Source organism: Molothrus aeneus, chromosome 25 (genome assembly GCF_037042795.1).
Source record: "Molothrus aeneus isolate 106 chromosome 25, BPBGC_Maene_1.0, whole genome shotgun sequence".
NCBI lineage: Eukaryota > Metazoa > Chordata > Aves > Passeriformes > Icteridae > Molothrus > Molothrus aeneus.
In genome coordinates, this window is record NC_089670.1 from 5,749,941 (window position 1) to 5,815,846 (window position 65,906).

Here is a 65,906-nt window from a genome sequence, read left to right on the forward strand (position 1 = left end):
CTCTGTGATTTTCCAGGAGTTCCAGGGATGCATCCCCACGGAAGATGAGGTGGCTGGAGTGGGAAGTGTTTCAGCACAAAGCAGATTTGCCATCTCCAGCCACTTTTAAAATTTAGATCTTGGTGTTACTTGCAGCGTTTTGGCTCACAACCAGTCAGCTGGGAAGGAAGGAGTTACTTGATGACCCAAAGGGAAACCCAGAGTTTCCTCTTGCCATGGCAAGGCATTGAGAGGGAAAGGGATTCTGAGGTTTATGCTTTCTGCTCTTTCCAAAGGGCATATTGGAAGAAAGCCAGGGAAGTAGCTTTGCTTTGTGTATTTGGGTTTCTGAAACTTTAAATTTAATTCTGGGGAAAAACAGTGTTGTCACTCAAAATCACACAGCTGTGCCAAAAAAGGGGGTTTGGGGAGGAAAAGAAGATTATTTTGCCTAAGAAAACAAAAAAAAAAGCAGCCCAGCTCAAGCTGGCAGCCCACTCCAGAGCCAGAGAGCAGCGGTGCAGGGGGTTGGATGGCTGTCCATCATCACAGTCCATCATCCCAATCCATCAGAGCTGGGAGAGAAACCCAGCATCCCAACCAGTCCACCAGCAGGGGCTGAGCTGCACTCTACCCCAGCCCCTGCATCCTGCTCTGGCCAGACCCTCTCAAAACTCCCCAAAATCCTTTGGGCTCTGTGCAGGGGAAGGGTTTTTGGTCCCTGCTGGGATGGGCATCATGGTGGAGGAACCTGCTGCATTTTGGCATTTTCCTGGGAACTCAGTGACTATTTCAGATAAAAAGCAGAATCTCTGTCATGGAACACCCCAGGGTGAGTCACGGGTGGTGGGTGAAGGGGAGGAAGTAACTGTCTTAAAAAGAAGACATCCAGGATCTGTGGGTAAACACTGCCCAAAGAAGTGACAGGAGAACACAGCTTGGAAAACTCTTAGGACATCCATGTGTGTGTGGGCCTGGCTTCATCCTGAAGGATTTTTTGTGAAAAACCACAGGGAAAATGCCACCTCAGGAGCAAGAAGCTGGAAAATGAGGATTTTCTTGGTTTGGACCCTTTTCCTCATGAGAGCCACGAGCACAGGTCAGCAAATCTGTATCAGGGGTTCTGGCAGAGCTGTGGAGAGGCTGGGGCTGAGGCAGACAAGGAAGCTCACTGTGGTCATGGCAAAAGACCAGCTGACCCCAAACTTTTCCTCTGGTAGTTACAGGGTGTGATCTCTGAGATTTGCTTGTTCCCTGCCATGTGAACCCTGGGAATAAGGCTTTTCATTCTCTTACTAACATACACCATTGATGGGGGCTGTTTTATTAATGACTGGTGACTTCTCACCTCAGCACTGCTCACGGGCATAGTGGGTGCACAGGCACAGCCTCCCTTGGGCTGCAGCCCCTGGGCTCAGACCCTTCATGGTTCCCTGAGGCAATGCCTGAATGGGTTTACAGCTCCTCTCTCTGTCCCCTGCAGGTGGCTGGGCAGTGACAGGCCCCAAGCAGGTGACAGTTGAGCAGGGCAGCTCACTGGCAGTGTCCTGCAGCTACAAGCCACGCTACAAGCTCAACTCCAAGTACTGGTGTCGCAAAAGCTCCCTCTGGCCTTGCTTGACCTCCATCATCCGAACCGACGGCTCAGAGGTGACAGTGACACAGGACAGGGTGTCCATCAGGGACAACCACACAGAGAATTCTTTCACAGTGACACTGAGCAGTGTCACACCAGGGGATGCAGGCCAGTACTCCTGTGGGGTGAAGAAAGTGGGGATCAACCGATGGCACAGCACCAAGGTGATGGTCTCTGCAGGTAAAACAGGGCTGGAAGCAAAGCTGCCATTAAACTTCCCCCTTGTTCCTCTTCCTCCTCTGCAGTGCTCAGGGCATTGCCTGGATACCTCCATAACCACACCCTGAACCTGCATTGCTGAAGTCTCAGGGACAGAGACTCCTGTGCAGGGTACAGGACAGAGGGTGTGGGGATATCTACTTTGTTCTGACTCTGTTTTCTCTGCCAGCTGTTTCAAACACAACTGAGGACAGCAACCTGAGCCCATTGACCACCAACCCTCTGTGCCCCAGGGGCTGTGGGGAGCCTCCAGTGCTGTGAGTCAGGGCTTGGGATCCAGAGAAGCCCCCAGAAGCATCCCCTAGCCAAAACCTTCATTTCCCATGCATGTATCACCTGGCTTTGAGTTCTCAAGGAGCATCCTGGGGGCAAGCAGGGCAGCTGGAAGGCACGCAAGTGCCCCAGTCCCATTCCTCATTCCCCAGACCCTACTAAAGCTCTAGCACAACCTCCTTTCTCCTACACAGGTCCCAGCCCAGTGTCACCCACTTGCTGCTTCTGCTCAGCATCAAGGTGCCCATGGCATTAGCTGTGGTTGCTGGGGCAGCCTGGGTGAGGAGCCGGGGCAGGAGCCGTGACCAGGAGATCCTGCAGCTCTTGGAGGCATCCAGCAGCACCAGGACACAGGGCTGCCCACCCATCCCAAACACCTCTGAGCCTCAGGGACACCCTCCTGCCCCCCTGGCCCCAACCCTGCTGGGGCCGTGCCACCCCTCACGGCCGCCCCGTGCTGGGAGCTGCTTGGCTCCGGGAACTTCTGGCCCTGGAAAGCCTCGGCCCCTCTTGGCAGCCCCTGCGCTGCAGAGGGAAGGGTTTGAGGTGCAGAGAGCCTGTGTCTGTTGAGCTGCAGCTGCCAACCAAAGACGATTTTGCAATAAAGGCTAGGTATCCTGCAGGGCCGTGTCTGCTTGTCTGTCTGTCTGTCTGTCTGCTCCTTCCTTCAGCTGCCAGCATTGCCTGGGATGCCCGTGGCAGCCAATGCTGATGCACATACCTGTGTGGGGACATGCTGCTTTGTGCCCGGGGGGAGGGGGGGGGGGACGACGACATGGGGTCACAGGGGCCATGCAGGCTCCACCATGGCCCAGCTGAACTTCCTCATGGGGAGAGGAGCCCTCAGCCCCAGGAGCCTCAGCCCTTGCCACCTCTGCTTGGTCCACCAAATGCCCATCTCCAGCTTAGCAATAGCCAGGCAAGGGTGTCCTTCCACAATTCTGCTCCCCACTCAGCAGCTGCAGGGACTGGGGACACAGGGGGAGGCCTGGAGAGACCTGATCAGAGCATGGGGCTCCTGAGCCACAGAGAGGCTGTGCTGGCAGGAGAAGAGGTTGCTCCTGTCCAGCTGCACCATGATAAGGCCCTGGGGTTACCCATTTCATTCCCCTGGGAAGGACAGGGAGGCCGTGCAGTGTGGGAACTCAGCACATCGCTCCCAATGTCCAGAGTTGCCGAGAGAACCCTTGGGGGTCTCGGAAATCCTGGAATGTTGCCAAGAGTGCTTGGTGGCTTGATTTTGATCCATCCACAGAAGTGACAGCAGTTTGAGGACATGAGAATCACTTTAGAGTGAAGGGTGTAAAAGGGACACATTTATAGGGTGAAATATAAACTTTAAGGTTTTTGGTACAGGGGGGTTATGGAGACAAGATGGAGGGATCAGGGCGTGTCTCGTCCTTCTTCTTTCTTCTTCTTGTCTTCCATCTTCTGTGGTGATGTTGGCACTTGGGGATTGGTTTATGGTGAAGGTGCACTTGCCAACATGGGTGAAAAGTATTGGAAAATAAAAGTAAATATCATGTACGTAGATTTTAGTATAAAAAGACATGACCGCCCCTTGGGTGGTCAGAGTGCCCTTGGCTGCCTTGCAGATCAGACCTCTGTTGGGCAGACAGAAAATTTTGTAGATAAGAAACAATAAACAATCTGAAGATCGAAAAGCTGAAGAGTCCAGACTCGTCCTTTGAAACGCGTGCCACCCAAGAACCACCCTAGCCGTGTCCGGGCAGAGACAGCTGAACCGGACAGTGCAGGAGCACTGCCCAGCCTGGAGGATTGTCTGGGCTTCAGGTGGTCCCTGTGCTGTGCTGAGCTACCTCTCCCCCTGGGTGCCCTGCCTGGCCAGAGGGGCTGGGCAGTGTGGCAGTGAGAGGCAGGCTGTGTCCTGACATGGGGGCCAGGCTGGAGGAAGAAAGCAGAGGCTCCGGGGGATGGCAAAGAGGACAGTGCACAGCAAGTAATCTCAGTGACCAGGAGAAGCCCTAAACTCTAGGAAACAGGAAATGCCATGATCTTGCTGGATTTCAGCAGCAATGGAGGTGGTACCAGAGGCAAAAGAGGAAGCCAAGCTCCAGGGACACAATGAAGTTGAGCAGCAGGGCTGTCCCAGCGCGTCCATGTGGTTCCTGCTGGTGCTGGCCTCGGCACTGCTGCCAGCTAGGGCTGAGTGCACCGCCTGGGCTGGAGCCCCACGCTGCATCCAGCAGAAGAAGCGGGAGGTGTCCGGGCAGCGGCAGCGCTCCTGCGAGCCCGTGCACAGGCCCCGGGGCAGTGACAGGGCCCGGCACCGTGCAGGGATTCCTGAGGGAAACCCTGCCGGGTCACCTGCACGCACCAGCCTGGCCGGGAGACGTTGCCGAAATTCTGGGGCAAAGCGAGTACACGTACTGCTGTTACCTGTAACCGCGAAATTGCAGCCCGAGGTGCGGCAGGGCGGGTTCTCCATCCTGAACAGCTGCGTGCTCCGGGCATTCCGGGTGACTGCAGAGGGTCTGGCCAAGGAGGATGCGGGCTCGCTCCGCTGTGGGATGCAAAAGGGATTTTTCCCTTTCCATGAGAGTGCTGATGTGGAGGTTGTCACAACCCCGACCGGTCCTTGCACGTTTTCCCCCCACGGCAACAGTGACCCCCACGTTGGGGGCCCGGGACCACGCTGCAGGAGGAGGTTTCACCCCGAGAGTGACAGGAACACAGGGCCCGTCTGGCACCCGCTGCATCCATCCTTCCCCCGCGTCTGCAACCCCGACGCTCTCTCCGGACGCACCGCAGGGGACCCGCGGCACTTTCCGCTACTTCCCAGTGTTGGCCGGGCTGCAGCTGCTGGCGCTGCTGGCCATGAGCGCGGCCGTGCTCGGAGTCAGCGTACGGGGCCGCTGAACCCCCGCCGGGACCCCACGGCCCCGGCCGGCGCCGCTCGACCCCGACTGCCCCGGTCCCGACGGCGCGGGCGGGGGAGGCCGCACCGGGGCCCCGCCGGGCCCTCCCTGCTTCCCCCGCCGGCTCCAACAAACGCTCTCGCACCCCCCTCCCCTCGCATCCCCGGTGGCCCCATTGCCCAGAAGTCCCGGGTTCCTCTTCTCCACCCCAACGGGGTGACCGTGCCGCAGGGGCGGCCCCGGGGGCGGGCCGAGCTCCGCCGAGAGCAGCCGGGAGCGGCACACGCTGAGCCCCGGCGTCCCGCAGCGGCCATGCAGCTCCTGCCTCTGCTCGCCTGGGCGCTGCTGCCAGGTAAGACTGCGCCGGAGCCCCCGACTGCCGGGGCGGCGCCGTCGGGCGGGAGGTGCCGCTGCGGCGGCTGCACTCCCGCGGCTCCGTGTGTCTCCACAGGCTGCGGGGCAGTGACGGGGCCCGGCTCCGTGCAGGGATTCCTGGGGAGTTCCCTGTCGGTCACCTGCACGTACCAGGCGGAGTGGGAGAAGTACCCGAAATACTGGTGCATACCAAGTGGTGCGTTTTTTTATACCTGTGATAAGGACATCGTCATCACCTCGGAGTCGCAGCCCGAGGTGCTGCAGGGCCGGTTCTCCATCCGGGACAACCGCACACACCGGACATTCACGGTGACTGTGGATGGTCTGTCCAAGGAGGACGCGGGCACCTTCCGCTGTGGAGTGCGAAAGGGAAAGTTTTTTCGTGATGAGAGTGCTGCTGTGAAGGTGATTGTGCTCCCAGGTCAGTACTTGTGGGTTGCAGGGCCCCCAGATCCAGCTTGGATGTGTCCTCCTCCAGCTGCTTGGAGCAGGGGCTACAATGTGAGCAGCCTGGAGCTGATGGGTGCCATGCAGGTGGGACAGCCTCAGGGTGTGACACCAGAGTGCAGTAGGTGCCACCACCACTCATTCCCTCTTCTTTGTTCTACCCAGAGACCCTTCTTTGCCCCCCCTGGTTCAGCCATCTCCATTACTGAGGTGTACTGTGCTCTCTGTGACCACTTTTCTTCCTCATTAGCTCTTGCTGGCCTTTTCTGTGCCCTCCTTGTCTTCCTGTATAACACTGGGTGTTCCTCATTGCACTGTGCTGCCCTGTTTCCCACTTGGGACAGGCAGCATGTCTGGGCACCAGGCCCTGGGCTTGGGAAACATCCCTCGCCACTGCCTTGCCAGGGATCAGCCTGCAGAGCAGGACAATATATATATATATATATATATATATATATATATATATATATATATATATATATATGTGCGGTTGCTGTGCTAGTACTAAACTGGGCATGGGGTGCCCAGACCCCTTTCTGCAGGGTGAATCTGTTTTGTGCATGTTTTCGGGGAGACTGAGACTGTGAAAAGCCTCATGGGCAGAGGAAGGATCTTACAGTACTCTGACCTCGAAATGTGCCCCCTGGATGTGGCAGAGGGGACCCAGCTCCTCCTCCTGTGACAGCATGTATGGCACTTCTGACTCACTGCAAAACCCACAGCATCCTTCTCCACAGAGATCAACCATGCCTCTCCTCTTTTTGTTACAGCTTCTTCCATCCCCCCATCATCGACCTACGTGACCACCACGTCCTCTGATCTCATTCTCTCTGTAGCAGGCCACACACAGACAATTTCCCAGGAGGAAATTTTGCAATCAACATCAAATCCCTCCACCCCTCAACTGTGAGTAGCAGCTCCTGCCTACAGCAGCCTCTTTCCTCCATGAACTCTCTGGTGCAGCTGGAGCCTTGCAACCATAGGATACCTCACACCTCCCTTAAGGATCCAGACCTCCTGTTTTTGCCTTTAGAGACCACTCCATGTGGGAAAATTCTTCTCTGTGAGGGTGGTGAAGTCCTGACACAGGTTGCCCAGAGATGTTGTGGATGCTCCATCCCTGGAAGTGTTCAGGGCCAGGCTGAATGGAGCTCAGAGCAACCTGACCTAGTGGAAGGTGTCCCTTCCAGTGACAGAGGGTTGGAACTGGATAATCTTTAAGGCCCCTTCTGACTCAAATAATTCTCTAATTCTATGACAGTAATTCCAGTGCCTCTAGTCACATGGGAGAAGTGGTTTCTGCCTGCAATACCAACCCCATTTCCTTCCCCAAAGCTCAGTGAGACTGTTCATGGGAAGCCAAGTGCTGCCCAGTGTCCTGTTCTTTGTAGTTACATACAGCCTGGTAGAGATAGTTGAAAAAGCATGAAACCAGTGGGTTAGATCTTCCCCTCTTCTCTCCTGCCTGTGGGAGGTGATGCCAGCAGCAGACAAAGCTGAGACTCTGCATCAGCACACTCAAGGGTGTGCTGGCTCACCAACTTTTCCTGCTTGCCCATTACAAGCAAGGTTAACACAGAGTGGAGTTAAACCAGAGCAAATGCAGGAACCATCCTTAAATCACTGAAGACACAGTGGCTCTCAGACCCAAGCATCCTTTTGCTTCTGCAGTTTTTGGTTTGCTCTGCTCCATGCCCAGCTGGCAGCCTGACCATCCCATGCCTACTGTGATGGGCAAGCCCTGCCACTCTACTGCCACAGCTACTTCCTATGTCACCCACAGCTGCTTCCTGCAACCCTGCTCCATGCTGGTTCATCCTGAGAAGTATGACAACATAAATTGTCTTCTTCATTCTTTTTTTCTTGCAGCTTGAATGTAGTTGAGCACATCCTCACTCCAGCCATCATTGTGGTCCTTTTTTTGCTTGTAGTGGCTGCTGGTGTTCTAGTAATACTCTCCAGAAAGAAGAAGGGTGAGTGAAAATGTCAGTGCCACACACATCCTGTTTCTGTAACAGAGCCTGCTCTGCTTCCCTTATTTTTCCCTCTGTTTCTTTTTCCTCCCCCATTCCCTTCCTGATCCATCCAGTTCCTCAGTCCATCATTGAGACCTCCACCAGGAGGTTTCCTTCCCTCAAGGGAGCAGTGGGTCCATCCCATGGGTGCTATCCCATGGGTGTTGTCCCCTGGGAGCAGGGAATGACAGCCCTTGGGGTGGGTGCTGCTGGGCACAGAATCTGCTTGAGTTTGTCTGGGCATCATCACTTGCATGGGCCAGGCTTACATTAGGCTTGATGCAAAGTTTAAGGCCAGTGTGAAGGATGGGGAGGGACAGGAGAGGACATTGCCAGCTGGCAGGTGGGGTCTGGCTTTATTTGAAGAGCTGCTCCAGTTTAGATGGCTCATGGAGTGTCACGTTCCTGTCCTGCTTTATGGCAAGATTTGCAGTGGCAGTGCATTTTCTCAACACATTTCTTTTCCTGTTTTCACTCATGTCCAGCCACATCCATGCTTCAGCCAGCCCTTTCTGGAGCAGCCATAGAGATGGACAGGACTTGCAGCATGTCACCTACAGTAAGGAAAACCTCATGAGTTCTTGGAATTCTGTGCCCCAAGTTCACATGAAGAGGGGAAACATTGCATCCTGAGCTGCCAGAGCTGCTGCTTTCAGCCAGGTTCACGGTGCTGTAGGCTGGGAGGGACCCTTTGGGCTCTGCTTGCCAACAGAAAGACACAACCAGGGACTTTCTGTGACTATCACAGAGTATTCCTGGGAAAGGAATTTAGGATTGATCTGAGACATTTCTCTCCAAGCCTCTCCAAGCATGGGAGTTACTTCTCTGGGTGAAACAGCCTTGGGAACCTGCAGCAAATCACACCTGAAGTGCTGCAGGGTAGCTGCTCCTTGCTTACTGCTTGGAAAGTATTTTCTGATTTTTTGCTGCCAGCTCTTGAGGAGGGGCTGGTGTCACAAGAATTCCCCCGGGGAATGTTGAGCCAGCCCTTGCTTCAATTTTTATTTCCACCCAGTGCACCTGCAGCAGCTCAGCACCCACCACTCAAGACAGGCAACAGGGTGGGAGATATTCCCACCCCTGTGGATGCATACAGGGAGTGGCAGCAGGGTAAGAGCTCATCCTTCTCCAGCAGGGAGCAGAAGCCTTGAACTATGCAGACATTAACCAGAGCCCAGGCGCAGCTGAGAGCCAGTACAGCAATGCTGAGGCTTTCCAACACCTGGGAACGCTCCCAGTGGAGTACATGGAGGTCAGGCAGAGTGTTCAGGTAGGAGAATGCCAAAGCATTGCCTAGCTGGAGGTGGTGGGAGGAAAGCTGGAGTGGGTGGGTGACAGAATGAGCAGCAGGATGGGCTGGGTGGGGCAGGAGAGGATTACAAAGGGAAATGCCAAACTGGGGTACAAGTGACCCTGGCTAATGTGGGTTCCCTCTCTGGTCCCTGTGGCTGCTCCTGAGTGCTTAAAACATCACAGAGAGGTTCCAGCAGACAGTGTTTGCCTGGAGCAGCCCCACAAAGGATGTTTTTGTTTATCTCCCTCCTTTCCCAGCTTTTGGAAGTGGAAAGAGAGGCGTTATATGCCAGAGTGCAGAAGCCCATGCTGCAGCAGGAGCAGATCTCCGCCAACATGCCATCGGCTCCACAGCCCAGTGAAGAGCTCTACAGCACTGTGTGGGGTAGATGAGCAAGCACCCAGCCCCATGGGCTGCTCCTGCTGCTGGCAGCACCAGTGAGACTTGCACAGAGGACATGGGGTTGATTTTCTGCTCACGTAGGAGCCAGCTCGATAGCAGAGCTGTTGCTCTCCGAGGTTTGGATGTTTCTTTGAGGCAACATCAGAGAGGATGAGGTATGCGGAGGCACAGAGAGGGTTGAAGATAAAGTCATGCCTTTGCAAATGCAACTTGGAGTCCTCATCCGTACAGCAGTGGTGCTGGGAATAAAGCTCTCCCCCTTGTAGTGGGGTAGTCCAGGCCAGAGACCCACCAGGCAGGGTGGGAGAGGTGGGCAGGGGAGGTGAGGCTGGGCTGGTGAGTGAGCTGGCTCCCTTTGCTCACCACTCATCCCACTTGCTCCTTTGGCTGCATTGCTCATGTGGGCTGAGGCTCCCAAACCCACTGTTCACCTCTGACATTTTTTCATGCTAATGCCAGCTGGCAGCTCCTGGGAATCAGGACAGTGGGAAATGTTATATCCAAGTGCATTCGTGTGGAGTGCTCATGTGGAGGATGAGGTGTATCAGGATCTTGGTGCAGAAATGGCATGTCCCCCAACCCCTCGTACCACAGGCCCCCAAGTAGTTTGCTCCTGCTCCTTCTCTCCCACCACCCCCAGCCTGGGAGCACACAGATGGGCTGTAATCATCATCTTGCTCTTCTCTGCTTTGCTGATAACTTTTTTTCTGGCACCCACTAAATACTTTCTGTGTGAATTGTTGCTGCTTTATCAGTGACACCAAGAATCTGATAGCATTGGCCGTGGTGTGTGACTGTGTTTGTACAGCAGGTTCCCACCTGCTAAAGGGTTTGTTGCAGAGTGTCACCCTGAAAGCAGGTCCTGCCCCTTGCTGGTGCCCAGCAGTGTGAGAACTCAGGTCTTTAAGGACAAGGACTCTTGGGGCTCCAGCACAAACCCACAGCCCCACCACCAGCTACTGCAGCATCACTCCCCGCTGGAACAGTCCATGCAGTCTTGCCCCTGGCATGCTGGTGCCCTTCCCCATGAGTGTTCACTCTTCTCCAGCCCAGTGCCAGACAATTTTTCCATCCACTCCCACAAAAAACAGGCCATAGGGATGGGTGTCCTCCTAGAGCTCAGCAGGCTGCTCAGAACCCTTCTGCAGCCTGGGGAGGCCTCTGTTATCAAAAGTTCTTCCTCTTAAAACCCTCAGGGGCATTGAGGCTGCAGTGTTCCCTCAGCTTTATCAGCAGAATCTGCCCACAAAGCTCACAGGAGGTCATGGAACTCCCAGGAGCTGCTATCACCACCCAGCCACTGCTTCCTATTTCTTCTGCTGAAATACTTCCACCCCCAGGGGCTTTCACAGGGGAAAGGCTGAGAGAGTTAGGGGTGTTCAGCCTGGAGAAGAGAAGGCTCCAAGGAGACCTCAGAGCCCCAAAAGGCCCCCTCAGTGCCTAAAGGGGGCCCAAGAGAGCTGGAGGGTGACTTAGAACAAGGGCCCAGAGTGCCAGGACAAGGGGACTGGTTTCACAGTGTCAGAGGGCAGGGTTAGATGGAGGATTAAGAAGGAATTGTTCCCTGGGAGGGTGGGGAGGCCCTGGCACAGGGTGCCCAAAAAATCTGTGGCTGCCCCCTCCCTGGAAGTGTCCAAGGCCAGGTTGGACAGGGCTTGGAGGAACCTGGGGTAGTGGAAGGTGTCTCTGCTGTGGCAGGGGAGTTGACACCAGTGGCACAGGCACACACAGCAGTGCACAGGTGGCCACACACAACCATGTGTGCACCCCAGTGCACACTCACATCACTCACAGTCCCACACACATTCACTCGTATTCACTCATACTCATTCACACTCACATTGTCTCCCATTCAGTCACACATTCACTTACATGCTCACACTTAAATTCATTCACAGACTCACATTCACACATTCATTCACTCACACACAGTCATTCACTCATTTACTAACACACTCACATTCGTTCACCTCACGTTAATTAGCTCACATTTACTCACATTAATTAGCTCACACACATTCATTCACTCTCACATTTACACGCTCACACTCCTTCACAGGCCCCGTCCCCGCCGTAAGCGCCGCCCCATGGCAGTTGTAGTCCCGCCCCTCCGTGCCTGCGCATGCGCAGCTGTGGTGGCGGCGCGGCGGGCCATGGTGGCCGGCGGGGCGATGGTGGCCGGCGGGCGGGCGCGGAAGCTGGTGCGGCGTTACCGGCTGGCGGCCGCCACGGCTCTCGCCATTCTCCTGCTCCAGGGGCTCGTCCTCTGGAGCTCCGCCGGCCTCGACGAGGAAGGCCTGGCCGAGGTGTGCCGCGGGAGGAAGGGGGGCGGCCGGGGCCTGCCGGGGGGACGGGGGTGGAGGGGGTGTGGGCCGTGCTGAAGGAGGGCGATAAAAGGGCTGGGGGGGGCCGTGAGGGGGCCAAGGACGACGCGGGAGACCGAGGAGGCCCGAGGGGGGCTGTGGGCCTGGGGGGTTATGGGAGGGCGATGGGTGCTGGGAGGGGGCTTTCGTGGGAGAGCCCTGGGGAGGGACAGTGCCCTGGGGGTAGCGAGTGTCCCCTTGCTCGGGAGCTGGGTGGGGGGACAAAGAGGGTGGGCTCTGTGGGGTTGGCAAGGCCCAGACCCAGGATGGGGCTCCCGGCCTGGGGGTCCTGCAGCCTCAGGCTGCTGAAGGTGTTGGCGGTGGGGTGGGCAGCGAGCGGTAGGTTGCCTGGGAGCTTCTGGCGGCAGCGGTGCATGGTCACAGCACCTGAGAAGAGGAGCCGGTGGCCCAGGGGGTTTCTTTTGGCTCTGGCATAAAGTGAGGAGTATGAGGGGCTTGATGGGGATCTTACACTTGTGGTTTGGGGGATGTTGTGGGGAACTGGGGTCAGGGACACCCAAATTAAAAAACATGGAGTTCAGAGAGCTGGCAGGTTTGTGTCAGCTCCTGTGTAGCTGTTCTGGTGAGAGGTGTTCCTATGAAGTGGGAGAGTACAAGGACCTTTCAGAGCTGCTGATGTCTTTATACCAGAATACCCTGCTAAGGCCAAATGCATTGCTTCTTTCTTGTGAGTGTGGGGAAACTGAGGCATGGTCTGGTGAAGGAGTTTGCCCAAGGTCAGACACAGAGAAGGAATCAAAGAGCACCTGGGCTGATGAAACACATTGCTGCCACCTTCAAACCAAGCTCCTACCTGTGGGTTGTTAATTTGAATTTGTTTATTTGTTGGGAACTGCCCAGACTGTGTCCAGGTCTGCTATGTCTGTGTGGACCAGTGGCTGAAGCCTCCTATTACCTCCCTAGTGTGGAGGGTGATCCCATGGTCAGCAGGTCTAGGAGGCTTTCCTTGAGAGCAAAGAGGTGAGAAGGGGAACAGGGCAGCCCCTTGCAGTGGGGAAGGTCTCCAGAGTAACACCACTCATTCAGCAGGTGAATTCCCAGCCTTAGGCCTGCTCCTGGGCCACAGGAAATGGCCATGAGCACCCTCATGTGCTGCCATATGCCCATCACCAACACAGAACCACGCAGTGAATGTGGCAAGGAGAGGATCGTGATCTGGAGGCACTGGAAGCATGAGAGCAGACTGATCTGGTACCAAGGAGTGCCCAACTGCTCCTTTGCCTGGTCTGTAACCTTGATCAAATTACTTCACCCATCCTGGCTTCTCCTTCCCTCTGTACCATCCTACACTGTTTGTCTGCTGTTCTCTGCTCCTGCCCTTCACAGCCTCCTGGGTTGGCTCATTCTGCCTTGCTTGGTTTCCCCATGTCTCATCCCAAAACTGAGCTGGGCAGCTGAACAGGTTTGTCCGTGGGTCCCCTTTCCTGGAGAAGAGTTGGTTCACCACCAGCAGTCCTGGGAATTGACAAGCCTCTTTGGAGAAGACAAGAACCATCCTTAACTTCACGGACAGCCTGAACCCATTAGCAAGCTGGAAAAAGTCCAATTAACCTCAATTCTTATAAATGCAAAGCTCTTGTTTTCTGTGCCGTCCTGCCGTCTGATTTGGTCAGACCTAGAGGAGTCACCATTTCCCTAAGGGCATTTCTGGTAAAGCCAGAGGAACAGTCCTGGGAGAGTCTGACCTTGCAGGCCTGAAAGGATTCATGGAGTTTGGGATTTCTTAATTGCCTCAGTAAATAGCTCCTTCCCACTAATGGACACAGCTCATCCCCAGCATGAATGGGCTCTGGAGAAAGTAAGAGACACTCAAGTCCTGGAAGCGCTGTGGAGCTGGCTGTGCCTCTTGGATCCATCAGTTCTCTTCCCAAGCCCTATTTTGGGGTCCTGCAAGGCGCCCTCTGTTTACCAAGTGGATTCTTTATGGAGTGCAGACTAGGAGTATTTGGATCTGTGTCCATCTTTCCATCAGCACTGTGTTTCCTCCTGGAAACCAAATTAATCTTGTTCCACCAGGATCAAACAACACAATCCCTATCCAAACTGATGGATGAGAGAGGAAATTCCCACTCCTGCTGTGGTCAGCAGGTCTCCCCACACAAGTGGGAGCCTGAGAGACCAGACCGATCCTGCCTCTGTCATTGTGACACCCACAGCTCCTGGATGAGCACATGAGCTTCCTGAAGCTCTTAGTCCGTGGTGGAGTTGGCACCAGTAAAACTCAAACCACAGAGTTTCCTTGTGGGTGGAGAAGAGGATCTGTCACTGCAGTGTTTTAGCCACTTGGTCTCCTGTCTTTGTCTGTCCAGGCAGGAGGTGGAACCTCTCTGGGGATGGTGTGCTGGTGTCCTCTGTGTGCTGTGGCCACAAGAGAAGCTTCCTATGAAGTGTCTTTTCTTCTTGAGAAGAGATTCCTTGATAGTTACTTTTCCTGACAAAGAGTTTGTTTTTAGGGGACTTACTCCAGCCATTTTAACTCGGGATTCCTCTGATTTCTTTGAAACATTTTGGTGCTGGTTTTGTCTAAGTGCTGGTATGTGGCAGAAACCTGTCAGACAGCCAGAGAGGGAATCCTGCAGAAACCAGGTGCTGTTAGCTCTACTCCTCCCTGTGGCACAGTGGGACCCGTGCAGGGGATGGGGTGCAGGTAGATACATGACCCCTGGCTCTGTTTCACTCTGGGGTAGCAGTGTCGCATTGGAGGAGGCAGAACAGGACAAGTCTCTCCAGTAACAAGCAACAGGACAAGAGGAAATGGTCTCAAGTTATACTGGGGCAGTTTAGGTTGGATATTAGTGAAAACTGTCACCAAAAGGGCTGTGAAGCCCTTGAACAGGCTGGATCAGGAAGTGGTGGAGTCACAGACTCTGGAGGTATCTAAAAGATGGGTAGATGTGGCACTTGGGGACATGTTTTAGTGGTGGCTTTGACAGGGGTTCAATAGTTGGGTGATCTTAGTGAGTCTTTCTAACCTAAATGATTCTGTGATTCTAAGTGAGCTCTGGCTGCCGCCCGGAGTTATCTGTGTGTCAGAAGGAGGGAATGGGGACCCTCACTGACAATCCCACACAGGTCTTAAATGCAGCAGAATAATGTGGCTGGAGCCATTCCCTGCCAGGCTGGGGTGGAGGGATCACTCTGCTGTGGTGCAATAATTAGAAACCCTTGAGTTCCTTGGCTGGCAGCTCTGGAAGGGCTGGCAATGCTTCTAACAACTTCCCTACTGGGAGAGGCAGCCAGGCATGCTCCTGAGCTGGGAGCAGGGCTCCTTCCAGGGGGACGGGCAGGACTGTAACCATGGGTGGGCATTGAATAGGGGGTGTCTCACGGTCAGCTGTGCTGGGGAGTGCAGGATGTGAGTGGGATCAGCAAGTCTCTTCCTGTAGGAGCATGGAAGATACTCTCTCCTCACTTGTGGCCTTCCAGCTGCCCTCGCCTGTGATGCTCTGTGGGGAAAACAGATTTATAGCTCTGGAACAGATGGTCCTGCATGGTGACTAATGAAGGGTTCACTGCCTGTCTTGGGCTGCCTGTGACACTTGTCTGGGTGGAGGCAGGCTTGGCTGATCCCTGCTCTGAACCAACCCTTTGGGATTTAAGCAGTGGTTTTGGCCATGGCTGTGCCAGCACACCATGGGTAGTCTGGGGACTCTGAAATGGGCAGATCACACCAAATGCTTTTCAGCCTTTTCACTCTGTGCTTTCTCCTGGCTGTGACCTTCCCAGCAGCTACACCCTCAGGGGAGTCTTGTGCCAGGGGCTAGTTCAGTCCTGCTGTCCTTGTGAGGCATCTGTCCATCCTTGTGAGCTGATGCTGCTCAGGAATACTCCTGGTTGTTCCTTACAGCTCCCTCTGGTGCCTGGCACAGCTGCTGGGCAGTCAGAGTTTGGGGGTTTTGTGAAACAGCCCTGGGAGGCTGGGCTGGAGCAGGCAGCTGCCTGCCTGTCATCCAGGAGTGCCTGCAGTGGGCTGGAGCACATGGCTCCGACATCACGGGTACACTCACTGGGAAAGTTCTTTCCCCCGAGAGTGGCATCCAAACTTCCCAGCTCCCTGCTCTCCCCAAGGCTGACTGTCTCTGCTGTTCAGCCAGCCTGGCAGAGGTAATGAAGCGTAATTAAGTGCTCCCTTTGCACATCTGCTTGCGTCCACAGGAGGGTTTGTGACTGGATTTCTAGGGAAGGTGGTGATGGCAGTGCCTGCCCCAGCCCAGCATGGGGAGCCAGGGTCCAGGGAGGGGTGCATGGGCAGGGCCTTGGTCTATTCCTGTCCAGTGCTTTCAGCCCAGAGAGCACAGCTGTGGCTGCCTGTGACTCTGGTTCTGCTGGGCTTGGGTTCACAGCATGATCATGGCAGGGAAGAGTTGGTCCAATAATCTCACAATGAAATGACCATCACCAGCAAGTACAGCCCAGTGCTCATCTCCAGCATCAGGGATGTCCCTGCAGGTGGGCAGACCTTAGAGGGTGGCTGGTGCACACACAACTCACTGTGTCCATTTAGTCTGCAGCCCAACCACAGAGAGTGAGACTGGCTATTTTCATGATGGCAGGGGCCTCCTGTTGGGGCTTAGCCTGGGGTTTTGGGTGGTGAAGGGGCTGTGTAATGTCCTGTGCTGCACAGTGGTTGCTCCTGGAGCACCTGTCATGCTGCAGCATTGAGCTCTGTGGGGACTGGGAATGGATGCTCTGAGGAGGATGCTGACAGATCTAGGGAGAAGCAGGCCCGAGTTAATGCTGTCTGTCCTCTCTTCTGCATCCACATGAACCCGCAACAGGAGCGGCAGAAAAAAGCTGGGTTTCCCGAGAGCAGCGATGGCTCCAAGGACTCGGACAGCTCTGCCGGGCGCCGGAGCAGCGCCAGCCGGAAGCATGGCCGGTGGCGGGGCCGGCTGGACAGCCCCGGGGCCATGGTGTCCAAGGTGGTGAGAGCCGTCACAGCCAGGCACAAACCAGGATGGAGGCTGCCAGCCATGCTGGATTCCTCCAGCCACAGGAACCTGTCAGAGCTGCATGGGGAGGCTCAGCTGGCCATCTTCCAGCAGGGTGACACGGGCAGCGTGGAGGGGGCTCCCCAGCCCACTGAGAACAGTTTCACCCCCAAGTGTGAAATCACGGGCAAAGACGCCCTGTCGGCGCTGGCCCGGGCCAGCAGCAAACAGTGCCAACAGGAGATCACCAATGTGGTGTGTCTGCACCGGGCTGGCAGCCTCATGCCCCAGTCCGTGCCTCGCCACTGCCAGCTCTCAGGTGAGCCCTACTGGCGTGCTCCTGGTCACCCTGGGCATTGGGAATATCCCTGGGAGGCTAGTAGGCCACCTTCCGTATGTCACCAAGCTGTCCCACCTGGCAAACAGCAGCCTCAATCTGTCACTGATTCCCAGATTACCTCTGCCTCTGTAATCCAGTCAAAGTTGTGCCAGCCTTCTTAAATTGGGCTGTTCATCCTACTCTGCAGTTCTGCAGGGGTCAGAGCCAGGCCCAGCTGCATTATCTGTTTTGAAGCACCAGGGGAGGACACCCCCTTTCCCAAAACCCCCATCAGTGTAACACAAGGGGCTGCATGTGCCACCGTGCCTTGGCACTGCAGCCAGTTTGGGGTTTGCCCGAGGCTGAGTGCTTCCCTGCTGTCCCCTGCCTTGCTCAGGAGTTCCAGGTAGTAGATACCAAGGATGGGGGTGGCTGACACCCCTCTCCCTCCCTATGCAGGCAAGGTCAGCCCTGTGATCCAGTGGGACGAAAGCCGGCTGCAGCAGGGGCTGCCCAGCAAGCCTGTGCGCATTGCCTACATGTTGGTGGTGCATGGCAGGGCCATCCGCCAGCTGAAGCGGCTCATCAAGGCCGTGTACCACCAGCAGCACTTCTTTTACATCCACGTTGACAAGGTGTGTGGCAGGGGTGAGGGAGTGGGTGTTAACAGTGCTCCATCAGTCCCTGGGAGAGGGCGCAGAGCTGAGGCATGGGTGGTGGTGAGTGAGGAAAATGGCTGGATAGAGTTAGTCCTTGCTGCTGTGGAGGTGTGACCCTCTGCTGCTACTTCTGCAACCCCACGGAAGCAGGATCTATCCCCCCTGCCCTGTTTGATGCTTCTCTCCTTGTGGAGGCTGCTGCAAGGGCTGACTCCGGGCTGGTGGCAAGGAAAACAGGGCCCTGGGAGGATGTGCTCCTTGCTGAGGGTGAGCCGTGTTCCCTGGCAGCGCTCCAACTACCTTCATCGCGAGGCTGTGGAGCTGGCCCGGCACTACCCCAACATCCGTGTGACACCCTGGCGCATGGTGACCATCTGGGGAGGTGCCAGCTTGCTGAAGATGTACCTGCGCAGCATGAAGGACCTGCTGGAACTGTCTGAGTGGCCGTGGGACTTCTTCATCAACCTGAGTGCCACTGATTACCCCACAAGGTGAGTGCCTTACTGGGGCAGGGGAGGGGGCTGGAGGTGTTGGGGCTGTGTGATGGTGCAGAAGCTTTGGGAGGGGCAGGGAGGAGCAGGGAGCTCAGGGAGATGGGGTTGGAGATTGCACCTACATGCTGGTGATGGTGCTCTGGGGCCAGGCTGGACCCATGTATGCAGAGGAGCCCAGCAAGTACCTCCGAAGCTGTTTTTTCCTGTGGTCTGGGTGTTGTAGGAGAACATGCATGTGAAGTATGAGACAGCAGAGAGGCTGTGTCTGTGTCTGCCCAGTGGTGGAACAAGGGTTTGAGTCAGCAGCTTTGTGTTCCTTGTGTCTAATGGCTCTTGCAGAATGAGTGTTTACTGGGCTGCTTCTATGCTACTAATGCTACTAGGAGCATTAATGATTTCCTGATTTCCACCTCAGGACCAATGATGAGCTGGTGATGTTCCTGTCCAAATACCGAGATAAGAACTTCCTGAAGTCACATGGCCGAGACAACGCCAGGTAATCTCAGCTAGAGGCAGAGTTAAACTGGAGGAACAGAAAACGAGGGATTTCAGAAAATAACTGAAACAGCTGTGGCAGGGAGGGGATTTTCTGCATCTGCACTTTGCAAGGTGGTTGACACTCATAACTCCTCATCCCCATGCCCAGGTTTATCAAGAAGCAGGGCCTGGACCGCTTGTTCCACGAGTGTGACTCCCACATGTGGCGACTGGGTGAACGCCACATCCCCGAGGGCATCGTGGTGGACGGGGGCTCTGACTGGTTCTCACTGACACGCAGCTTTGTGGAATATGTGGTCTATGCTGAGGACCAGCTGGTGTCCCAGCTGCGCCAGTTCTACACCTACACACTCCTGCCAGCTGAGGTGGGTGCTGGCTGTGGGCCACAGGACAGATTTTCTTCCCACTGTGCTTAACATATCTTACCCACTTCATCCCTGCTCTGGGTACCTGCAAAGGGTATTGCTGGTTCTGTTCAGGCAGTTTTGTGCCTCCCCTTTTCCAGACTTAGGTATGAAAGAGGGAAGAGAGGAGCAGATAGGTCAGGGGTCATGCTTACATACAAGCCAACTTTAGGTCCAGTCACCCTCTGGGCCAGATGAGGACTGATGCAAGCCTGGTCCCTTAAGTGTTGCCCTCTCCTGGGAACGGGGAAATTTCTGTTCAGTAGCAGTTGAGGTCTGCCCTTCTCCTCTATGAGTGGGGTTCTCCATTAACCACCTGTCCTTCATCCCACTGGGTGTCCTGCCCCTTTTCTGCCTTGCACAGTCCTTCTTCCATACGGTCCTGGAGAACAGCCACGCCTGCGAGACGCTGGTCGATAACAACCTCCGAGTGACCAACTGGAACCGGAAGCTGGGCTGTAAGTGCCAATATAAACACATAGTCGACTGGTGCGGGTGCTCCCCAAATGACTTCAAACCCCAGGACTTCCTTCGGCTACAGGTGAAAAAGATCCTCCTTTCTCTTCCTGCTTTTTCCCCTCCCTGTCCTCTTCTCTCTGAGCTGTCCTGTGGGCACTCCAGGCTGCAGTGCCGGCTGCTGTGCATGTCCCTGCAAGAGACTGGAGCATGATCAGGTTCCCCAGTGGGGCTCAGTGTGGATGTGTCTGTAAACAGGCAGTAGGATTATCCTGACTGTCCTGCCCTGCAGCCAGGGTTCTGCTTGCAGCATTGCTCCTATTCCTAGGCTTTCTCTCCTGTTTTCCTGCTCTTTCCCTACAAATGTATCACTTGAGGGAAATGCCTTTTTAGTAAAACCCATTCAGAGTGCTGTTTCTTTGGCAGGTCAAAATGCCTTGTGACGAAATGTCTCCCATGCTCTCAGTGCATGGGGATGTGGACTGAACACAGGAGGCTTGGGGGAGATAGGGCCAACCCTGAAAAGAGCAGTTGTGGCAGGATTTTCCAGCAGTTCCAGGCTTGCAGAGCCCAAGACACTGTTCCTGCAGGCTGTGCCACTTGGCCAGAGCTAATGCAGGGCTCAGCAGTGGCTCTGGTGGGTGGGGGCTCATCAGAGTAAAGATTGCAGCAAAGGAGCTGGATGACACATGGCTAGTTCTGGGCACAGAAAGGGGGAGGTGGAGAGATGGGGACCCATCTGCATTCCCAGTAACTATTGGTGTGCTCCCACTGATCCTGTCATAGAGGATCCCACATTCAGGCTGGCTGTGCTGTGCTGCTCCTTAGCCTGTGCCTTCAAAGTGAGTAGGATGGATCCTGCTGGAGTGGGAGGGCAGAGTGGGTGCCCCCAACATTGTTAGAAATGCCTGTGCTCTTCCAGCAACTCTCCAGACCCACCTTCTTTGCCCGCAAGTTTGAGTCGACGGTGAATCAAGAGGTGCTGGAGATCCTGGACACGCACCTCTACGGCAGCTACCCCGCCAACACCCCGGCCCTCAAGGCCTACTGGGAAAATGTCTACGACCGTGTTGATGGGCTCAGCGGTCTCACCGATGTCACCCTCACCTTCTATACAGCCTTCTCCAGGCTGGGGCTCCGCAAAGCCTCATCCACGCCGGCAGCCAAGGCTGACAAGCTCTGCAGGTAGGGTATTTTCTGTGGTCTCAACCCAGGCTCCAAATGGAGACCTTTATCTTGTGCTGGAAGTATGCTTATGCTCAGATATGCAACCTCTCTGTCTGTCTCTCCAGATTTGAGCCTCGAGGCTTCCCCTCCAGTGTGCACTTATATTTCTATGACGACCGTTTCCAGGGTTACCTGGTGATGCAGGAAGTGCAAAATTTGGCAACTGGGCAGACTGAATCCTTGGAGGTGTGGATGATGCCCCAGGGAGCTCTGAAGCTGTCTGGTCATGGAGGGCAGGCAAACCGCTTGCAAAACCTAGAGGTAAATGTGGCACTTTTCTCCCTGGCTCTCCCACACTGTGCTGCCATTCCTCCTCTGCCCCACCTGCCTACAATGGGGACAGAAGGACACAGAGCTGCTATTGTTTCTGAAAAGAAACCTTTATCTGGGAGTTTGGTTTATTTGTGAGGAGCTGATTGTTGGTGAATAGGCCTTAAGGGGATCTTTCAGAGGCAGGTGAGATCCAGAGCCTGCAGCTGCAGGAGGCCTTGCACAGCTGAATTAGTGCTGGCGCATGATCCATGGAGTGTCCATTGCTTTAGATGCCAAGGTTTATGTGTTCTCTGTTTTGGGGAGGTGAAACACAGAACCTCAGCTGATAGTGTCTCCTTGCCCAGTGTCCCACTGCTTGTGCTTCCTGTCCCTCCAGGTGGGCACAGAGTGGGACCCCAAGGAAAGACTCTTCCGCAATTTTGGAGGCTTGATGGGGCCTTTTGATGAGCCGGTGGCCATGCAGAAGTGGTCACGGGGCCCCAACTTGACGGCCACGGTGGTGTGGATTGACCCCACCTATGTCATTGCCGCCTCCTACGACATCACGGTGGATGCTGAGGCAGAGTTCACCCAGTACAAGCCCCCCCTCAACCACCCCCTGCGCCCTGGTGTCTGGACCATCCGCCTCCTCCAGTTCTGGGAGCCTCTGGGGGAGAACCAGTTCCTGGTGGTGCCTCAGACCTTCAACCGCAAGCAGCCTCTCAGGAAAGGTGAGGATGCTCTGGAGTTTGGGGCTGGATGAGAGGGTGTCCCTGTGGGCAGTCCAAAGTGCTTCCCTCCTGTGTTGGCCCCTGGGCTGCAGCTGATGACCAGGCTGGAGCCAGTTTTCCACTGGTGCCCCTTGCCCATGTGAATCCTTAGACTGAGCTATCCTCTTGGCAGATATCGAGAGCCCATTGGCCCATGTCAGTCAGATCTTTCCTGCGGCAGTGTCCTTTTCCTTGTGCTGGACGAGAGCTGGGGTTGCAAAGGAGTGGGGTGCTGTGCCCTAACTGGAGTTGGGGGTAGGACCTGCAGGGTGCCAGAATGTTGCTGCACTGCTCATCCCCTCTCTTTTCTCTCCCTTTCCTTCCCAGACGACAGCAACTGGCTGCATGGTGGTCCCCCCCACAACGAGTACATGGACCAGAACTTCCAAGGCTTGGGTGGGATCCTCAGCCTGCCACGCTCCGAGGCGGCAGAGGAGGATGCGGTGCAGAAGGCACAGCTGACGGGCAAGGAGCTGGAGGACTGGGCGGATGCTGCCATCGGCACCTTCTGGTCCGCAGCAAATGTCTGTGTCAGCAGCCCCTCTGCCTGCACTTCCCTGGAGACCTGCAGCAAAACCTCCTGGAGCTCCCTCTCCCCAGACCCCAAATCAGAACTGGGGCCTGTCAAACCTGACGGGCGGCTGAGGTAGCAGGAGCAGCCAGAGGGCAGCCTTGGGAGCAGGGAGCATCCTCCGTTTCTGATTTGGGGGGTGTCTCTGGACCACATCACCCTGTGCCATTTGCACCGTAGTCACTCAAGGAAGAGAAAATGAGAACATCCAGGCAGGGGAAAACCTTCTCCTGTGGGATATTTTGGGCAGAGAGGCATGAGGTGCGTCTTGCCCATCTCTGCAGGAATGAGCCTTTGCTGGCCAGGGAGAGCGTGCTGGAGTGCCCATCCCTGTGGGGGCATGGCAGGCACCTGGGAAAAGCTGTGTGTTTGTTTCTGCAGGCCTTGGAGCTTCAGGAAAGGGTGATGTGGGAGGGAGGGATGGCTGGTGAGTGGGCAGGCTCTTGACCAGCTCAGCATCCTGCCCACCCCAGACTAGAACTTGGCAGGATGGGCCCTTGTTGCTGACTGCTGCCCTGTTGGGCTGATGAGGGACTGGGGATGGGCAGAAACCGAATGAGTCAAAACCTGCCATGTGCACGGAGCTGCTGCTGGCTTAGGGTTTACATCTCATCCTTTCCACCCCAGCCCTTTAGTTTGTATTTTTATAAATATATATATAGAAATATATATGATGCAAAAGTGCAATAGAGACGAGACCCCGCATTGGCCGGGAAGTCCCTGTGTCTCCATTTCCCCTGAGACTGTAACATACCTTGTTCCCTTGGGTGTCCTGGTGCTACAGGACAGGGTGCTGGGTCGTTTACATCCTTTTTTTATTATTATTATTTTATTATTATTGTTGTTGTTTTGCTGTTTGCCCATTTCCTGATGAGGGCTGCTGGGGACCTGTAACCTGTTGGCCTTGGGGCAGGGTTGCCCCCAGATTGTGGGGCAGCTGCCCAACTATGCCAAATGTCTGGAGCCCTGATATGTTGTGCAACAGTGAGTGCGGAGTGCTCAGTGTGTGGTTCAGGCCCAACAAGCTGCGCTGTGGACCCTGCGACTTCTGTCTCCACTTCAGCAAAAGGACGCCCTGATCTCCTGCCAAAATAGAATCCACAGGACCGATGTCCTGCTGCAGATGAGCTGTGCCTGGAGGGCTGCCTTGTGCCATAGCTCCTTGACCCGACTTTTTCTTTTCTCCCACGTCGGCAGAAGCTTTTGGGACCTGCTGTGCTTCCCTGGGCAAAATGCAAAGTGGCGAGATGAGGTCTGGCCAGCCCCATCCTTGCTCCGCTGTTTCTGCTTCCCATTGCTCCAGAGGGAATAGGTGCCACCTCCTCTTGGGAAGGGTTGCAGTGAAGCATCCCCCTTCCCTGCAGTGCCCCCAGGATGTCCTTGGCAACTGCCTCTAACATTCTTCTCTCCAAGACTGATGCTACCTGGAGAAGTCTTGGTTTGGTTTCATCCTGGGAAGACACTTCACAGCTGGGGACAATTTGGAGCCCATCTGGCCCAACTCTGCTCAAAGCAGGGTCTCAGGAGCTGGTGGGCTTTTTTTGTCTCCATGGATCTGTGCCATCCTAACTTTTTTCCCATGTCCCACCTCTCCGCCCAGCAGGTCTGACACTCCCAGTCTACAAATTCAAGGATGTGGGTGTTGCAAGATGTGTACTGTAAAACGGAGGGGACTGAGACCTCTGTGTGTGAGGGCAGGTACCTGCTGGCACTCAGCCCCCCTGTCATATGCCCCCTTCTGCCTGGGGTGCTCTGGGGCAGTGGAGGAATGTGGGGGGAGAAGGGCCACACACTGGAAGATGCCAAAACTCTGTGTCAGAACCATTATATAAAGTTGTCTTAAATATGCAACATCACCACAAATACATCTCTATCTCTACAGTTTGGTGTGTCGGGTTTTTGTGGTGTTATGGAATGGGTGGGGGAGGTTCGGCCGTACCCGGTGAGAGTGTCAATCCCCCCTTGGCACCAGGTGTTGGGGCAGGGTCGCCTTCCTCAGATGGGTGATGTGTAACCCAAAATCAAGCTTGAGATTTTCAAAACCTGTGGCTGGAGAGTGAGAGCTCGGGAGTGACCCGGAGCGACGGGCTGAGTCCGGTTACGCCCTGGCAGCGGCTGCCCTGAAGGTACCAGATACTTAGCGTTTACATGGCACTTAATTAAGGTGTTAATCGGCTAATGAGCGGGCACCTCCTGCTGCCTGCGGGGCCAGGAGCCTCCTGCGGCACAGGCCAGCCTTCCCTCTGCAGGAGCGGGGCAGCGCTGATCCCGGCAGTGAGTGACCCGCGGCCTGGCTGCCGCTCGGCCGGCACCGCGGCACTCTGCTAACCGCGGCACGAGGCCGGGGCACCCGCGGCTGAGCCGGGCTGGCCCTGACGTGAGTCCGAAGGGGGAGCCCCGGGAGCGCCGCGGCTGAGCGCGCTCGCTCGGGACCCCGCCCCGGCCCGCCCCTCGCAGGCTGTGAGCGCGGGCGGCGGGCAGGGGCTGTCGGCGGCGGGGTCGGGATGGCGCAGCCCGCGGAGGCCTCGGGCCACACCGCGACCGCCAGTGCCAGCATGGACAACAACGTCCTGGCCATCGTCATCGCCGCCAGTGAGTGGCGGGCAGGGGCTCCGGTGGTGCCGGGAGCGAAGCGGGGGCGGCCGCCGGGCGGGATCGGCCTCTGCCGGTGCCTCCCGGGCTGTGCCGATAAGGCGATACCTGCGGACGGGCGGGGGAGAGGTCGCTGCAGCAGCCGGTTCTAATCCGGGGGGTCCCGCTGTCTCGCGGGACTGGGGCCGGAGCGGGGCGGCGGCGGGGGCTGGGGGTGCGGATGGGCTCCGCGGATCCGCGGGTGGGCCGGGGGGAGCCGCGGGTTCCCGGGAGACCGCAACACTGGCGAACCGGTGCCCGGCTGTGGTGCTGAGGGAGCCGAGAGCGCCGGGCGAGAGACGGTGGGTGCCGGTGCCGGTCCCCGCGGAACGGTCCCCGCCGCCGCGGTCCAGGATGGGGTGAGCCCCTCCTGGCTCTGCAGGTCGCTCACCGTCTGGTAGGGAGAGAGATGCCGCGCAGAAAGGGGCTTTAGCGCTCTTGAGACGGGCAGCAGGTGGAATCGGCTTCCCAGGGTCTTCTCCAAGCATCAGCCGCGGGGCAAGAGCGGGCGGCTGGAGGAGGCCCGCGGGCCCGTCGAACCACCGGCTCTCTCGCCTCTCCCGTCTCTTGGCAGCGGTGTCCACCTCCGTCTTCATTGTGGCGATCCTCATCCTGCTGCTGCTCTTGTACCACCGTGACCCCATGTGCTGCCAATTCCTCTGCTCCTGCCGCCTTTTCCAGACCCCCAGCCAGTATGTGAGTGTCCTCCGAGTCCTTCCTCTCTTCCTCCTGCCCACAAGTCCCCCTCTGTCCCCCAAGCTCCTGTTGCCTTGTGCTAGGTCTGTGGGGCTGCACTGCCAGGTTACTGTCCTGCAGCCTGGCTGGGATTGTGGATGGGTGTGGGTCCTCCAAGCAGAGCTGGGCTCTGCCACCTCCTTGCTCCCACTCTATCCAGGAGATCCATCCATCCACCCACCCAGTCCTGCCTGGCTGTGCCATTGTGGTTGTATCTCCAAGGCCCAATACTAAAAGGCTTCCCTGCTCTCCACACAGCTCGGGAGGGAGGTTCTCCTCCCCCTGCATAGTCATGTGTGGGGTCGGGCTGTGCTTTATAGGAAGGGGCCCAGCAGGGAAGGGAGCTGGAAGCTGAGGGCAAAGGCAGACAAAGCCACCCGCATCCCTGACAACTGGCTCTCTTGTGCACAGCTCCTGGGGAAGGAGCAGTGAGACACAAAGCCCTTTCGCTTGCATCTGTAATTTCCTAGGGCTGGCTTTCAACTAGGGAAGCTGATGGAAAAAGAGCAGTGTGTGTAGCCAGTGTTGCTTTTGTGGCAGTGCCTGCCTGGGGAAAGCTCAGCCTCCAGAGCTGCAAGGATGGCTTTTGAGGGAAGGGCTGCAGGTACCACTTTGCAGTCCCTGGGAGAAGAGTGGACATTCAGCCTCACTAGCAAGGGGTGGAGAGACTAGTGCTATGAAAGGTAAATCTAATAGTCCAGTACAGGCTGAGAAGTCCCCACCAGAAATCACAGTGGAAAGAGGCTGCACTGATGTCTCCACTCCTTTCCCTCTCTTCCCTCCTGTTGCCTGCCCACGGCACACACATTGGGAGCAGACCCTGCTGCTGTGCTCCCTTGCCCTGTGGAGCTGCTCTCTGAGGCAGTGTGGCATGCTCCCTGAGCTCTGAGGTGGAAACTTCAAGCAGGCATCTTGCCTTTAGCAAAGGACTGTGCGGAAGGATGGATGCAAAGAATTATGTAAGGAAAGGGAACATATAATGTATTTCCTTCAGAAAAAGAGAAGCAGTTGTAGTGTGTGAGGCAGCTTTTGTGCAGGAATAGTTGCACTAGTTTTGCTCATGAGTTATTGAATGAACAATTAGGTGCTGTTTTCCTGCAGCTTCTGTAGTTGTGCTGTAGGGCCAAGACAAACAGCTCCTCCTCCTGCTTGTTAAGAGCAACAGTAAATCCTCATAGTCCTCCCTGCGCATCCCTGGTTGCCCTGAGAGTCTCTGGTTTCTGGGGGGCTGATATGGGGTTTTCCTAGAGCAAGGTAAAGCCATGGCTCAAGTCCTGGCTCTGGCTCGAGGGGCTGTTCTCTGTGAACAGGATTTCTGCTCACTGTTGCTCAATACCTTGACAGGGAATCCAGTTTAACTAGAGCAAGACAGCTTGGGAATAGCACAACTGTTGCCCTGTAGATTTGCTTGCTGCATTATCCTGAAATTACAAGCTCAGTAGATAAGAGCTAACAAATTCTGTAACCCTGAGCATGTGACGGAGCTCTTATCTACACCAGTGGAATAGTTGGGTTGTTTTTTGTTGTACCCCAAAAAGAGATGGTTATGCTGATTTTCAATGAAACCGTGCCCTGGGGCCCAGACTGGCTGTGCTCTGCTCCTGCTGGCTCCAGCCCTTGGAGCAGACCCTGTGCTGCCAGAGGAGATGTCCTGGAGCTCTTGGTGTCACTGAACAGGCAGGGGCTGCTGCCAGCACTGAGAGCTGCAGGAGGGAGCAACTCTTCCTCTGCCAGGGTCTTGCTGTCCCATGAGAGCTGGTTGAGCTCTGCTCTCTGCTGGGAAGGATGGGAGGGATTTTGGTTTTGTTCATGTCCTCCTCATTCCAGGACCGCCCCCCACCCTACTTCAGCAGCAGCCAGCAGCTGGTGGGACCCCAGCATGGAGCCTCACGGCTGGAGAGCACTGCTGAGAACCCTGGCATGCAGGTGATGGCAGGGTCCCTGCTGGGAGCTGGGTGGGAATGGTGCTTATGGGCTTGGAGAGAGACTCTGGTTATGGAGTTTGCCTGGGGCAAAAGGTGCTGGGCAGCATCTTCTGGTGCTATCCCACAACATTGGGAAGTGCTGCCAGTATGTAAAAACCCCAGGGGCAGGCAGCATGTGGAGGGAAGGAATATTGCAGAGGATACCACAGTGCCCTGAGGGGTTTGTGCATGAAGTGCCAGTGGTAGATCCTGGGGGCTTGGGATCCTGCAGTGCAGGTCGTGGTGTAATTGCCCCCTGCAAGGGTGGATATCCTCTCTGGGTGTTCAAAGGAGCCTACAAGTACCTACAGCTTTGAACCCTGAACCCTTAACTCAAGGTTGCACCAGGACATAAACTTCTAGTGATGAGAGTCACCATCACACTGACCCTTTTCTGGGAATGCACATTTCTAGGGAGATGAGCTCTTCTGTGTCGGACCCCCCAGCACGTACCAGCTCCCGTCCTGGGAGCAGCCCCACCTGCCCAGCTACGAGAGTGTGCGGAAGAAAGATCGCCAGCGGGAAATCCATCAGATGATTGCCGACAGGTTTGGGCTGTGGGCAGAGCCATCCCAGGAGGTGAGCTCCCCTCCCTGGAGTGGGAGGCTGGCAGAAGCCCATGGCAGTCACCACTGTGGTTCATATCTGTGTCTTGCTTCACAGTTGGTGGTAGCTGAGGACTCTGTGCTCTGTGATTGCCTTCCAGATAGCTTTTATCTCTGGGAAAGCACAAAGTGTATCAGGAGGCTCCTTTGGTGTACATCTGTGCTGGTTAATGATCCATCTCTCCTCCCCCGGTGCATTTGCAGAAATGCCTGTACCAGGAGGCAGGGCAGAACCCCACGGAGAAACAGCAGGCTCTTCAGATCACCTGATCCATACAAGTCCAGGCTGGGAGTGTTATTTTTGGATCTCTAAGGCTTTCATGGGTTCTTGCTTCCTTCTCCCTGCAGGACACTCCTGGGGACATGGCTTGGTATTACCTTGAAGTGTTTATGGCTTATTTATGAGCAGGAGGCTTTGCTTGTTATGATAGTTAAGATTTGCACTCCCACAATGTAACAGAGAAAAGTGAGTGCATCCTGCTAAGTAGGTCCTGTGGCAGCATCCTGAGATGCTCCCGTTCAGAGACCTCATTGTCTAAAGCAGGACAAAAACTTTTGAAACCCAAGTGAAGCATTAGAAGTTCACTGATTTACCTGGATTTTGAGCTCTTAAAGCTGCACCATAAAGCCTGGCATAGTTAGCCCTTGCCACTCAGTGTTTGGAGCTATTTCTAATACCTGAAAAGTTCCAGCTTGATATAGTGGAAGGTGTCCCTGCCCATGCAGGGGTCGGAACTGGATGATCTTTAAGGTCCCTTGCAACCCAAACCATTTTCTAATTCCATGAAACCTGGGCACTGAGGGCACAGGAAGGTAAAGCTCCAAAGACAAGTAGTTGAGGAACAGCACTGGAAGCTCTTCCCACAACATTGCCACGCCACTTCCTGTCACCTGTGGGAAGAAAGCTAGCACAGCTCTGCCAAAAGAAATGTGACAAGGCCTGGAGGTTCCTCTCTCTGTGCAGTGAGACTTGGTGCCAAAAGCTGGGTACAACACCTGGTTTGTAGGTACTTGTGTAAATCCTAGTAATTTTTCTTTAGTCAAGGGAAAACAAGTGACAGGCCTCTCCCAATAAAAGTCAAGTTTGTTCTGGCCTTCTGCCAAGTCCTTGAAAGGGAACAGGGAAGAGCAGGAACATCGCACAGAGTGTGAGGTGAGAATGTGTCTCTCAGCAGGTTTGTGCCATGTTCTCATCTCCAGGTGTTCCCCAGCCTACAGCTGGCTGCGCTGGGGGACTGTGGGGGTTTAATTTCAGGCTGGTGGCAGTTGTGAGCATTTTCATCTGCTCTGTAAGAAGAGGTGGGATAATCTCCCGGTTATTTCTGATCCGCTGTAATGCTCTTTCTCTCTCCTCAATAGATGCCACCTCCTTATGAGCATGCTCTGAGGCATCCTCCAGCTTTCTCAGGAACAGGAATAAGCTCAGAGACCTTGGACAGACATGGTGTTCCAGACCCTTTCCATGCCCCCCTCAGCTACCAAACTCAGCGGAACACTGCGGTGTAAGGCCTTGGCCTCAGTGTACTGCTGCTTCCTGTGCTGTCAGCAACTGAAGTGCCTGGGATACCGTTTTCCTCCACAGTGAATGGCCAAACCTTCACCCAGATCCACAATCACCTGAAACATAGGCAAGACCAACCCAGCCACCAGTGACATCCCTCTTGCAGCACAAGAACAACCACAGAGCCATTGCTGGGTACTGCGCTGAGCAGAGGAACCAGGGACATCTGCTCAGTCTGGCAAACACCAAAGGCAAAGGTCTAGCTGCTGGAGCTGCACAGGGCAAAGCCAAGGGGAATGTCTGCTAGGCCAGAGCTCCTCAGGAGCAGCATTTCATACCTCTGTGAGGCAGCACTGCTGGCTGTACAAAGGATCAGACCTCAGGCACTGGTGGTATTGTGCTGCTTCACCTGTTTCTTAGGTTATCAAGTGCTTTACTGTATCTGGATTACCTGCCAGGTGGAAATCCTCACCTTGTGAGTGGCAGAAGGGATGTGCTTTGGAGCACTGCTGCATGCTCTGGCACCAACAGCCTCTGTGACTGACAACAGTTCTGTACAGAGCCCACACACGGATCTGGAGAGGTTCCATGGGTTATACCCAAATAGAGACCACCAAGATGAACCATGGGACTGGATTTGCAGGCTGGGAAAGGACAGATGCACGGACTGAACAGCTGGAGGTCTACATGAAGATGTGAAGCACAGGTGGACACATGGCTGACCCAGTTCACCTGGTCTTCTGCAGAGCAGAATTGTCTAAATAATGTCAACACTGGTGTCCTTACACTACTGATTTTGATAACCTGTTTTCTACTGCAGAGTCAATGTTTCAAATTGTTTACAAACCTGTAGATAAAATGAGATCAGTTTGGGCACAACACATTGAGGGTCCTTTATTTTGAGCAATATAAGCTCAAAAATGTCACAAAATGACTCAAAGATAAAAGGATGAGTATCCTGGATAATGCTTTATCATACACTTCCAGCTGCTGACGCTTCAAATACTAGTCCCAATTTGGGCATCTTGCCAGGCCCCCTGAACTCAGTAATGAGCTAGAATTAGGCCTGTGAACTTGCCTCACATGGCCAGTGAATGGCACACTCAGATATTTAAGTTAAGCATTGAGGTGAGTGAGCTAGAGGGAAAAATCCAGCTTCCGGGTACACAGCATAGGTGCATGTGGAAAAGGATCTGTTCTGTAGTATTGTGAATTAAGGTACAAATAGAACAGTAATGACTAAAAATGAGCAAAAATAGAGGGAATTATTAGCAGGACAAGTACTGGCACAAGAGTGATTGTAGAGGGAATTCATCCAATGGCACAACAGACCAGGCTCTCCAGATACTACATGACCATGGTAACATATTCCATGAGCAGCCAAGACCTTCAGCTGCCCCACAGCATTTATTAAACACTCATAAAAATGCCAGCAGATGATCTCAGAACACAGATCACAAGCACTTCAGGAACAAAACCAAATCCTAGAATGGTATCTTCAGAGCCACTCTTGTCCTCAGATGCCAGTACAGTGTAGAGGTCCTTTCCATCTGTGCCCACATGACACAGCAGGTTCACAGCATGTTGACGAGTTTGAAGCTTCCTACCTCTGTGGTAGGGACAACACTGATAAAAGTTTTATAAAGGACTGCTCCTTTGGGCAGCTGGCAGATCACATCCCTGCTCTCGCTGCTGCGGGGTGGGGGCACGTAGACCTCTTTGGTGTATCTCACAATCCCATCCTCCAGGGCATAGAGTGTCTTGTTACGGCCCATCCCCACCTGGGAGAGGATGAGGAGCATTAGAAAGGAGAGGCTGGACATCCACAACTAAAGCAGATCTGAGCATTGGTCTGCCTTGTTTGATATCCTGGCTTCAACAGCATCTGTTGCTTTATTTTTTTAAATAAAACCACACAACTTGTTTCCAGCAACCAGTTTGCAATGGTGCTCAGTATGAAACACCCATTCCACCCTGAAGCACAAGTGCCCAGTCAGGTCACAGAAGTGTTTGGGACAGCAATTACTTGCAGACCTTCCCTGAGTCCCATGAACACAGGTGAGGCTCTGAGCAGGCTCTGTGACTAACACCACAGAACACAAGGATGAGCATTAAGAATGAGACTGAAAGAGAGGAGGCAGTGAGTGTGGGGCTCTGGGGGGGTGGGGACTGCTGTTCTCCGAGAACCAAATAGAGAGAAAAGGCCTTACATGAGCGCCGGGATGCCAGCGGATCAACCGCTGCGTAGCCAAAATGTTTCCTGCATGGACAAATGCACCTGCAACAGAGTGACACAGTCAGGCTGCAGAGAAAGAGCTTCCAGAGCCCTTGCAGAATACAAATGATTCTGGGACTTATAAATCCCAGCTTTTGTAGGCATTTTCTAAGGAAAAATTACTTCAAATGTTAAAAGCATCTGAACAAAAATGCTGTTAGCAGGAAATAAAAGGGCAATGGATAGACCATGGCAAAAAGTCAAATCTCTGAAAAGATTGCTTCTAGGGTACAAGGCATTTTCTGGCTGATGAAGGCATTTGTTTTACTACATTTACATTGATATGTTTCCATCAGCAAAGCTAGTAATTATTAAGCACTCAACTGCAAGAATCTGCACTTTGGCTTCTGCTAAGCTTTGTAATTCTCTCCTTTGTAAACACTGGAAATGCTCAGTTTTTCCACTCAGTGTGGGGGGGAAAGTGCAGTGCAGTTATGAGGTGTCTCACAGTGTTCCCTCCTCCTGGGCTCTTTGGAGAGGCAAAGTTAGAACCAAAGTACATTTTCTGTAGGCAATTTTGGCTGGCAGCCGGCGGGCTCATGGTGGGGGGAGCTGACTCACCCTGCCCTCCCACCAACAACCCTTGATCATGAGGTTTCACTGATCCTCCCCTTCTTTCTCCTGGAAAAGTGCCCTGCCCACCTCTTCCTGAAACACTCAACAACTGACACATAGCAGGGGAGAGAAGCTCCCAGTGAAATGTAAATAAGACACTGAGACCTACCTTCGACTTTTTTGAACCCATAGCGTTTCCCTGGGCTGCGGCCACCTAGGTTTTTCGAGCTGCCCCCACTTTTCTTAGAAGCCCATCTGACAGCAACCAAGCTTGTATGGTGAGTGGTTAGAACTAGGTTAGGAGAAAGAACAACATCAGCTGGAAAAACTATCATACATAATTCCTTCTGTCAGATGTAAAGGAAGACAGGCTTTAAAATTAAAGGCAAAGGAAAGCCCTGGAAGAAACAAAAAGTACTTCCAAGATAAATTAGACCAAAAGAGCCTAAGTTCCTTGAAAAAAGGCCACATCTCAAATGCTGCTGCTGCCCAGGTAAGAATAAAACTCTCAGCAACCATGTTAAATCATGTGCACAAATTTCTGTTTCATTCTCATAAAATGCAGCACAGGTGTCATTGGTTGCTGTGGATTGCTCTTACAGTGCTTTGAGAAAAGATGGGTTGTGATTTGTTTCAGTTTCCCTTTTGACCAAATGGCACTCACTCACACAGTTACATCCTGAAATCTTATAAATAAGCAGACTCCAAGTCTGGAAAATATATAAACATCTATGACCAGCCAGGAAGAGTGTGAGGAGTATCCCGAAGGAGTATAAAGGTTGAACTTGTTGGAGGTCTTTTCCAACCTTAATAATTCTGTAATTCTATGATTAAAGGCTCTAGGAAGGAATAAAGAGCCCTGGGAGTGGCAAAAACGGAGTCTGGAGCACAGTTTTTTTCATTAACCCTCCCAGTTTAAGAAAAGTGTTTAAGGTTGAACAGGGCTTGGAGCAACCTGGTCTAGTGAAAGGTGTCCCTTCCCATGGCAGGGGGTAGGAACTGGGTTATCTTTAAGTTTCCCCCCAACCCAAGGCATCGTTATCTTAAAATTCTCTTCAGTACCACCTCTTATGCAGGTAGGAGACAACCCTAATTTTTCTGAATTCCTCTATTTAGCCCGTTAAGCAGCAGGTTAGTGCAGAACAGTGGTTATGTTGTTTCCTTAACCTGAGCAAAACCACTAGTTTAACCTAATTAAATCATCACGGGTACTCAGTGAGCTAGAAATGTCCCACTGCTGGAAGTGTTCAATCACAGGCTGGATAGGGTTTACTGCAACCTGGTCTAATGGAAGGCATCTCTGCCCATGGCAGGGAATTGGAACAAGATGACCTTTAAGATTCCTTCCAACCCAAACTTGTCCATAATTCTAAGAAAGACTGTTGAGGAAAGGGTACAAAACCCCATTAATTTCAGGACATGACCCATTACGTAAAGCTTTTGAGATTTTACAATTTATAGGAAATTAGACAAGACGAAGCATAGCTACAGTTTTACATACACAAACCCGCTCATCGCCATCACCACAGCCTCAGCTCCAAGCAAAGGCGAAAGCCTCGGCCTCGCGCTATCGGTGGTGACATCCCACCAGAGGCGCGACGTCCCACGGGGTGACCTCCCTGGGGCACCTTCTCCCGAGCTCATCCCTCCCGCTCCAAGGCCAGACCGCCGCTCCCCACCCCGCAGAGGGTAATGAGGTGACACAGGCCCACACTCACACAGCCGTCCCAGCGCCGCCATCTTGATGGCGCTGCTTCCCCCGCCCGCCCGCTGGGAAGGCGACGCGCGCGCGCGCGTGCTGGGACGCAATTGGTCCGCTAGCGCCCTCGCTAGCGTTCGGACCAATCGCTGCCCACTGCACGCGCCTCCGGACCAACCAGCGGCCGGCGCGGGCTTTCCCCTCAGGCGGGCGCGGGTGCCCCTAAGGAGACGGGGGAGATGGCGGAGAGTGAGTCGGGATCTGAGAGTAGCGAGGAGGAGAACCTGCCCTCCTTCGCCTACCTGCTGCAGCCGTCCCCATGCCTCGGCGAGCCGAGCCGCCCGCGGTCGCCATCTCCTGAGCCTGAAGTGGCAGAGGTTGTCAAGATGGTGAGCAGCGGGAGCGAAGAGGGGGTGGACGTTGTCCCTTTGCACGAGAGGGTCAAGATGAGGGTGGGAGCGGAGCCTGAGCCTTTCAACCTGGGCGCTTATGATGAAGGTGAGGCATCTGGGCTTTGTGCTAGTGGTGACCTGATGGCTCCTGGGAGCGAAGGGCTTCGGCAAGACCTGACGCCGTCAAGAGAAGTAGTTTGTGATAGTGAGACTGGTACACACGGTGTTGAGAGATCCTCCTTGTGCTCCTTGCCAGTCGACTCTGACAGGCCTAGTAGCCCCCCGGTAAGCAGAGAAAGGCCAGAAACATCACTCCCTCTTAAGAAGCGACAATATAGTCAGAAGGAACGGGAGGCAATCTGCCAGAATGCGTGGCAGAGAAGGAAAGAGCAAGAAGCAAAGAGGAGGAAGCAGGAGGAGGAGAAAGAGAGGAAGAGAGCCGTTGCCAAGATGCTGAAGGCTCAGCGGCCAGGAGAGTGCCAGAAATACATAACAGTGGTGCTAGATCCAGGTAGTTGTCCTCACAGCCTGCTGCTGCCTTCTACTGACTGTTGTCTCCTCTCTGGAGGCCTGACCCATGCATCGATTTCAGTCATCTTACAGGTAGAAGGTGGTGAGCAGATCCTTAGTGCTTTGCAGGCTGCCAATTATTCCTGTGTGTTTGAGAACCACGCTGTTCCCTGCAGCATCACCTGGAGGAGAAAGACATCACAGGTATGTGAGCAAAATTTTGATAATCTCGTCCTTTTCCTCATGTGTTATTTGCAGTCATTAGTAATTGTATTTAGCAACCCAAGTGAACACCCTCTAATTTCCCTGCTCAGAGATCTGAGTGGGAGTCTGAGTGAATTCTAAACAGACTATGGCCTGTTTGTTTTCATATCTGAACAGATGGGAGGAGGAGATGAATGGACAGAAGAACCAAATGTTCTGGTTCTGCTTGGCTTAGAGGAGTTTTTGTCCATGGCTCACAGCTACAAGCAAGTGAGGATTCTTATGACTTTTGTGCTCCTGAACATGCCTTGATGTAAAACCAGTGTTTTGCCATCCCTCTTAGTGGCAGGAAGGTTTTGGTGTGGGAGGAATGCAGGGTTTCACTGAAACAGAAATCTGGGTGTAGAAGCCATTAATGGGCTGTATAATGTAAAGTTCTGACAAGCTTTCTTGCTAGTTAAAAATTTTCACACATTCCTCTGAAGAGTTACATTGTTACATCAAGTGGGTTGGTTTGGTTTTTTTTTTTCCTTCTTTCTGCAGACCTACAACCAGGGCAATAATTTGCTGTGCTTCTCTGTATACCTCAACATTGTTTAACTCTTTATTTTTCTCATTCATCTTTGTAGAATGCTGATGGCTGTGCAGAAAGGCAGAAGGAGACCCTGCAGAGCTATGTGGCTCATATGATGGAGAAAATGCCTGGGAGAATTCTGGCTCTGGCAGTAGTTGGAGTAGAAAATTATTTCAGGTCAGACTTCTTCCCTCCAAATGTTTCTGTGTTTTCTCTGGGCTTGAAAAATGCCATAGGTGTTTATGTTAATTCTTTCTAGCAGAGACTGGAGTATAAGAGGTATTCCCAGAACTGCTCCACCACTTTTTATACAGAAACAGAAGCAAAGGTCCAGACTGTCACCCCAGTCTTACTTTACTCTTTTTAGGTCTCTCCAAGTTCAGCCAAAACAAAGGCTGCGACAGACAGCCACAAGTGGGAATCAAGAGAAACGGGGAGAAAGGAGAAAAAAGGAAGCTAAGGATTCTAGCTTGGACTTATCCAGAATGGATGTGAAAGAAGTGAGTGCTTTTAAAACACATGCAACCATCATCTGTTGTCTCCCAGTATTTGAACATTTGACCCAGTCACACAATTTTGTACATGGGAGTACGTGGCTTTCATTATTCATTTGTCCATCAGTCTATGGACAGAAGTCTTTGGGTTCAGCTCCCCACTTCTCAGTCATGTACCTGTTTCCACAGAGACTGATGTGTCTCATTCACCTGGATACTGATGTCAGTCGCAGCACCTCTTGCCCTTCATGGCCCATTGGCAAAGGCCACTGGTGGTGGCTTGTTCGTAACAAGAGCCACAGAGGAGCTGAGGCAGCTTAGAGGACACTGAGGTGATATTAACTGTCAGGAGACAGACTGCCCCTAAATACTTCAGTGTCCTAACTGTTCCCAAAATTGAGAGTGAAGGTTCTTGTCCTACAGCAGGAGGTTTGTGACCCTTTTCTGCTTCAGACAAATAGGGAATTTGATGCAGCAAGACTGATTGTGCCATTTGTTGTTCCCAATGGTGATACAGGCCCTGGTGGATCTGCAGCTGAGCACACAAGTCCAAATCAGCATTTTTGAGAGCAGTGAGGAGCTTGGGGAATATGCCACTATGTTCACAAAAGCTGTGGCTGAAGCACCATACAAGTGAGTAAGCAGAGGAGATTTGGTCCTACCTTTGGAGAGGCTGCACTTTGAGCTACTGGGAAGGAATAGCAGGTACAACACAGGGTATAATGGTTCCTAAAGGTGCAGGTGACAGAGCATCTGCTCTTGCAGCTCCTTCAACAAAGGACTTGTTCTTGAAATTGATATCCTGCCCACAGAGGCGTCAGGACAAACCCTGGTTTTATAGTCACAGGCTGGTTTGGGTTGGAAGGGACCATAAAGATCATCTAATCCAACCCCCTGCCATGGCCAGGGACATCTTCCACTACACTGGGTTGCTTAGTGCTCCATCTAACCTGACATTGAATGATTCCAGGCATGGGGTATCCGCAACTTCGCTGAGTATCTGCAGCTTCTTTGAGCAATTTGTTCTGGTGTCTCACCACCTTCGGGTTTCACACTGAAGCCTTGACATCAAGTAGAGCTCTTGTTCTGAGTCAGATTTTTGGAGTGGGAAGGGAATGCCTTAGCGTGCCAGATTTTCTGGTACGCTAAGGCATTCCTGAGATCTTAGAGTGCCAGATTTTCTGCTTCAGTGTGTAATGAAGAGACATGCCTGATAGTGAACCACTTGATTCTTTCCATTGATAAGGGAGGACAGCAGCTTGTTGCACAGTGATAGCTAAGAAAGCCATCTTGCGCAGTCTCACGCAATCCTGGCATTCCTATCACAGCAGCTGCTGGATTTTCATGTCAGCTATGACAAGAGATGAGCTCTCATTAGAAATGACATCTAAAAGTGCTTTGTTATGGTTGACAGCCAGAATGTGAATTCTTGTTTACCACTTTGTCTGCAAGTTGGCTTGTGTCAGGATTGCTGCTGAGTATGGGATTGTTTATTTTTCAGGAGCAATCTGGGTCTTAAAGAAATTGCTAGTGCATATAAAGAAAACAGGGTCAAATTTTTCATGTTTTCTTTGATGCCGGTTGTGTCTCTGACCGCTCAAGTGGGGGACAGCGCTCTGACAACAGATGGCAGGGACAGGATTTTCTTCACAGCCTCATTGTCTCATTTGCTTCCTCCATTTCTTGTTCTCCCTAGGCGAGAGCGAGAGAACACAGGGTTCTCTTTCTACTTGGAGAAGGATTGTTGCAGAGGGGTGAAGGTGGATCCTTCTGGAAAGGGTCTCTTGAAAGTTTGGAAGAGGCAGATACAGCAATTTAACCGTGTCAGCTCTGAGATGGCTGAGGCTATCGTGTCTGCCTACCCTTCTCCTCAGCTTCTGATCCAGGTGAGGATGCCTCAGGGATACCCAGCACTGTGTGCAGGCAGCCAGCTCATGCAGGCAGTGGAAGAAATAATTTAATGAGTATTAAATTAGACACAGTGATTCTGCATGAGCGGTTCAGTAAGTTAGCGAAGGAACTGATTCCTTGGCATCCACTGGTCTGGCTTCCCACTGAGGGAGCAGCACTGGCTTCACTCTCCAAGCTCACAGATGGGACTTGGGCAGAGACCAAGTGAAAAATGAGTGGACATTGTGGAAGGGCAGAGCAGGTACAGGTGCATAGCTTTGATTGGTTTTTTGAGCAATGGATGCAAGTGGGTGATCCCGTTGTTGCCTTTGTGTTATTTTAGGCCTATGAGAAATGCTCCTCGGACCAGGAGCGGGAGAACATGCTGGCCAATATCCCTGTGCACCGTGGGGAGGGTGTGACGGCCACCTCCCGGCGCATTGGGCCGGAACTATCCCGACGCATCTATCTGCAGATGACTTCCCACGATCCCGACCTCTGTCTGGATTTTACTGGGTAGCACAGGGAAAAAGGGTTGTACTGTTCAGTTAAGTGTTCCATTTTGGATTTCACTGGGTAGCTCCAGGGAATAAGGGTTTTTACTATTTGGTCAAGTTTTCAGTTTTCTTCTGTGAAGAAGTGCTTAGATAACACTCATTGATCCCTGTTTAAAGACTTGAAACACATTAAGACTTTATTGTAGAAGGAAAAAAGTTGGATAAAGTTGCTGAATAGCAGTTTACACAAGAAAGATGGTGAACATCTTCCCTAAGCACATGAGTTGCACACAGCTTATAGTACTGATGTTGTTTTATTTGTCTTTCTATAAAATAAATAATTTTGAAGAATAACCTTTGCTTCTTAACATGGCGTCTTGAATATAGACAGGTAGGTCCTCTGCTAAAAGGAATACTTCCTGTTGCTCTCCTGAACTGCAAGGACTTACCTTCTCCCTCCTTTGGGACAAATCCTGAAGCTAGAGCGACATGGTGCTGCCCCCCCAGCACCTGCTCTAGCGAGGTGAAAGAACTTTACCTTGCAAAACAGTCTCTCATTGTTCTGCTGTAGCAGATGGGAATGAGTAAGACTAATTTTCAGATACAAGTTTAGAGTGCTCTGATTCAGTCTCCAGATGGCTTAATCTAGAGAAGGTCTTGAAATCTGATTATATGTGCTGGAATTATGAGGTCTAAACAGTTGGCAGAAAAAGCTTCCTTTTAATTAGATTGGGGACCATGGCCTGTCCGTGCAGCCAGCAGCACTTGTGTGCACACAAGGACAGCTGAGGGTTTTTGTAACAGCATTGCTGAGAATTAAACTGCATCCCATGTGTGGAAGTTAACTCTTTGGAACCCTGCTGCCTCCAGTGGAAAAATCCCTACCTACCCTGTTCCAGGCATCCAGCTGGAGCCCTGGCCTGACCAGAAGTGCTGCTAACCTGAATCTCTAAATTGTATAAGCCCATGCTCGCCAACTTATGTAACACTTATCTGGATGTTGGCAGGAAGGGCTGCATGGAGGAAACATTGCTTTAGATGCTGTTTGCAATTTTCCTGAACATTTCTGGATAGAGAGTAAGGATATTTTAAAGAATGGGATGAGCTAGACACCCAAAGCAAAGCTTAAAGGTGTTTGAAGGAAGCTTTGAGAACATGCACCCTCCTGAGGCAGAGGCACCCCTTCCTTCCTTTAATCTGACACTTGTGCTGCTGCTCTCTCCTGTGCGATATTCAGGGAACCACAATCTTATCATCAGGTTACAGAAAAATGAGGGTTTACTGCTGTGATGGTTTCCCCATAGCACTGCTTCTGGCAGCAATAATCCCAGGTATGAGAAGAGGGAATGGTTCTAGAGACCAGTGTAGAATGTCTCAGTGGAGTCTGTAGCACAGATATTCTCTGAAACTTGCACTTCATTTTAAGAACTCACAAAGCTCTTAAGGATATGAAAAACTTCTGCTTGATGGGAGTTAAGGAAATTTTAAAATGAATTTTAAATAATTTTAAAGGAAATTCTAAATAATTCACAGACCATTGCAGAGGTGAGTTTTCCTCTTGAGATGCAAACCACCAAACCTCCCAGCCTTTCCCCAGCCCCGAGGCTTCCCATTCCTGCCAGCAATGCTCCCACAGTGCCACCCAGTGCTGCTTCTGCAGCTGCAGCAGGCAGGAATTATTCCCATGTACTTGGAAATCATTTGTGGCTGTTCCTAAAAGGCCTAATTAAATTGAAAACTATGTTAATAATATAAACATCCAGTTCAGACAAATTGCCATGAAAACTATTGTATTGAAAATTTTCAGCTTCTTTCAATAGCACATCAGCCTCTTTGCTCCAACATAGGGATGCACAGCCATCCTACATGCCTGTAATTGGTCCTGGAGTGTGGCCTTAGTGTATTATTCCCATACAGCCATACCACCATTTTTAGCACAAACAGAAATGAGAGCAAGGAATGGATATGTATTAAAAACCTTCCACCTCTAGCTCAGAGCTACAGCTGTCTCACCCAGATGATGTGAGGGCTGCTTGTTCCCATTCCATAGATTGTCAGCTTCCTGTGCCTCACGATCCTGGTGGACACAACTTGGAGGCAAGGAGTGGTAATAAGTTTAGGTTAATGTGCACAAATAATGGGAGTTACAGGCCAACTGAGAGACATGCACAACAAAGATAGTTTGAACAATAGCTCTGCTCTGTGGAGTGGACCAGCAAACCAACACTGACTGGTTCAAAGCAGTTTCATCAGAACACAATTCCATAGGAATTCTGGCTGCGTAGATGGTGGAAGGAGATGCTGATGAAGCAAGTGCCCATCCAGGACAATCACTGGTGCGAGTTGTGCTGTAGCATGTTCTGCAGGGTTTTGTGGTTCTGCAGAGCAGCCACCACGTCCTCGTAGAGCGTGTTCACGCTGACACACAGAGGTTGATGCTGCAGCTCCGTCAGCTTGCAGGCAGCCAGGGTACAGAGGATGCAGAGCAGCACAAAGAGCAGGACTCTCAGCACTGACCGCGACCACGAGGGCTTGTGCCGGGGAGGCTGAGGGGGACGGGAGCTGGAGGCCGGCTCTGCAGTGAGAGCGTGAACAGGACAGAATGTGAGGAATTAATCAACTATAACAGGCTACGCTCACAAACAAACTGTTCAGGTAAGATACTTAATCCTCTGCTGCAGCTGGCTTTTGTTGTGAATTTTCATCACTTAGCTCTGATAAATAAGTAGATGTGCAGGATGTAACTGCTTAGAATGAAAAGTTTCAGATCCAGTTCAGATGATGGGCAGCAGTGAAGGGGGTGTAAAGCACCTCTGTGTTGCACAAGATCTGATTATGCAAATGCAGCTCAGTAGACATAAGGAAAAAATGAGTGGAGGGAAGTTCTCATTAGGAACAGCTGGAGAACTTCATGACCTGTAGCTTTACAGTTCATAGTAACATAGGAAAAGGGGAAAAGGGCACAGCAGCAGAGTTTATGAGAATTCCTATAAGTTCCACCCTACCCTCTCCCACCATTCTCCAGTCTCCCAGTACCTGGCCTGCATGAAAGCAATTCTGGCAGCATCACAATCTAATGACAATGAAACCTGACACAATCCCACCCAAAATAGACACTACTTACTTCGGGTGTGCACTGTTTCCTTTTTAGTTTTCTTTTCCATCTCCTGTTTTGCAGCTTTCTGAGCATCGTACTCTCGCCTTCTGCGCTCCTTTTCCTCTGCCTTCTCTCGCTTCCGCAGTTCTCTCTCCAGAGCCTCCTTTGCTCGCTGTTCTGCTTCACGCTTCTTCTCCATTTCTGGGGGTTAACAGCAAGTTTTTCCCTTTTATGCAAAGGGTTGTCACTGCCATTTTCCTTATTACCTTATTATCCCAACTGGAATGAGGAAACCAATTAAACAACTATCCTTTTTTATTATAATTTTATTTAGTATTACATACCTTGCATTTTGCTGTGCTTTTCTTTCATGTTTTATAGGTAACCTATAGCACATTCCTTCTAGAGATTTAACTATTCCTCAGGCCAAGAAATCACATACACTATCCCCCTGCTATATTTCTCCCTCCAGCCCTTTTACCCTACTATTCCCTGAGTACTTTGGGTTTGGGTGGCTACAAGTATGCGTTAGATGGCAATTTATTAAATGGTGATCAGAATGTTTGGGTGTGTTAGACCAAGAGCAGTCCTCAGTAGACAGCACATGGGGGCTCTTTGTCCCTACCTCTCTCTGCCTGGAGTTTCCGCTGCCGTTGTTGGTCTTGCTCAGACTGGATTGCTTTCATGTGCTGCAGTACCTTAAATAGCCAAGAAAACAACCTGAGGGCTGTGCAGAAGCCTAGTGGCACAGCCAGTTCAGAGCACAACAGATGGAATGTAGCTGAGGATAGGCAGCTGGGGCTGACCCCCAACCCTCACCTATCCCTACAGCTACGGCTCTGAAAAGAACTCACAACTTATGTGAGTCTCTGTTGTTAAAAAACAAATCTTCTCATTAAAAACAAACATGGCAAACTGGTGCTCAGTGATTCAGAGGATCACAGAACATTTCTATTTATGTTTGCCAGAACTTCTCCAGAGGTTTTTGTACTATCAGCACAAGCATGGATTACTATGTCTGATTATGCCTCCTTTCTTGGCAACCAGCATTTAATCCTCTCTTAACTCCACAAATGGAGAAGCATCCTCCTCAGCCAGGTGTTTGCTCTCCACAGGCACAGCAGTAGGGGAGTCAATGCAGTGGACCTGCACCTCACTCCCTAAAAAAACTTCATGCTCCTGCAGCAGCTGCCCAGCTTGCTAAGCAAACAGAGGAAGAATCACTGGCAAAGCCATGAAAGGAAAAAAATAAATTAGAATAAAATGAGACTCCTTACCTTGACAGCAGCCTGCTTACACTGCTTCTCATCCAGACAGTCACCTGCCACTTTTGCCAGGACAGGATCCAGGGGATTGTCCTTCAGATCCAGCCACTTCAGGTTCTGCAAAAAGGCACAACAAAGGGGAGGCTGTAAGAGCACAGCAGTCTTGGAATTATTTAAGAGATCCAAAGCAGAAGCAAAGAACTGCTTAGTTTTCACATTCATGAAACAGGTACAGAAGATGAGCAGGGATGTTTTCAATAGATTGAGAGGATTTTTACTGGGCTGCGGTGCAGACCCAGCTGAATTTTGAAATGGGTAGTCAGCAGGATGGATGCTTTACCAGAGAAATCAACTTGAGCAGGATCACAAGACCCTGGGCTGCATCCCAAAGTTTTATGTAACTGCCCAGCAAACAATTTTACCTTGAGCTGTGCAAAGCTGACTGGCAGGGTGACCAAGCGGTTGTTCAGGAGGTCCAAGTGCTGCAGATTGACCAGGCGGCCAAAGTCCAAGGGCAGCTGTTGCAACCGATTTTTACTCAAATCCAGTTTCACCAGATGCATCAAACTGCAGAAGTCTGACTAAAACCCAAACAAAGAAAACCCAGAGAAAGCTGGTCAGCACCTTTATGGAAGAACCTAAGTGGGAAGTACGTGGAGACAGCTTGCACCTCAAATCAGGCACAAATCCTTGACATACTACAAGACTGTGATGGAGGAAAATTGCTCTCCTCCTCTGCCTTGGAAGATGGAGGTGAGACACAGTGGGACAGATAAGACAGACCAAGAAGGTTATGGATGACAATATGACAGAAACAAACCCAAATCTCCACTGCTGATGAAACTCCTCTGTATTCACTTGGGGATGCTCTGGAAGGAATGTACTGGAAGGAATCTTCACACAGTTCAACCCTGTACTCTCTCCTGCCTCAGCCAAATCCACTGCCAGCACTGACCTGTCACTGACAACTGAGTCATTCAGCCACCCCAGGGCAGCGAAAGTGCCAGTTCCACAGTGCCTGGTGAGCCTCTACTGAAGCACCAGCTATCTTTCCAAATATTTCCCAGCAGACTCATCCCCACGGAGGCTCTCTAGCACCTTACCGGCAAGGAAATGAGGTTGTTACAGGACAAATCCAAGACAGTAGCTTTCGGAAGAGCGGCCTGAAAGACAAATAAGGCACTGAATGAACATGGACATTCACCCGACCCCCTCTGACACCTGTTCTGCTTCGGCCTCTGCGGTTTCTCCCGCGTCAGTCTATCCATCCCCCGCGGCTGCTCCGAGGCCACGTCATCTCCGGATCCATCTCTGTGTCCAAAGAGGTTCTTATCCCAGGACAGCAGTAACTAGCGGCTGCCGGGCCCGCGGGACACAGAACCTCACTGCTTTAAATACCTGCAGGCCAGGTCACAAGCCCCCAGCACATCCGGCTGCCCTACGCTGCCCCTTCTCGGGGATCGGGAGCCGGTCCCCACCCCCGCCGGGGGGCCTACGGCCGGAGGCTCACCAGCTCCCGCACCGGCACTTCATTCAGGTCGCAAAGGCTCAGGTCCAGCTCGTTCCCGTCCAGCTTGTCCTTTAGGCTGAGCCCCTTCCCGCTGCCCCGCGACATGGCTCCGTCGGCGGCTGCCCACGGGAGATGCGGCTCGGCACGGGGAGGCAGCGCGGCTCGGTTCGGAGCGGCTCAGCACAGCTCAGCACCGCACAGCCCAGCCCGTCCCGTCCCGGCGTGGCACGGCCCGGCCCCGCCACCCACTTCCGCGGCCACGTCCGCGCGGGCCCGCCAGCCGCCGCCGCGGGGGCGAGCGCGCCCGCTGCCGGCCCGGAGCGGGGCCGCACCGCCCGCACTTGCACCGGCGCCGCTAAACGCCTACAAATTGCCTTAAGAAGGATGTTATCTGATGTTTGATCTCTGCGTACTTTCAAACCTAAGCAAAAAGAAAGGAGATTTAGTCCCCGAGCAGAGAGCAGCTAATAGGCTCTAAGCGCTGTCTACCAACAATTACTTGTTGGTAGAATTGTCTTGTTAAGGTTTAAGGCTTGATCCGATGATCTCAGACTTAATGGGAGGTTAACAAAGCTTGGGAAGAAGGATGTGCTACTGTTAGCGGGAACAAGGAATGCAGGATTTATGGGTTACAAGGACATTAGGCAGAATCCCTAAGATAAGGAAGAAACGAATAAAGCTAACTCAGCAATTGGGTTGAATCAGCTCCAAGCAGGTAAAATGTAGTTTTGTCAGGGGCAGATTGTGACCACCTACTCATGGCCACAGACCCAGGAAACCCACCAACCCAAAAGAAGAGAAAGACTAAGACTGGACTAATTAGCATGGGAAGCAGAAGAATCATTAAACAATGGAAGATAGAATACTAATTGATATGAGATCTAGGTAACTTGTAGCCAATGAACATTAATGCCTTTTGTTTGCTAAAATATATAAGTAGTGAAAAGTTTTGACAGCTGTCATGCTGGCTTTGTGGATTTGCCATCCAGTGCAGAACTGTAAATAGGTGAAATCAAATACCTCAACTCTGGGTTTGGGTTGGCCTCTTGCACACTGGGTGGCAGAGCCTATTTTGGGACACACTGGTACAGCTCAGGGCATTCTTGCAGCTGTCCCACCAGCCCTGGAACCCTGGCCAGGTTGACAGGAGTTTAGATCTGGGCTACATGAAACAGCCCTGCAGAAGGCAGGAGAACTCCCAGCCTAGACCCATGAGCAGGGGAGGTTTTGCATCCAGTCACATCACCTGACACACACCACCATGCAGAGAACTAACTGGTTTATGGCCAATAATCCCAACAAAAACCCAGGGATGTGTACATTGTTTTGCAATATCTGATACAGCTGCTTATATCTGTCCACACTCTCCCTAATCCAGGGGGAGAATTCCCTCTCAGTTGGGCTGTACCATTACCCAACAATGTTTCTTCACAGGAGGAACACTTAATGGATATTCCTGCTTTGCTCCTAAGGCTCCAGTCCCACAAGAACAGAGCACTCTCCTCTGTGGAGAAAGTCAGTGAAAGAGAAAGGAGCCTGAGACAGAGCCAGATTAGTGTTACCTGGTACTGGGATTACAGCAAGGACTAACCATGAATTTCTTGACCTGTGTGTTCTTTGTGATGTTTGGGACAAACATCACAAATACACATTGTGAAGATGTTTGGGACAAACATCACAAATACACATTGCGAAGATGTTTTCATTACTGCAGCACATCTACCCTCTGGATGCATTAGTTCGTTTTTAAGGTGCCAGTGAATTTCTTCCAACACCTAGAAACCAGCATTAGCTCAGTATTGAGGTAATTAAGGCCGCAGGATTCTCTGAACAAAGGCACCCCAAAGCAGCACACAAGGATTTGCCTCATAGAAACTACAATAAAGTCTGCCTGAGGTTGAGGTGCTCCTGTCCAGGAGATTATGAAAGTTTTTCAGTGCATGTTATTGTTCTTCCAAATGTGATCAGAAATTACAGACCCCTCATCTGAGAGAAGTGAGGTCTACTTATCCAAGAATCTCCCCCCATACCTAAGCTTTTCACAGCAATGTTTGTTTTTGGAGGGAAGGGCCAGAGAGGACTTGCTCCAGAGAGTGGTGGGGAAGGCAAATCTCCAAGGCAGGCACTGATTACTGACCCACTCGTTACCCTGAGCCAGCAAGGGATTCATGTGATGTGCTGTGCTGTTCCCTTCCATGGCTGGGAGGCACCAAATACAGTCCTGCTCTGGAGAACAAAACCCAGCGGGGCTCTGAGGGGGGCTTGAGGAAGACCCTTTGCATATGTAGGAAAGGTCTTTGTCAATGCAATGCTACAGAGACTGAAATCTGTGTTTTCATAAATCCAAGAGCCATTGGCTCCTAGCAAAGCCAAACAAGGGTGTAGATGGTTACAAAACCTACCTACTTACTTGTGATTAACAGATTTTAAAATCTTGATTAGAAATGAATGGTACCTTATGCAATGGTGTATGAAATGCTACTGCTTCAGGGGTCCTTTGCTTTGCTCTTTAGCCAAAACCAATACAATCTCAAACAAACATACCCAAATGTTAAGGTCACATTAATTTCTGCATAATTCTTGGCTTAATTCTTTCTTTGACCAGGATTCACCCTCTGGGCTAATGATCATAATGTGGGAAGATCAGGCCAAAAGTCATTTTTATTTTTATTTATTACAGGTTTGCATCAATTTTTTTTTTCCTCAGTGGTTATACAATACTGAGAGCTCTAATGCTCCATCAGCACAAGGACAGTTGCTCTGCTATGGCCAAACGGTGGAAGGACAACTTCTGGCCACAGATGTCACATAGCTTTACATCCCCTGTAGGAATCCAGAAACTCACCTCGCTGCTGAGTTCAGTGGGACTGACTGGAAGAGGCTAGAAAGACTGAAGTTCCAGAAGACAAAGATAAAGCATAGCACAAGGCACATCTGTGCACTCTGTTAGGGGTTGCAAGAACATTAGCAAGGAGAAGGGAGCAGGAAATGCTGAGGGAAGTGGGATGAACACAGCTGATCTAATTGTGATCGAACAATCCTTACTGGGCCTGAGCTGACCATGCCAGCTTGGGGTTAGAGACCATTCCCAGACTCTTTGAAGATCTCTGTGACTCCTCTGCAGCCAAGGCAAATTTTTCACATTTCAAGGGAAAAAAAGTCTCCCTTTCCGTAACAAAGAAGACATTGTCACTGCTGCCACCAAACAAATTCCTTGTGAACTAGATGCACATTGGGGAAAATCTTGCATTTCTACAAATGTCAGACACTAGAGATCTGGTGGCAGTTGATTTTTCACTCTGTTACAAGCACATTTTTGGCTTTGATGTCTGAGATTCCCCATTCTGAGGTTGATATTTGTGCTCTTGTTCATCAGCACCATTGTGCTTGATGTGATACAGATACACTGTGTCACCTCTTCAGCATCAGTGCTGCTGGAGGGCTCAGCAGCACCACACTCCTTACCTGGTGCCTGCCCACACCTCTGCACTTAGGTGAGGGGGTCTCAGCCAGCCCAGCCCCGGAGCAGCTCTGCAGTTCCTAGCTGGTCTCTTCTCCACAGGGAGTGCCTAAAGATGGTAGTGGGGTGCCAACTGATAACTTACTGAGGAGATAGGGCTGGAGGCCAGATGGTGACTCACAGGGCTAGGGCACCAAGTGATACAAGTGGAGACAGGTGGAGGCAAATGATGGTGTTTATCGTGCACCAAAGTCCATCTCTACTCATTCGAGTGGAGGGGCTTATTCGGGGTGTAACAGTGGTTCAGTCAGGCTGGTGGAACAGGCTGGGAAGAAGAGATAATGGAGTGGAAATGTACAGGGAAGAAATTGTGGTGGACAGCTTGGGCTGGGGACCGGCAGAGGGCCTCCTCCCGGCCGGCGAACGGTCCCGGGACCGCGGGGAGCCGCGGGCGGGGCGGAGCGGGGCCGGGGCGGGCCATGGAGCGCAGCGCCCCCGAGCACCGAGCGGCGGAACGGGACGGGACAGGACAGAACGGGCCGGGTCGGGGCGTGCCGGGTGCTCGGGTGCTGCCGCCGCTGAAGGAATGGCCACGGCCCGTCTGGCAGCGCTGCCCCGGGCAGTGCAGCTCCTCCGCCGGGCGGGCGAGCGGTGGGGAGCCCCGCGGGGCAGGTAGGGATGGGCTGTGGAACGGGAGGTGCGGGCTGTAGGGGCGGAGGGCTGTGGGGCTGTAGGGGGTGGGTAGCTGTAGGGGACTGGGGCTGAAAGGGATAGGAATAAAAGCGGAAAGGGGGCTATGGATGAGAAGGAATAGGGGCTATAAGGGATCGAGGGGCTGTGGATGAGAAGATATGGGGGCTATAGGGGGCAGAGGGCTCTGGGGTTGGGGACCTGTAGGGCACAGAGGCTGCAGAGGACGGAAACTATGTGTGATGGGGGCCAGGGACTATAGGGCAGCTGCAGAGTGCTGTGGGTGTCCAGCTAGGCCAGTGGCTGCATGCAGGGAGGGCATATTAGTCTCAATGTGTAACCCTTGCATCCCCTAAAACCCCTCCAAAGTGGCAGAAGGCAGGCTGTATCCCCTGGATCTGCTTTGCCCCAGCTTGGGAGTGGGCCGGGGCAGGCATGAGTCCTGAACAGCAGGCAAAGGGAAGTGGAGGCATTGCAAGGGCTGAACTTTGTGCAGCTGCTCCATCTAGATTGCAGCAATGTGAAATGTATCAAATGGCTTCCTCATCCTCCTTCAGGGCTCTGACTTGCAGTCAGTGACCCTGTCCCCCTGTGGTCCTGCAGCCCCCAGGGAGCTGGGTGACCCAGCAGGTCTGGGACACCAAGAAGCTCTGGGACTTGGGAAGTCAGGCCAGTTCTTTGCCTGGCTTTTCTTCAGCGCTGCCTTTTGGAGCAAGTTCTTGTAAAAAGAAAAAAAAAAAAAAAAACAAAAAAGAACGAAATGGGAAGTTTCTGGCTTTGGGAAAGGGTCTGAAGGATTAGCTGATATTCAGAGTAATAATCACTGGGATGAATGACTTCCAGTGAGCAATTCCAAGAACCGGGTGGCCTTGTTTTTCCCAGACAGGGTTTAGGTGGGTTTTTTCAGCTGGTTTGACATTAGGAGTGAAGTGTTGAAGCCACTTCATCATAGGTGTGTGAAGATTGTCTTCTCAGAATCTGTTCTTAGGAAATAGGATGAGAAGGGAAGCATGACAGCGTTCACTGCAGCTCATTTCAGCCCAGAATTGAAACTGAGGGACAAGAACACAAAGCCCTTGGAGAGAGAGAGCATGTACTTAGAGAGTAAACTCTAGTAATGTTATAAAAAAAGTTTATTGAATTCTGCTCCTAGGCTTGTTTATCCTTTTGGCAGGGAGAGTGCAGAGGGCAGAGAGGTACAGTGGAAAACAAAACCAGAAAGTTGCTGCAGGAGGAGTCTGAAAACCCTGGGAACCTCATCTCTCCTTAAATGAAAATAATAATAATATTTTTAAAAAGTAGTAAGTATCTGATTAACTCTTTAGTCAATAGATTAAAGCAGAAGTGAGGACAGAGCAGAGTTAATTTTCACCACCCTTTAATTGCAGTCATATTACAGAAAAGACCCAAAAGCTCTTGTTTTGGGGAGAGATGCTCTTGGTAGATGTCTGTGAGCCAAGGAACTGGCAGAATCTGTGACCCTCTCCAAGTATGAACTCTGTATTTGGGACAATTCCCAGGCTCTGGGAAGGCAGGGCCTTTCCCACAGGTGCAGATGTGATGGCACCACAGGGCTGGTCAATGTCCTTCACATTACAAAGGGGACAGTAGCGTACACTCCCTTGTTTCCTCTCTCATCCCTTTTGATAATTTCTGTAGAGACTGGTAAAGAGTTAAAGGTGAAAACAGAGCTGGTTATCTTATGTCAACAACTCCAGACTGTTGATTTGGGCTGTTCAGAGAAAAATACAAACAGCTCCTAGGATTAGCCCAGAGTATTTGCCTCAGTCTTATCATTTCTGCTCCCTGCCATCAGGCAGAAGAGCTCTGGGATTGCTGGGATTTGGCTGCTCTCCCACCTTTTGCAGGGAAAAGGAGGAGGATGCATTCTTCCCAGATCTCTGATGTCTCTCTGTTGAGCTGCGTTGCTGAATTTGAGGGTTCTGGAGTTTTGTATGAACAGCCTGTGAATGAGGCTGGCTCACTTGCAGGCTGTCTTGCTGCTGAAATGTGCTGGTAACAAAAGGCATGTGCTCTCCAAAAGCCATGGTTTACAGTGCTGACGCCCAAGAGCAAGCACAGTTTTATCTGCTCTCCTTTGGCTGAGTCAGGGAAATGAGAGCTGGTGTAGTATCAGACCATGGGTCTTGTTTTATCTCCAGCAGCACCAGATGCTTTGTAGGAAGAGGTGAAGGGTGAATTGCTTGTTTTCTGTAACAAAGATGAACACAGAGGTTATTTCTAAATCTTTTGGACCCTTTCTTTCTAGAGGTCTCTTGATACATTCTCTCAGATCAGATACATACACTTGCTGCTGGCTGTAGGTAGGAGGGAGACCAGCCCTATGTGATTTCCAGCATGATGCTGCTGATAATGAACATATCTTGTGTCTGCCTCCTTCATTCCACTCCCAACCCCCAGTGCTTCCAAAAGGCTGCTGTGTTTTATCCCACACCTTTCACTTCTGCCACTGTCAAAGTGACACAGAAATGCTGAAGCACATGTGAATGTCAGACCAGAATTTGGGGAGCTCAGACTCAATGGCAGTTGAGAATTTTTCTTAATGCATTTGAAGAAATTGAGTTACTGCTTTGAGAAGAGTCAGTGACTCTGGCTTATGAGCATGAGATATCTTAGCCTTCTTAGCCTCTAATTTCAGCCTCATCATTTGCTGATGCTTTAATTTGAAAATGTGAATACTTGGGACCTCTGAGAGCAAGCTGTGTTCACAGTGTGAAATACTGCTATATTTTCTCAGTATTTCTCAGCATGTGGCTTTGTAATGATATCTTTTACTACTCTTTGATGCACTATCATCCTCATGTTTGGGGGTAGGGAGGAAGCCAAACCATGAAACCTGGAGCTTTGTGCCTTCTTGCATTTAGTGTAAAAGTCTGGTTCTGAAAAGTCAGTGAAACCTTTTGGCTCTTCAGGTCTGGAAAATATTGAGCCAGTAAGCCCAGAGAGCCTGATCTGTGTAATGCTTTGTCAAGACATGACAGTGTAAGATATTCCCCTTTTCACTGGCAGTGCAGGGCTGGGCAAGTGCCTCTTTGAAGGCTGACTGCAGAGAGCAGGAGACTGTTTCAGCTGGTCACTTTGGGTTCTGATTGAATTTCTTCAATCTGAATTTTGTAGTATTTCTTCCTCTCCCCAGTCTCTTTATGTGAGGGTCTTTTGTTGTTTATTTTTCCCCGTGCTGAGCCTGCTTGGCTCCTAGTGCCCCCTGAGATGATGCTGGGGGGAAGAGCTCTTGCACAACCAGGTCAGCAGTTGCTCCCTGCCCTCTCCAGCCCTTCCTGGGCAGGAAATTTAGGGACAGGCTCTGCTGACACCGGACATGACTTGGCTTGAGGGAGATGAGAGTGTGACTGGCCCCATTAAGCGTTTTAACGAGCAACCTCTGCCCTCATGAGCTATGACAGGAGTCAGGGACTTCTTCAGTCTCCATTTCAACCAGCAAGTGGCTGTGGGTGGCTGTACTGGCTTTTACTGCTCTCCTAGGAGCATTCATCCTGCCCTTGCTTTAGGGAGAATTTTTTCTACTTTTTGATTTATAGAACTGATGTTTATAAAGGCCTTTCTTCAGAGCTGTCTTTCATCTCCTTGCTTATATACATGCTTTGCCCAGGAGTTTTCAAGCAATAGAAGGAAGTTCAGTTTAGCACTTGTCCTCCCTCCTCCTCAGGCAGTCTTACAGCCTTGATGTGAATTGCCCAAGAGCTTGGTGAGAAGGGATGTCTGAACAGAGCCCGTGGGAGTTTGCACAATCCTCCCTCTGCCGAAAAGCAGGGGGAAAAAGGGTCAGGTCATTCACTGTCTCTTGGAGCTGTACTCCCCCGAGGGTAAAATCTAGCTTTTGTTCTCTGAACACCGCCTTTCACTCCACATAGGAGGTAACTGCAGGCTCAGGCTTGTTTCTTGTGGGCAGGAAAACAAATCATTTGTCGCAGTAACACCAAGTCTTTGCATAATATTGATCCTATAGTAGATGGGCATTTAGGCTGAGCTATTTTTCCTCTTTAAGGCAGGGATTTCCCCATGATACACTGCATTATAACAGCCTCTGTGCTATGCACTCTACAAATGTACCTTGGCGCTGTCCCTCCTGGTTGTCTCCTAATGTTGGAATGGAGGAGCTGAAGTCATGGAGAAAGGCAGAGAGGAAGTGAGGAGGGACAGAGAACATGGGGGGCTGCCTGGGGAGGAAGACAGCGTGTTGGGAGGTGGCTGCTGGAGTAGAGGGTGGTTTGTAGGAAATGGAGAGAGAAATCAAGGTCGGAACTGCAGTGCTCAGGAGCTGTGGTTCGAGGGGAGATTGCTGCATTTCCACCAATGATCAGACCTCAGGGAAAGCCTTAATGATTTTAAAATGGTTTTCCCTATTATTGCTTCTCTTGACTCATTGACCTCCCCCTTGGCCTCCAGCACAATGTCTCAGTGCTTCTACCCTGCCTGATTTTTACTTCTCAAACCCATCCCAGCTCTCCTCCTTCCCACCTGTCTCAAATTTGCAGTGGGGGCCATCTCCTCCCTTCTGTGGTATTGCCTTTGCACTTCTCCCCCCTCATTTCGCTGGTAGCTCCTCTTTTTATTGCTGCTGTTTCAGTTCCATAAACTCTTTGCATTCCAGCTGTCAGAGATGGAATGTGTACAGCTGATTGCTGTTGTAAACACAGAACATTCCTTTGTGGACACCTCAGTTACAGCTTAGCTTCTCTGAACTCTTCTAAACAGTTTTCGTTCTGCAGGATTAGACTCTTCTCTGCTGATTGTTTTGGAGAATGACCTCTTTAATTTTAATTCTCTCTTTCTCATTTGTTTGCTCTTTTCAGCCAGTTGAGAGAGTTTATCTACAAACTGATTTGGCTGTGTTACTTCACAGCTATTTATACTTTTTAATGTTGCAGAAAGACCAAGCCCAGTTGCCATCTCTCCGTGAACTGCAGAGCCCATATTCTGTCCAGGCATGCTGATATATCTGTGTAGTTTTCAGTGCAGGAGAATGATGGTCGGAACAGGCTGTGCCAGCTCTACAGGGCTGGTGCAGGCTCCTCCACCAGGTGTCCCATGGAGGGATGGACGCTCTGCCTGTTCTGCCTGCTGGTATAGACACACATGTGCGTGCCCTGGGGGTACCAAGGTTGTCCATGTGCCCCAAGCCACTGCATAAACTTTCCAAGTCCTTTGGAAGTCTTCCTGATCTTGACCCACTGAAGCAGCTGCCTGTGGTTCCCACTGGTGCAGGAATGTGCATCAGGTATTCCCAATGCCATTGGCAGGCTGATAATCCCTCCAGATGGGGAGAACTGTATTGGCAGGTTATATTAAATAGCCTCTTCTTTTTTTCCCAGTGCCCTGCACACAAAGATGCCCTCTGTGTCTCCCAAGGTGACCAACAGCTACATCCAGGGACCCACAGACATTCCCCTTCTTGACAAAACCGTGGGCCAGTGCCTGGAGGAGACTGTGGAGCGCTTTCCTGACCGCGAGGCCTTGGTCTTTTGCCAGGATGGGGTTCGGAAGACATTTGCTCAGTTCAAAGAGGAGGTGAGTGCCTTGTTCATCCCTCAGGGGTTTGGATGACAGTGGCAAGTGTGATGGAGGAATGGGAAACATTTTCAGTTTCATTGCTCAGCTCAGGACTGAGATGAGTTGCGTGGGGCCTTTCATGCTGGTGCAGAGATAGGCATGTGCTGCCTTCATCCTTCTCTGAGCCTTGGGATGAAAGGGGGGAGGTGGCATATGCAAAATGCTAACATCCCATCATGAACATTCATACTTAAAAATTATCACACTTATCTGATGGGTTATGGGCTGAGTCATGGTGCTTTTCTCAATTGGAGTAGACTCCACCTTTTGGATTAGTCACTCTGGCTATCAGAGGTTCTGAGTGTGGGGAAGATTTTTATCCAAGCCTGAAGGCAGTGGAGCAAAGTAAAGGGCTAGGGCTCAATATCATATTGAGCACAGATGTGTGTGGGTGTGTGCATATATGAATATATGGTTCTGTTTTTGGAATGGAGGGACTAACTACCTGGAAAGTTTCTAATAAATGTATCAAATGATCTTTGATAGGAAAGAATTGTTTGGTAGGTTTTTAGGCTTACTGTGGCTTTGGTCACATCCATTCACATAAACAAGGTTAGCTGTATTCACCCTAATTTTAAGAAGTAGGCCGTAATTCAGAACTAAATCAAATTGTTCCTTAAATTCATATCTCCTACAAGGCAGATTTTATAAATTCAGAGAACTGAACAAAACTATAAAACCTTTCCCAAATGCCTCAGTGTATTTATACATACATTTGTGAACCTGAAACATGCTTACCACCCTGCGAAATAAAGTAGTTGTTAATATAGTGGCTGAACTTGAGTTAACGAATCACAGAATCACAGAATCACAGAATCAATAATGCTGGAAAAGGTTTCAAAGACTGAGACTTTGGCCAATCACAACACTGTCAAGTAGGTCAGAGTACTGAGTGCAACATCCAGTCATTTCTTTAAGGCCTCCAGAGACAGGGACTCCAACACCTCGCTGGGAAATCCTTTCCAATATTTAATATTTTACCTTTTCAGTGAAGAAATTCCTCCTGTTTCTAGCCTGACCCTAGCCTGGTGCAGTTTGTGGCCACTTCCTCTCATCCTGAACCTTGTTACCCGGGAGCAGACTCTGCCTGCCCCCTGGCTGCACTCTTGTCAGGGAGTTGTGGAGAGGAAGAAGGTCCCCTCTGATCCTCCTTTTCTCCAGGCTGAGCCCCTCCAACTTCCCCAGGCACTCCTCACAGGACTTATGAGGACAGGAACCCAGAACTGGTCAAAAATCACTTGATAGAATTTTCTTCATCCAAATCCTTTTTGAAGTAAGTGATACCCAGAAGGGAGGTAGATCCAACAGTGTGGATGGGCCCAGCATATGGGTAAGGCTTGGTCCTAAGTGGAATTGATGAGAAACTTGGCAATAAATAGTCTTTGGGCAAGAAGTAACTTGCAACAACATAATTGCCTATTTTGATTTCCTTCCTACTTTGTTGTATTGTTCCAGGTTTGTTATTTTTATGCTTTCAGTCAACCTGCTCAGCAGGGGCTGGTCTGTGCTCCAGGCTCAGAAGCTGCTGCAGGCATGGGCTGATGGACTGTTCTGGGGAGACACAGTCTGTTGCATTTCAGTTACAAAGATGATGCTTTTTCTCCAGAAAGCAGTGCCTGGAGACCAATATCCCCCACTGCATCCTCTGTGTGATCCTCAGGCTCTTCTATTTTTCAGGTGGACCAAGCAGCAGCTGGACTTCTGGCCCTTGGCCTGAGGAAGGGAGACCGGCTGGGAATGTGGGGACCCAATAAATACGAGTGGGTTCTTATGCAGTTTGCAACTGCCCAGGCAGGAATCATCCTGGTAAGGATTTTGCTTTTAGCAGTCTATTGGGAAAGGAAATAGAGACAAAGAAGCAACAGGAAATACTGGAGATTAAAGTTTGTTTGTTTTTCCATGCTCTTCCCTGGCATGTCATCTATAGCTGAATCAATTATTTTAGGAAGATCTGTGCAGCTCTCTGCATCTTCATCCTCCATTCTCTAGGGAAGCAGGCTGCAGAGGGAGGAGGAGAAAAAAAGTGCTTACAACAGCTGTTAATAGGAGATGTGCTTTTCTCTACAGGACCATTTTTATGTGGGATGTTGCTGCCCTAACCAGTTACCAGCTGGTTAGATCCCTTTGAAATGTATTGCTCCATGGAACAAAGGCTCACTTAAAAATCTCATCCAGGCTGCATATGCCTAAAGCCAATTTTCATTTGATTGCATGAAAATACACCTTATTTAGGCAGTGTACTGTGTTGAGGTCTGTACCCTGCCTTCTGCTCCATTTCCTTCATCCTGGTTCATTCCAGTGTCTGCACGAATAGGGTGGAAGGGTGCGGCTCGGTAGGAACCTGTGGGTGAACTTAACTCCAGTGGCCACTCTCTAGAGAGCTGGGTAGAAGGTGTTATCATGATTGTCCATCAAGAAAACCGACTTGCACAAGAATTTTGGTCTAGTTTAGTGGATTGGATCAGCTAGATAACTGGATCAACCCCTGTGAGACAGGAGGTCTGTTTTCTGTTCCTGAAGCTCTGTTTTGACTATGTGGCTTCACATAAATCTCTTTTGCAATTGTTTTCTTTCACACAAACACAGAATTCAGATATATTTTCTGTGAATGCAGAATCCCTGTGGTGGTGAGCTGTTAGCTCTGTGTTGGAGGAGAGGCTCTGAGTATGGCTTAACCCTGGAGGAACTTTTCTGTTGGAGTCTGTGCTAGCGGGGAGCATGTTCAAGGCAAGAAGGTGATCAAATTCTTGTTTCTGGCTCTTCAGGTATCTGTGAATCCAGCCTACCAGGCCTCTGAGCTGGAGTTCGTGCTCAGGAAGGTTCGTATGGCATGAACTGTCTGTTGAAGGGGATTGGTGGGGACATGGTGCAGATGAGCCGCTCAAGATTTGGGTGTACGGGAAGAGCTGGTTGGAGAGCAGGGCTCGTGTTGGATGTATACAGGGGATGAAGTTGCAATTCTGTGGCCACATTTCTTGCTGTGGCACCCACCCTCTCTGATGGAAACTGTTGTATCCTTCTCATCCCTCTCTCTCTGCTAACAGCCAGGTACTGCCAGTACTGCCCCAACCCAGCCCCCACTGTCAGCAATCATTTACCAGGGAATGGGGGAAAAAATGTAGGACTTGATACCTCCTCTTTGCCCCTCCTGCCCAGGGCAAAAATCACCAGCTGGAATCTCAACCTTGAAAGTAGAACCTCAGAAAGGACCTCATTTTAACCTCAGAAAGGACCAGTCTACTTGGTAGCTTGATTTCTCCTTCCCAGGTTTGTCCAAGGCTGGCTGGCCTTGGATTTAAGCTGTTTTAAGTCCTAGGTATTGCCACTGTTTAAAATCTCTCTGCTGTCTGATCCTGCTATTTCATCTACCCTTGAATACTTCCCTGGGTTTGAGTTTGTGACGTGCAGAACACTGATCAATTTAAACTGTTCAGGCTCCCTTGCTCAAATAATGAGGAATTCAGATTATTAAATATTTGATGGCTAAAAATTAAGATTAAGCAGCTAATTTTTTCATTGTGATTTGTTCAGCTATAAATGAAAGGCTGATATTAGAAGAGAGAGAGCCACTTCTGAATGTTCCCAGCACCACCCAAGTTATTTTTGCCTAGAAAGTGAATAATTTTTAGCAAAATTCTTTTGTATCAGTAACTGTGTAATGGGTTGCTGGGCTGAAGTTTGAATTCTTGTTGCATCCTGTCTTTAATCCTCTCAGCAGTCCTGCTGGTCACTCCTGTTCTCATGCATAGGGGTTGAACTCACTGCTGCAGTGGAGCACCATCTCTTCCAGGCTGGATGTCCTTGGGCTTTTCTGTCCTATTGGAACTCTGTTCTTCCCTTTTCCCCAGCAAGGCTTTTGTTTTCATCTCCTCTGATTTTCTTCTCTAATGTAATCTGTAATGTTGATGGGATAAGAGCAGAAATGCGCTTCGGCTCCATTGGGAATTGCTCCTGTCTTTCCCTTCCAGATTTGCCAGCATTCCCAGCTTTATTATGCACCTTTGACACTGGGATCTCTGGAGTTCCTCATCACCCTAAGGATTTGTTTGTGTTTGCATTTATTTATTTGCATAATAAAATTTCTGAAGACTTTAGGGCTTTTCCTGTTGGATCCTGTCCATCTGTGCAGTCCGATTGGTATCTATGGAAATATGTGTGGAATAATCATTCCTTGGATTCCTACTGTATTTCCAGGGCTTGGTAAAAGCAAACTGATATCAAGTTTTCATATTTTACATTCTTTGAAGACAGATCTGCTGCCATTCAGGTTGAGACCATGTGGGAGAGGAGGCCCAACCAGACACTCTTTATCTTGTACAACATCAGCCCTTCAACCTGCCCTCCTCTCCCCACACAGCATCTATTTTTCAGAGCTGGTTCAACCAAAATTGTAGTTTAAAGGAATTAGTAGTAAAAAGTTGCAGAGGCCCAAAACAGCCTCAGTCCCCTGGGTTCTGGGCAGCCTGTTCCAGAAAATAGAGCAAATGTTTATCTTCCTTTCTGACAAAGCTCAGAGGGTACTTACAAATAATTTATTGGAGTAGCCTTTGTCTCCTTATTTCCCAGACTCTGGGAAAATAATGAGAACAGCTGAATAAATATGTAAATAGTTTATTCGACACAAATAAATTTTTTGGAAGATGAAAACAGTTTGAAAATCTGGGTCAAATTCAGAAAAATCTTCACTGCTGAAAAAGAAACAAAAATTCTTGGAGTAATTAAGGTGTTTTGTTTTGGGATTATGTAAATGTAAGAGTTGAATGAAAAATGTTTTCATTTTCAAAATAGCTAGTGCTTTAAAAAGAGGTGGAAAATTCTCAGGAAAAGGAATACCTCAAAAATTCCACAAAAAAAAACTTAGCTTGATTTAAGAGGCAGATTTTGGAAATCCTTGTTTTTCCAAATTTCCTCAAAAATCCTCATTGCAGATCAACAAAAATTAATTTGTTTTAACTTTATTTATTTATTTATTCATATTTTGGGACTGGGCTTTTTTTTTTAGATTTGAGACTCATAATCTGAAAAATCAGTTGTTTGCCTTGTGCTCACAACGAAGGGTGTCAATCCTGGGCAAGGAGGGAACCTTAGGCTACAGCTCTAATTTCTTGACCAGCAAAAATCATCCTGAATCCAGCACTGAGGAAGAGCAAAGCACTGGCTGCACAGCTGGATCCAGGCTTGGGATGCTGGTGTGCAGTGGCAGCACAGCACTGCTTTGGGAATGCACAGCTGTAAGGGCTCATTTGCTTTAGTCATTGGGGAACCTCCCTGTTCCTGTACTGGGAGTGGCTGCTCTTTATCATGTCCTGACCAACAACCCGACAAGGCTGTTCATGAGTTTCTGTCTTCCTTCACAGGTTGGCTGTAAGGCACTGGTGTTTCCCAGTCAATTTAAAACACAGAAATATTATGATATTCTAAAGCAGTCATGTCCCGAGCTAGAAAAATCCAGTCCAGGGGGAATAAAGAGCAAAAGGTGAGTTAGGAACATCTGGTGTCTTTGCACTGACCTCACAGCCATGTCCTGCCTTGTGTCCCCTCAGCTGCACAACACAGGTTTTGCTGAAGAAGGACTCATAGGAGGTCTCATCTGAAGAGAACAAATTAGCCTGGCCTAGAGGTTTGCCCTGACCGGTGTGTGCCTGTCTGGGTACTTTTCTCCTTGTTCTTTTATTGTTGATGGTATTTTTCTCTCTGCCAGGCTACCTGACTTATCCATTGTCATCATGTGTGACTCGAAGCTTCCTGGCACCTTCCACATGGATGAAGTGGTGCAGGCTGGGGACAGCAGCCACCTGAAGCAGCTCAGGGCCATGCAGCAGATGCTGTCCTGCAATGAGCCCATCAACATCCAGTTCACTTCAGTAGGTGCCCTGCCAGCTCCATGCCCTGGGGTTGGGTTCCTCACTGGGAGCACGGGGAAAGATGTGTGCAATGCCACACATCACATTTTCTTCCCATTTCCCTCTGAGATCCAGCTTCTGCAGTAGGATGGAAAAAGTGTTCTACCATTTCCCCTTCTTCCATTCTTTTTGTTCAGCCCTTTGTCAAGGGCTGATGGAGATGAGACAGTGCCAGGTGAACTCTGTTCAGCTGAAATTGGGCTATTTTTTGGGATTCAGGTGCTGTTAAAAAAGTAAAACCAATCTCCCAGGTCTGATAGGAGAAAAAAGTGGAGGATCGCCCCAGAGTCTGCCAGGAGGAATCTCCCCTGAGCTCATCCTCAGAAAAGGTGGTGTTATTGCATAATTCCCTGTGTCTTCCAGGGAACAACGGGAAGCCCTAAAGGAGCCACCCTCTCCCACAGGAACATTGTGAATAATGCCTATTTGGTTGGTCTGAGGCTGGGGATCACAGACCAGGTGGGTTTGGTGGGAACAGGGTTTGGGGAGGCCTTCACTGCAATGGAGAGACCACATGTGGAGAATGCTGGTGTTTACTTAGTGGAAGGGCAGGATGTTTTACTGCAAATGACATTGAGGGATATTCATGCATAACATTTTGCATTTCAAGGGACTTCATTGATCTTTCATTTTAGTTTCATGTGAAGGGGGTTTTTTAGGCAAAAAAAGCTATCTTTTTGTGGGGGAAAAACATGAAATTAATTACTTTTCATTTTGGTGAATACTCATTTCAAATAATTACAAGACTCTGGATGTTAGCTTTGTATTCTTTTGATGAGGTTTTAATTTGACTTACATGACTTGGTTTCATGTCATGTTTGCAGTCTTATAACTCTTATCAGGATATGATCTCTCTTTTTGTGGTTTCTTAAAGAAAATGTTAAAGACAAATATTTTCTTTTGAAGTTCTGAAGTACTTATTCCTAACACATCAGCTTTGATCCAGAGAATAGATGAGTTGTTTCAATCAGTCTTCAGAGCCTTTGGTCATTTAAAAAAAAAAGAACGTAAAATGAATAGCATGTGCCAAATCCTGCACATTTCATGCCTGTCACAGCACTCCCATTTGTCTCTTTTGGTATATAATGTATGAACAATAGCAGACCAAGGAGTCCAGCAAAGAAGAGACATTGCAAAATTACAGGATGAAATATTGACATTAAAAACTTCCCAAGCTGATTTTTATTAAAGGCAGGATATGTCAGTTGTGTTTTCAACTAACAGGAGCACAGTGGACTGTCAGATTTCCAGCCAAGGGGATCAGGAAAATGTCACTGCTCAGATCTTTGCTCTTCAGCAGGGAGATGAGCTGGACACACACTGGGAGGTCTCCTCTCCTCACTGTTTTCTGGTTGATCCCAGGAGAGTCGCTGTGCGCTCCCTGCGCCTCTCTACCACTGCCTGGCGTCGGTGGGAGGCTGCATGGTGATGGCTCTGCATGGCACCTCCTGCATCTTCTCATCACCCAGCTTCGAGGGCAAGGCTGTGCTGGAGGCCGTGTCTCGAGAGAAGTGAGAGCCTGTTTTGCTAAGGAGCAGTTCTTGGCTCGTGACTCTGCTCCTTCCCTTGCCCCACCTGCCAGGACCTTGCTTGTGCTCTTCCTTCCCACAGTGGGAGAAGCAGATTTGCTGCTGCACTCAATTGCCCAGGCACTTCAGGAACCAAAGTCTGCCTTTTCAGCTGTGCTTGGGAGTGTGTCATCCTTCTTCTGAAATTAAGGAATCCTTCCTGTCACCATAGGGCTTTGCTTGGGAAGCATAGTGCTGTCTTGGTTTGCTGTGGCTGCTGTGTTTTCACAGCTGAGCACCTGCCCTCCTTTTCCAAGTCCAGCTCTGCTGCTGGGATAGTGTTTCCATATTGTTCCTCAAGTACAGCTTGGGAAAGAAAAGATGCTGTCTGCATCATACATGTACAAATGTCTCTGTATTTTATGCAGATGTATATCTGTGTATACTGATGAACAGCACATCTGCTGTGCCTGCCTCCATGCTGCTGCTCTGCAGCCCCAGATGGGACAGGAGGGGATGGGACAGGAGGGATGGGATGGGACAGTATAGGATGGGACAGGACGGGATGGGACAGGACGGGATGGGTGCTGGGCTAGGGCTGCCCCCAGTTTCCCCCTCTGCAGCTTTGCCTTTTTATCCCTTCTTTCTCAAGATGCTCCTTCCTCCTTGGCACACCCACCATGTTCATAGACATACTCTCCCAGCCGGACTTTGACTCCTATGACCTGTCAACTCTCCGGGGAGGTAAGTCCCAGAATTCAAATGGAAAAATCCTGAGAACCAGGATATTCCTGGTTCCCTGCTGGGAGGCCATATTTTTAGTTTTGTGAGCACACATCTCTTCTGATGGGAAGAATTTAGTTGCATGAGCCTTGGGTTTCCCCTGTTAATTTGATGCTACACTTCTTTTCCTTGGGGAATCTTTCCATCATTATGTATTTTAGGACTCCTTCATCTGAAGGCAATCTAGGGAAGGACCTTTCTATTTTAGCTGCAAGGGGAGGAGTCAGGAAGAGCTTGATTTTCCTTGTCTCTCCAACCACCACCATGTGGCAGCAGATGCTTTCTGTGTCTCAGACTAGTGCAGTCCGTAAAGCAGAGCCAAGCTCGGATTTCTTTCTCAAATCTGAAGTTTCCTGCTTGTTTCTGAAGTCATTCATCCTCATGCTGGAGGGTGTGATACCATGTGCTGGAGGATCTTCCTCCCTTGTCCCAGCCCACCTTGGAAATAGCTGGGCAGACCACCTGTCCTTTTGAGGCAATAATAGTGCGGAGAGAAGGTGGTCCTGGAGCATAAGGAAATATTTTAGCAAGTTACCTAATCATCTCTGCTATGTGCAGAACAATCCTGTCTTCATCCTGTACCCCACCAAAGCTTATCTATTACCCTGCTCTTTTGCTCTGTCATCCTAGGTTGGAACAGGTGGCAGTTGGGATCTACCCTCTCCCAAAAGGGCTGCTCTGTGCAAGGCAAGAGGAAAGGTTTTTGGTTTTATGGTGATGATCAATGAGAGTGTTTGTCCCACTATAAAACTGTGTCTCTTTCTACTATGAATCTTTCCATTTTTGGGGAAATGTAGGTTGGACTAGGTTTGAGTTACAGAGTTTATTTTCCTGTTGAGAAAGGCAAATTGGCCTTGCTGCAGCCTTTGCTTCTAGAACAACTAGGATCTGTATAAAAAGATTTAGGAAGTATTTTGACAGGAACCAGTGTATCCCACAGGTCTTGCCAGCATTAAATCTGGGAGTGGAGAGCCATTTGAGGGACCACTCCTGGGAATAAATAGCTAGTTTCCAAAGTATTTTCCTCTTCCTTCCAGGAATTATTGGAGGTTCTCCTGTTCCCCCTGAGATCCTGAGGACAATTATCACCAAGATGCACATGCCAGAGGTTGTGGTGAGTTGTGGTGGCTGTGACCAGACCTGCAAGGGGTGTTGGTCATGGTGAGACGCCGAGTTTGGGTTCTCTGGATCACAGTGGTACCTGGTGGTCCTGGAGCTGCTGGGATCAGGCTGAAGAGGGAAGGCTCAGAAAACCTGGAAGACAGAAGTGGGGGTTCTGCCTGGTTGCTGCTGAGGTGTCTGGGGAGGAAGCTTCAGAAGAAGACAAGGCATCACATTCAATGTCATTAAGTGAAATTCTGCTGCTCATTTCAAAACTTTTACTGACATTCAGTTGTACACACTGCCAGGATTATGGTGGCAGAGGCAATGCTGGTTCATGCTGGTGCAGGTGGGTGCTTGTATTCCTCTTGGTGTGGAGCTGTCAAGTTTCTTTGCCCATCCTGGATTTCCTGTGGATGTAAAACCTCATTGCGTGGTTTTTGTCATGTCTGAGTCAGGTCGTGGGAATGGTGCCATCCACGTGTGCAGCACCAAATGCTGCACTGCTAGAAGGGGAGCATGTGCTGGGCCATGTGTCCTGCTGCTCCACCACCCTAGGCCTGTGCAAGAGCCACCAGCATGTGCTGCATGTGGGGGACAGGCCACCAGCAAGGGGGTCAGTGACCCTCTAGGTGACACATTTCCTAGGCATGTCCTGCCATCTGCATGCAGGATGCATGCAGAATGGCTGAGCCAGGAAAGGACTATTTTGTTTTGCCCTAAAGGAAATTAATTTGGTACCATGCTGCTTCCCAAGGCTGAGGAAGCAGCCAGTAGTGATGAATAAACATGTGGGTCTGGGAGTCAGATTAGGGTGTTGTTGTTGGCAGACCCCGACTGCATCAGCAGCAGGGTTTTACAGGGACAACTCTGTGCACTGCCACAGACCAGGGGAATCCAGGGCATCCGTCCTGAAGCTGTCTTGGATGCAGCCAGGTTTTTTTCCTGGATATGATGCTCTTAATGCCGAGCTGGAAACACCAGGGTTGGTGCTGCTGCTTGAGGTCTGTCAGGTGACAGCTACCTATTTTCATAGTAAAATTGAGTCTGGCCTCACAAAATATTTTCAAGCATTACTGTGAGAGCCCAGGACTCATTAGGTGTCACATGTTCCCATTTTGTAGCAAGAGAAATAATAAAACCCTCCCAAACAGTTGCTCTGCCCATGGGATAAAGAGGATTAAGTCTATATTTGTGCCACTGGTCTCATGTCACTGCTGATCCCTCCAGCCCTCAGACAGACACATAGAGACTTGTTGATTTCATCTTTGCAGCAAGAGCTTTATACAGAAGATGTACATAAGAAAATATACAATTCAATTTCTATATAGGAGGCAGAGGAGTTTTCACCCTCTTAAAGGTCATTTACACTGTTACAGAGGAATAAATAGACATATATTTATATAACTCTTCAGGATTAAAAAACATAGTTGAATTGCAACTGTGGCTTTGAAATAGCTGTGACAATAAACCATAGTCATCTTGGTGTCCTGCTAGATCTTCTGGAGTATGGGTGGGAAGGAGAGGAGGGGTGCCTGAGCCAACTGCACCATGCACACCTTCTCCTCTTGGACATCTTGGTGACCCCACAGAGTGGGAGGGAAATCCAGTCTTTAGATGGCTCCAGTTTTGGAGGTTCCCAGTACTGTTTCCCTTAAAGGATTTCTGGCCAATTTTGGGAGATTGCTGCCTCAGGGCCACTGGCTCTTGGTCACTACTTCACCTGTCCCCTTAGCCCTGGCCTGCAGGGATCCCCTCTGTGGGAAGGCAGGGGAGTCTCTTTGCATGGGTTGAGACCAATTTTCCTTATCAAGCAGCTGGGAGGGATGCTCCTACCTTCCCATTTGCTCCCTCTCCTCTGGAATGGGAGAGACAGCAACCAGCTGGTTGATCAGGGATGTGGGTTCTATTTCTTCTGGGAAAGATGACTGTGTTTTACCAGCAGGATCTAGCTTAGCTTGTCTTAGTGTGGTCATGCATAGTTTAG

General features: G+C 50.9%; 8 protein-coding genes across 11 annotated transcripts in view; 6 read left to right on the forward strand and 2 right to left on the reverse strand.

The window, feature by feature from the left end:
• Window positions 1-1,026: 1,026 nt before the first annotated feature.
• Window positions 1,027-2,819, forward strand: LOC136566403 (protein CD300H-like). Its single transcript, XM_066565529.1, has 5 exons — window positions 1,027-1,057; window positions 1,460-1,795; window positions 2,004-2,091; window positions 2,302-2,408; window positions 2,779-2,819. The coding sequence occupies exons 1-5, from the start codon at window positions 1,027-1,029 to the stop codon at window positions 2,817-2,819; spliced, it is 603 nt and encodes a 200-aa protein (XP_066421626.1).
• A 2,446-nt stretch (window positions 2,820-5,265) lies between these two features.
• LOC136566513 (CMRF35-like molecule 2) lies at window positions 5,266-9,728 on the forward strand. Its single transcript, XM_066565683.1, has 7 exons — window positions 5,266-5,338; window positions 5,438-5,782; window positions 6,579-6,714; window positions 7,678-7,781; window positions 8,309-8,382; window positions 8,956-9,093; window positions 9,375-9,728. Exons 1-7 carry the CDS (start codon window positions 5,299-5,301, stop codon window positions 9,507-9,509), a joined length of 972 nt encoding a protein of 323 aa, XP_066421780.1. The 5' UTR covers window positions 5,266-5,298; the 3' UTR covers window positions 9,510-9,728.
• Window positions 9,729-11,685: 1,957 nt separating this feature from the next.
• On the forward strand, window positions 11,686-24,365 carry XYLT2 (xylosyltransferase 2). Its single transcript, XM_066565682.1, has 11 exons — window positions 11,686-11,825; window positions 16,682-17,153; window positions 17,613-17,788; window positions 18,101-18,303; window positions 18,722-18,802; window positions 18,953-19,169; window positions 19,573-19,749; window positions 20,587-20,849; window positions 20,957-21,152; window positions 21,541-21,874; window positions 22,241-24,365. Exons 1-11 carry the CDS (start codon window positions 11,691-11,693, stop codon window positions 22,561-22,563), a joined length of 2,577 nt encoding a protein of 858 aa, XP_066421779.1. The 5' UTR covers window positions 11,686-11,690; the 3' UTR covers window positions 22,564-24,365.
• A 599-nt stretch (window positions 24,366-24,964) lies between these two features.
• LOC136566459 (uncharacterized) lies at window positions 24,965-31,853 on the forward strand. Its single transcript, XM_066565610.1, has 5 exons — window positions 24,965-25,076; window positions 25,690-25,811; window positions 27,678-27,776; window positions 28,229-28,393; window positions 29,779-31,853. The coding sequence occupies exons 1-5, from the start codon at window positions 24,989-24,991 to the stop codon at window positions 29,923-29,925; spliced, it is 621 nt and encodes a 206-aa protein (XP_066421707.1). The 5' UTR covers window positions 24,965-24,988; the 3' UTR covers window positions 29,926-31,853.
• Window positions 31,289-34,508, reverse strand: MRPL27 (mitochondrial ribosomal protein L27). Its single transcript, XM_066565611.1, has 4 exons — window positions 34,469-34,508; window positions 32,920-33,042; window positions 32,131-32,198; window positions 31,289-31,701 (listed from the first exon to the last, which is right to left on the reverse strand). The coding sequence occupies exons 1-4, from the start codon at window positions 34,488-34,490 to the stop codon at window positions 31,495-31,497; spliced, it is 420 nt and encodes a 139-aa protein (XP_066421708.1). The 5' UTR covers window positions 34,491-34,508; the 3' UTR covers window positions 31,289-31,494.
• A 180-nt stretch (window positions 34,509-34,688) lies between these two features.
• Window positions 34,689-39,364, forward strand: EME1 (essential meiotic structure-specific endonuclease 1). Of its 3 annotated transcripts, XM_066565665.1 has the most exons (8): window positions 34,689-35,352; window positions 35,434-35,555; window positions 35,733-35,825; window positions 36,185-36,306; window positions 36,497-36,629; window positions 37,141-37,256; window positions 38,320-38,509; window positions 38,857-39,364. In XM_066565665.1, exons 1-8 carry the CDS (start codon window positions 34,689-34,691, stop codon window positions 39,031-39,033), a joined length of 1,617 nt encoding a protein of 538 aa, XP_066421762.1. In that variant the 3' UTR covers window positions 39,034-39,364. The 3 variants fall into 3 exon arrangements, with proteins under 3 accessions (XP_066421762.1, XP_066421761.1, XP_066421763.1); XM_066565664.1 differs by having other exon boundaries at window positions 34,689-35,555; XM_066565666.1 differs by lacking the exon at window positions 35,733-35,825 and having other exon boundaries at window positions 34,689-35,555.
• On the reverse strand, window positions 39,181-45,118 carry LRRC59 (leucine rich repeat containing 59). 2 transcript variants are annotated; one of them, XM_066565669.1, is made up of 7 exons: window positions 44,895-45,118; window positions 44,476-44,535; window positions 43,795-43,953; window positions 43,385-43,489; window positions 42,733-42,805; window positions 42,135-42,308; window positions 39,181-41,585 (listed from the first exon to the last, which is right to left on the reverse strand). In XM_066565669.1, the coding sequence occupies exons 1-7, from the start codon at window positions 44,985-44,987 to the stop codon at window positions 41,341-41,343; spliced, it is 909 nt and encodes a 302-aa protein (XP_066421766.1). In that variant the 5' UTR covers window positions 44,988-45,118; the 3' UTR covers window positions 39,181-41,340. The 2 variants fall into 2 exon arrangements, with proteins under 2 accessions (XP_066421766.1, XP_066421764.1); XM_066565667.1 differs by having other exon boundaries at window positions 44,883-45,118.
• Window positions 45,119-48,866: 3,748 nt separating this feature from the next.
• Window positions 48,867-65,906, forward strand: part of ACSF2 (acyl-CoA synthetase family member 2) — a 36,062-nt gene continuing 19,022 nt past the window's right edge. Inside the window, exons 1-10 of the mRNA XM_066565651.1 lie at window positions 48,867-49,014; window positions 54,387-54,582; window positions 56,302-56,430; window positions 57,390-57,443; window positions 59,982-60,100; window positions 60,326-60,488; window positions 60,891-60,986; window positions 61,890-62,038; window positions 62,688-62,779; window positions 63,856-63,932. Coding sequence (XP_066421748.1) covers window positions 48,929-49,014; window positions 54,387-54,582; window positions 56,302-56,430; window positions 57,390-57,443; window positions 59,982-60,100; window positions 60,326-60,488; window positions 60,891-60,986; window positions 61,890-62,038; window positions 62,688-62,779; window positions 63,856-63,932 — 1,161 coding nt within the window. The 5' untranslated portion in view covers window positions 48,867-48,928. The remainder of the gene's footprint in view (window positions 49,015-54,386; window positions 54,583-56,301; window positions 56,431-57,389; window positions 57,444-59,981; window positions 60,101-60,325; window positions 60,489-60,890; window positions 60,987-61,889; window positions 62,039-62,687; window positions 62,780-63,855; window positions 63,933-65,906) is intronic.

Excerpts from the sequence above, each read along its gene's own strand:
- LOC136566403 (XM_066565529.1), top strand. The coding sequence starts at position 1,027 with ATGAGGATTTTCTTGGTTTGGACCCTTTTCC. Across the intron at positions 1,796-2,003 it reads CAAGGTGATGGTCTCTGCAG|CTGTTTCAAACACAACTGAG; the intron begins GTAAAACAGGGC and ends TTTCTCTGCCAG. Across the intron at positions 2,409-2,778 it reads GAGGAGCCGGGGCAGGAGCC|CTGCCAGCATTGCCTGGGAT; the intron begins GTGACCAGGAGA and ends TCCTTCCTTCAG.
- LOC136566513 (XM_066565683.1), top strand. The coding sequence starts at position 5,299 with ATGCAGCTCCTGCCTCTGCTCGCCTGGGCGCTGCTGCCAG. Across the intron at positions 8,383-8,955 it reads CTTGCAGCATGTCACCTACA|CAGGGAGCAGAAGCCTTGAA; the intron begins GTAAGGAAAACC and ends ATCCTTCTCCAG. Across the intron at positions 9,094-9,374 it reads AGGTCAGGCAGAGTGTTCAG|CTTTTGGAAGTGGAAAGAGA; the intron begins GTAGGAGAATGC and ends CTCCTTTCCCAG.
- XYLT2 (XM_066565682.1), top strand. The coding sequence starts at position 11,691 with ATGGTGGCCGGCGGGCGGGCGCGGAAGCTGGTGCGGCGTTACCGGCTG. Across the intron at positions 17,154-17,612 it reads TCGCCACTGCCAGCTCTCAG|GCAAGGTCAGCCCTGTGATC; the intron begins GTGAGCCCTACT and ends CTCCCTATGCAG. Across the intron at positions 19,750-20,586 it reads AGGACTTCCTTCGGCTACAG|CAACTCTCCAGACCCACCTT; the intron begins GTGAAAAAGATC and ends GTGCTCTTCCAG.
- LOC136566459 (XM_066565610.1), top strand. The coding sequence starts at position 24,989 with ATGGCGCAGCCCGCGGAGGCCTCGGGCCACACCGCGACCGCCAGTGCC. Across the intron at positions 25,812-27,677 it reads TCCAGACCCCCAGCCAGTAT|GACCGCCCCCCACCCTACTT; the intron begins GTGAGTGTCCTC and ends TCCTCATTCCAG. Across the intron at positions 28,394-29,778 it reads GGGCAGAGCCATCCCAGGAG|ATGCCACCTCCTTATGAGCA; the intron begins GTGAGCTCCCCT and ends TCTCCTCAATAG.
- MRPL27 (XM_066565611.1), bottom strand. The coding sequence starts at position 34,490 with ATGGCGGCGCTGGGACGGCTGT. Across the intron at positions 33,043-34,468 it reads GGCGGCGCTGGGACGGCTGT|TTCTAACCACTCACCATACA; the intron begins GTGAGTGTGGGC and ends CTCCTAACCTAG. Across the intron at positions 31,702-32,130 it reads GCTGGCATCCCGGCGCTCAT|GTGGGGATGGGCCGTAACAA; the intron begins GTAAGGCCTTTT and ends ATCCTCTCCCAG.
- EME1 (XM_066565664.1), top strand. The coding sequence starts at position 34,689 with ATGGCGGAGAGTGAGTCGGGATCTGAGAGTAGCGAGGAGGAGAACCTG. Across the intron at positions 35,556-35,732 it reads GGAGGAGAAAGACATCACAG|ATGGGAGGAGGAGATGAATG; the intron begins GTATGTGAGCAA and ends ATATCTGAACAG. Across the intron at positions 35,826-36,184 it reads TGGCTCACAGCTACAAGCAA|AATGCTGATGGCTGTGCAGA; the intron begins GTGAGGATTCTT and ends TCATCTTTGTAG.
- LRRC59 (XM_066565667.1), bottom strand. The coding sequence starts at position 44,987 with ATGTCGCGGGGCAGCGGGAAGGGGCTCAGCCTAAAGGACAAGCTGGAC. Across the intron at positions 44,536-44,882 it reads AAGTGCCGGTGCGGGAGCTG|GCCGCTCTTCCGAAAGCTAC; the intron begins GTGAGCCTCCGG and ends TTTGTCTTTCAG. Across the intron at positions 41,586-42,134 it reads GGAAACAGTGCACACCCGAA|AGCCGGCCTCCAGCTCCCGT; the intron begins GTAAGTAGTGTC and ends CTCTCACTGCAG.